Source organism: Vigna unguiculata, chromosome 9, assembly GCF_004118075.2.
Source record: "Vigna unguiculata cultivar IT97K-499-35 chromosome 9, ASM411807v1, whole genome shotgun sequence".
Lineage (NCBI taxonomy): Eukaryota > Viridiplantae > Streptophyta > Magnoliopsida > Fabales > Fabaceae > Vigna > Vigna unguiculata.
This window is the reverse complement of record NC_040287.1, coordinates 38979536-39040483: the sequence shown is the minus strand read 5'-3', so window position 1 is coordinate 39040483 and position 60948 is coordinate 38979536. Positions and strand designations below refer to the sequence as shown.

The 60948-nt window shown below is 30.5% G+C and overlaps 8 protein-coding genes across 9 annotated transcripts; 2 read left to right on the top strand and 6 right to left on the bottom strand.

The window, feature by feature from the left end:
- Positions 1-2399: 2399 nt before the first annotated feature.
- LOC114162474 (transmembrane 9 superfamily member 8) lies at positions 2400-6534 on the bottom strand. The gene is made up of 7 exons (XM_028046386.1): positions 6257-6534; positions 5121-5285; positions 4728-4837; positions 4524-4629; positions 4329-4441; positions 4086-4239; positions 2400-3773 (listed from the first exon to the last, which is right to left on the bottom strand). The coding sequence occupies exons 1-7, from the start codon at positions 6359-6361 to the stop codon at positions 2616-2618; spliced, it is 1911 nt and encodes a 636-aa protein (XP_027902187.1). The 5' UTR covers positions 6362-6534; the 3' UTR covers positions 2400-2615.
- Positions 6535-9570: 3036 nt separating this feature from the next.
- Positions 9571-13951, top strand: LOC114162155 (BTB/POZ domain-containing protein NPY1-like). Its single transcript, XM_028045947.1, has 4 exons — positions 9571-9782; positions 11309-11378; positions 11646-12815; positions 13147-13951. Exons 1-4 carry the CDS (start codon positions 9721-9723, stop codon positions 13675-13677), a joined length of 1833 nt encoding a protein of 610 aa, XP_027901748.1. The 5' UTR covers positions 9571-9720; the 3' UTR covers positions 13678-13951.
- A 471-nt stretch (positions 13952-14422) lies between these two features.
- Positions 14423-17952, top strand: LOC114162311 (phospholipase D Z-like). Its single transcript, XM_028046156.1, has 7 exons — positions 14423-14754; positions 14915-15119; positions 15304-15505; positions 15766-15959; positions 16440-16593; positions 16923-17087; positions 17300-17952. Exons 1-7 carry the CDS (start codon positions 14553-14555, stop codon positions 17756-17758), a joined length of 1581 nt encoding a protein of 526 aa, XP_027901957.1. The 5' UTR covers positions 14423-14552; the 3' UTR covers positions 17759-17952.
- Positions 17953-19919: 1967 nt separating this feature from the next.
- On the bottom strand, positions 19920-25488 carry LOC114162910 (DNA-directed RNA polymerases IV and V subunit 2-like). Its single transcript, XM_028046905.1, has 7 exons — positions 24818-25488; positions 24503-24712; positions 23377-24263; positions 22948-23248; positions 21323-22267; positions 20828-21099; positions 19920-20545 (listed from the first exon to the last, which is right to left on the bottom strand). Exons 1-7 carry the CDS (start codon positions 25304-25306, stop codon positions 20044-20046), a joined length of 3606 nt encoding a protein of 1201 aa, XP_027902706.1. The 5' UTR covers positions 25307-25488; the 3' UTR covers positions 19920-20043.
- Positions 25489-27403: 1915 nt separating this feature from the next.
- Positions 27404-29530, bottom strand: LOC114164705 (chorismate mutase 2-like). The gene is made up of 5 exons (XM_028049450.1): positions 29148-29530; positions 28984-29070; positions 28763-28906; positions 28486-28578; positions 27404-27664 (listed from the first exon to the last, which is right to left on the bottom strand). The coding sequence occupies exons 1-5, from the start codon at positions 29403-29405 to the stop codon at positions 27437-27439; spliced, it is 810 nt and encodes a 269-aa protein (XP_027905251.1). The 5' UTR covers positions 29406-29530; the 3' UTR covers positions 27404-27436.
- A 2433-nt stretch (positions 29531-31963) lies between these two features.
- On the bottom strand, positions 31964-34584 carry LOC114162261 (protein POLAR LOCALIZATION DURING ASYMMETRIC DIVISION AND REDISTRIBUTION-like). 2 transcript variants are annotated; one of them, XM_028046088.1, is made up of 3 exons: positions 34150-34584; positions 32939-33402; positions 31964-32430 (listed from the first exon to the last, which is right to left on the bottom strand). In XM_028046088.1, exons 1-3 carry the CDS (start codon positions 34472-34474, stop codon positions 32089-32091), a joined length of 1131 nt encoding a protein of 376 aa, XP_027901889.1. In that variant the 5' UTR covers positions 34475-34584; the 3' UTR covers positions 31964-32088. The 2 variants fall into 2 exon arrangements, with proteins under 2 accessions (XP_027901889.1, XP_027901890.1); XM_028046089.1 differs by having other exon boundaries at positions 32939-33399.
- A 2756-nt stretch (positions 34585-37340) lies between these two features.
- On the bottom strand, positions 37341-39101 carry LOC114163715 (probable WRKY transcription factor 40). The gene is made up of 4 exons (XM_028048009.1): positions 39090-39101; positions 38796-39002; positions 38590-38709; positions 37341-37736 (listed from the first exon to the last, which is right to left on the bottom strand). Exons 1-4 carry the CDS (start codon positions 39099-39101, stop codon positions 37341-37343), a joined length of 735 nt encoding a protein of 244 aa, XP_027903810.1.
- A 13975-nt stretch (positions 39102-53076) lies between these two features.
- On the bottom strand, positions 53077-54429 carry LOC114162480 (WRKY transcription factor 18-like). The gene is made up of 4 exons (XM_028046392.1): positions 54229-54429; positions 53790-54116; positions 53550-53666; positions 53077-53470 (listed from the first exon to the last, which is right to left on the bottom strand). The coding sequence occupies exons 1-4, from the start codon at positions 54328-54330 to the stop codon at positions 53159-53161; spliced, it is 858 nt and encodes a 285-aa protein (XP_027902193.1). The 5' UTR covers positions 54331-54429; the 3' UTR covers positions 53077-53158.
- Positions 54430-60948: the final 6519 nt, after the last annotated feature.

The window sequence follows — 60948 nt, the reverse complement described above, 5'->3', positions numbered from 1 at the left end:
CCGATATACCGTTGCAAATATTCGAAAAAGAACACAAACAAAGTCAATAATCCGTCCTTACCAATACACATAAACAGTGCCATCATCTAAAAGGAACACTGTGTTAGTGTTTAGAGATTAAGGTCGTGATATTGTTAGTTTAAATTTATCGGTTTTGTATTGTTTGTTAATTGCCGATGTTATTTTGATGGAGCAGGGGAGATGAGAACATTTGAATCATTGCAAATGTTATTTTGACTTTTCTTTTACAAATATTTTGTCGCGACATTAAGAATGAAACCAGAGGCTTCATGTAATATTTCACCACTACGTTAAAGTGATTTACATGGTATTCAGATGGGACTCACCACTATGTTTAATTGTTTAGCATTCAGAAGCTGTAAAGTTAAAAGTTATATTTTTTTTTTTTGGAAAGAAATTCGAACAGTAAAGTTATTTACTTCATAAAATTAAAATATGTCATCTTTCTCTTACTTTTTTTTTTAATATTTCTGTAAGTTTTTTTACGTTTTTCATCCTATACTTTTGTTTTAGTGAACTTATAATTCTTTTAGTATTATAGAAAGCCAAAAGATATTTCTTTGTGTCATACAAAATCAAACCAAAATATATTTCTTTACAGTAGAAAGATAATTGATAGAAATCAATAAGTAATCTATGATAAAACAAAGATCTTTATACATGAATATGGATGTCAACGGGGCGGGTAGGGTACGGGTAGTGACTCGGGTAGGGTACAGGTAGTGGCTCTCCCGTATCCTACCCACTCGTATCTATATTTGTCGGTTATCCGTTATGTGGGTATCTGTCTATTTTTTTCATACCCGCAGATATCCACGAGTACTCGCGGAAATTTATAAAATTATTTAAAAAATAAATATTTAATCATAAATATAAATAAAATAAAATAAAATACATCTGTCATAAATTTTAAATAAATTTCAAACTAACTCAAGTTCATGCAAGTCCAACTAATTATAAAAATAAATATAAGATGACATTCAACACAATGAAAATTCTTTAATTAGTGTTTTGATCAACAAGCTCACTTTCTCCAATTGATTCCTGAAAAATAATCAAATAATAAACCTCAACTGTCACGTGTCAAGTATTCTTATTTTGATTCTATCATTTGACAACAAGCATATCATAAACATCACTATCTATATATGATTTGATGTATATGCCCAATTTCAGAGAAAGAAACGAGAAAAATGTCAAGGAATATACTTGAAAGAAGACAACATATCAATATTTGAAGTTAGAAGAATGAAGACAGAAGACAAAATGTGCAGCTTATAAAATATTAGGACAAAATGTGTGTATATATATGTGTGTATATATATATATATGTATATATATATATATATACATATATATATATATATACACATATACATATATATATATATAAGTGTATTTTTATGAATTAAAGTTTAGCGGGTACGAGTATCCACGGGTACGGATACTATGATACCCGTACCCACCCCGTTAACATACGGGTATCAAAAATATCCGTACCCACGGATAGCGGGTATCCATTTTTAATATCCATTTCTTACCCATTGCGAGTTTTATCCGCGGATACCCACGGGTACAGATATTTTTGACATCCCTATACATAAATATATAATATGAACTTATTAATAAATTGTAATCTATTTGTTTTCTTAATAAAATAACAATAATATAATTTGTACTAAATAATAATAAATCATACTTAATAATAAGTGATAATAAATATAAATAAGATGATAGTAAAATATTTAGTAGTAAATAATAATACATATATACAACGATAAATAATACACATATAAATTACAAATAAATAATAAATGAATCCATCAAGGTCACCAAATATAAATCTATAACCATCAAATATTTAAAACATAATTTAAAATATAATATATTTTATTAAAAAATATATAAATAATAAAATATTATTACTAACCCATAATTCTTTTGCGTAGAAATTACCTCCAATGATATTAATAAAAATGGTCAGAGACAATTATTACTAAACCATAACTATTATTGTAACGTAACATCTAATTCACCCTATTTTGCACCTTTACATATATTAAAAAAGATAAAATAATAACATAATAAAAAAAATTTAGGATCCATTTATAATAGAATTAGGCGGAAGTGCTTAAAGCTCATAAAGCTCATTTATGACTTAATTTGGTTTTAATGAAAAAAACTTATATAATTTGTCCACTAAATCAGTATGAAGTTTTAAAATTATTTTAATACCAACAAACTTCTTCCTTAAAAATAATCATATATGTTTTAAAAGTGATATTAATATTCAAAAATAGATATAGTGGAATATTTCACTTCTATTGAGATAACTGCTGTAGTAATTTAATAACATCTGCCACACAAGACAGTCCAACTAACCTAAAACCTTCTGTATTCAAACGAGAATCCTAATTCGACAAGGGCAATTAAAATATACTGAAACAAAAAAATCACTGTCGACACAGTTCAAAATTGTATATAAAATAGGTTACATCTGAACATGCTAGTATCTGAATATCAAAATCCTTACACAAACTTTCTTCAACCTTTAAGAAGTATAGTAGATTGGTCCAAACCGCTGAATGCTATTTCTAATCAATTTTGACGGAGGAGTAGATGAGCCTAGTGAACCAAAAGCATGCATAAAATCCGATAGTACCGGTCACCACAAAAAATGCATAAGAAGCTATAAGCATGTACCCAAAGTAAAATATCGCAGATACCAACTTTGTGATTTCAAGCTTGGTGAAGAAGTAGAAAGTTGCGTAAAGAAAGAGGTAAAGTGCAGAGGAACCAGAGGTAAGATATGATCGCCACCACCACAAGTAATCCTCACTGCACAACTGGAAGTAGCAGAGCACAATGGTAATTTCAGCACAAGTCACAATGAGGATGATGAAGACCAAAAAGAGGAATCCGAAGATGTAGTAAAACTGATTCAACCAGATTGATGTGAGGATGAAGAAAAGCTCAATGAAAACAGCTCCAAACGGGAGTATTCCACCGATCAAAACTGAGAAAACTGGGTTCATGTACCAAGCCTGCTCAGGGATCTGCCTGGGGATCTTGTTCGTTTTCACAGGACTCTCAATCGCAGGCTTCTTGAATCCGACATAGCTACCCACAAAAACAAGTGGAACCGAGATCCCAAACCATAAAAAGATCAGAGCAAACATTGTACCAAATGGCACAGCTCCAGATGATTTTTGGCCCCATATGAGAGCATTTAAAACAAAGAAAATGGCAGAGACAATGGCAGGGAACATGGTTGCAGTTCTGAGGGCAACTTTTTTCCACTCCGATCCTTTGAACATTTTGTACAAACGAGTTGATGAGTAACCGGCAAATATTCCCATGAAAACCCAAAGCAAGAGCATGGCTGTCATCAGCCCACCTCGGTTTGAAGGTGAAAGGAATCCAAGGACAGCAAACATCATGGTTACCAGCATCATACCAAAAAACTGAACACCAGTTCCAACATAAACGCACAGCAAATCTGAGTTAGTGGGGGGCCTAAACACATCACCATGGACAAGCTTCCAACCAGTCTCCTCCTGCGCTTCTTCTTGGGTCTCAAGCTCGTTATATTTCGCAATGTCACGGTACAGTGTACGCAGCATTATCATTGCCACCATGCCCGAAAGGAAGAGAACAATCATTAATGAGTTAACAATTGAGAACCAGTGGATTTGATCATCATTCATTAGCAAATAGGCATCCCATCTTGATGCCCACTTCACATCACTCTCCTGTAGATGCCAGCCAAAGTTAATAGCAGGTAATAAGAAATACAGCCCACAATCACATTTCCTCATATAACAACAATGAGGGGATTTTAAAGAAGAATTCAACTAGAAGGACGAAGATTTATCACGATATGAAAAATAATAAACATGCCAATTGGTGAAAGGGGATTTTAAACTTTTCATCTTATCTCCCTAGCCACAAACCAGCATCCCCGCTCAAACCATGTGCCCTAACTTCTTGGCTCATGCTAATTACCACATTATACCATGAAGTAAACATTTAAAACTTTATCATCTCCGACTCCAATAACTCACCTGAAATTCAACATCATAGGTAAAGATAATTTCCTTGCCCTCTTCAACCTCTTGGGGAGAGTTGGAGTTGACCACTGTGCTTTTAGCATGAGGGTCACAGGTTGTTAAACGAGTTGTTTTTCCTTCCCATTTACCTTCGTATTCATGTTTAGCACTGCAGATAAACACCCAGTTAAGAAAAGTCACTGCTAAATACCACAACAGGATGAACCAATCGAAAGGAAACAGCACAAAAAGAATAACCTGAATGGCTTGACCTCAAAGCCCACAATTCTAGCAGATTCAGTTAGGACGTCTTTATGGTACTTGACAGTAAATGCCAAATGGTTGTGAATAAAATACTTCTCCTCCTTGCTCTGCACATTTAGACAAAATTAGAAAAAATGATGATTGGCATTCATAACAATTGTCAAAGTGCTATTTAAATAGTTAACATACCCCACTGTACTGCCCTTTGAGTCCAACATGGAAACCAAGCTGATAAACAGTAGAATCCTGATCATTTCGTTTCAAGGGAACAACTAGGGGAAGGTTATCAAGAATCCTGTGCATGAAAGGCAGAGCTACCATAAGAAACAAACCTATCACAATTGCAGTAGAATACTTGCTGAAAATGATAAAACAATTATTGGCATATCATACATGTTCACCCTATACTCGTCACTGATCTTCTCTTTGAACTCCTTGGCAGTTTTAGCATCAAGTTTAACATTACACACAATATTGCACATTTGTGGCTCACGCATTTTAAACTGCAAAATATCAATGGGTCAGACAATAGTTCATAACCATAACAAAATTAAGAGAACTCGTGAAAGTTTAAAAAAGAAAAAAAAACAGCTTGGAAATGAATAACCAGTTAACCACTCACATAGTCAATAAATGGTTACTCATAACAAATAACTGAACTGAACATGGTCAGAACATTCAGTATTTAATTACTTAATTGTTCCTAAATTGAAACATATCACCAAGAATTCATTTATTCTCATTGTCACAAAAATTAACTGTCAAGATTAAACTAGTAAAACTCACCGAATAAAGGGAATTTTCAATGCGGTCACCACGAAGCACTTCTCCAAGATTTTCTGTACTGTCCTGTATTTTTTCTGGGGTGCAATAAGGAAGTGAATAATATGAATATGGAAGCTGGGTCTTTGTTGACGTTAATTTATTTACTTTCACTTGCAATTGATCTCCCTGCAGCAAATAAATACGTAACAAATCATTGAAGGCCTTGAGAGGCAAATCCATAATGAATTTTAAATACTCCTCATCTTGTCCACCTTACAAGCAAGCAAGACAGAAAAATCACTACAGGCAATTCTTTAAAAGGGGGATACACGACAGCAGTCAAATAAACTTTACCATCCTAAAGTACTATTATAGTTTTGGTAACAAGATAACAAAGTGATAATAAGAAAGAACTTCAACTATGCAAAACAATCAAATGGCATATCCTTTGTAATTAAAAACACCTGAAATCCTCAAATAAAAATGGAAGGAGGGCAACACTAGAGGTAAAGGCAAGTTTCATACATTAGAATGATAGAAGGCAAAACCTAAGAGAAAATTAGTATTCTTTTACTGTAAAGTCTAACCTTTGACATCAAGTAGTATCACTGCCAAATCGGAAATATTTTTTTCAATACAAAGAGGTGAAAAGAAGCCAAAGGTAGGTACTGCAGCAATTCACATCCACAAAGAAATCCTATTCTCCAAAATCCTTTAACGTTCCACATACAATAAAACCAGCATCCATCTCTAATTAGCTCTAGAGAACTAAAACAGACATAGTAAGCTTGATGTATCAACGAAAACAATCGTTGCAATTATAACCAAACTGTAACCGATAATCCGAAGTAATAGAAATCAGACCTTTACTCTAGCAATAGTACACACACACACACACTAAAAAAAAGGTTCAAGGTTAAGAAGTGAAAGTCCTTCATCAAAGCGAACTGAAACTTCACATTCCATACTACTTACCACACACTTCCAGCTCCTTTTCCCAGTTTCAACAAAAAGAATAACAAATTCATGAAAAAAAAAACCTAATATCGATCACAATATAAATCCAATAAAACTCAGATCTCGCTTTTCGAGATTCAAACACGGATCAAAGGGCGAGAAAATAACCGATGGATGTGTTAGGGGATATCAAAGGTTACCTTCTGGAAGTCCTGTGGAGCGACTCCGGGGAGGTAGAAGCAGTGAGCGCCATGGATGAGAAGCAGAAGAACCGCAGAGAAAGCGAGAGATCTCCAAACCGCCATGGCGTTCGAGATCCAGATCTGGAATCTCTTTTTCACGCGCTTCGACTTGAAGAAGAAGCGTAGTCACGACCACCACAGAGAGAGGACTCGGGGCCAAATCTGTTTTTCTCCGGTTACAATTAGGTACAGTTACTGCATTTATTTATATATGATGTTGCTCGTTGGTGTCTCTAGTTGAATCTGACCCAACGCGTTTTGATATTTTTTCATTTTCTCTTTGGACTGGAGGGCATAATAGGAATTATGAAAGAATTAATTAACCTAACTTCTTCATTAATACGTAAGACTACAGAATCAGATCTCAGAATTTGCAAGAACATTCATCACTCCTCAAAACAATTATAAAACTTTCTCACCGTCAGTTCTCTCAGAAACTTGATTTCTTCATGATGTAACAATTTCCACTGCAATAATATTTCTAGATTAAATTTATTATTGAAATTTTTTTGAATCACTTTTCAAACTAAAAAAATCATAATTAAATCTTTTTAATTCACTCTTTATTATTTTTTAATTATTACCAATTATCGTTTTTAGCATAGTAAGTGACGTAATTAATAATTTAAAACAAAGTTGAAGCGGTGACACTTAGGTGTGTGTTGGCATGGTTTTACAGTCTGGAAACTGAAATTGCATATTTAACTTTGTCTTTTCTTTATTTTATTATCTTTTCATGAAAATTAAAAAAAAAAATGAAGAAATCAAATCAGCACAAAAAAGGACAACTTGACAACAGGAACAAAAATATAGCATGTATCCCATTGAACACTCGATTTTATCTACACAAATAAAAATATCAAAACATATAAAATATAAGAAAATATTACTTTAAGAAATTATATGGCTTCACCTTCCATGATATAGGGTGGCATGTTTATATTTATTTGCACTTACATTGATTTTATTTATATTTATTTAAATGTAAAGTGATGCTAATAACCACATAAATGTGATATATATTTCATTACTATTTTACTATAATGTTGTGAATATGTATGGTGTACGGAAGGATATCAGCCTTTTCCCTAAAAAAGGTTAGAAATCGTTGACCATTTTTTTGTTTTATTTTGTTATATTTTTTTTTAATACATGTACGTATATATACTAAAAAATATTTGGTCATAAAAATATTTTTAAGTTTTTATTTGGTTAACTAGTATTTTTATTAAATAAATTATGATAATTACTGCTTTCCTATATTAAATTATTCAAAATAAACAATTAATATATATATATATATTATTTAATAATAATATTATTATTATTTATTTATATTTTTCACATAATACAATACAAAAAATTATAATTCTATATATTAGTTTTCTTATTTTACTTTAATAAATTGAAATAAATACAAATCAATCTCATTAGGCCTCTTATAACCTTTAGATTAGTTTATCAAAGAAACTGCCATATCAATAATTCCATGTGATTAAATGAAATTAGTTTCTGAAACATATCGCTAAAACAGTATTATAATATACTTATCGTGAAGCTTTTAAAATGCTTAAGTGGCGAGGGTAGATTGTCACTATCGAAAATGAAGTTTTATGAGTAAAATTGATTTTGTGAATTTTTAAATACTATAATTTTGATTTCCTATTTTGAAAATAAGTTCGTTATATTATATATATATATATATTTTAAAAATCATAATTAAGTTTTAATCCTTAAAAAATATTATTACTTTTTAAAGGTGGATAATCTTTCTTACACTACTCTCTCTCTTCTTCCGTTTGAAAATTATAATTGATACAGTATATTAGCTTTATTTTTTAAATATAATTGCTTTACAAAATTAAAATAATATTTGTAATTTTTTTTCGCTTATACCTAATTTTATCTCATTTCATATATAGATTTCTAAGTTGAATCACTAAAAAATAGACAAAACTTTTATATGAATCAGTGGGTGTTTGAGATCCCGTTTGTAAAGTCAGAAACTCGTACCGGACTCGAACAATTCTATATTATTTTTTAATTCGAATTCACCGTACCATTTTTTATTTATTTATATAGTATTGTGAAATATTTAACCTTCAACGTTACGTTTACTTTTGTAAATATTTAACTTGCCAAATGGATAAGTCATACTTATTATCATTATTGAATATCTTTCATTAACAATTTATATATATATATATATATATATAATATTATTGTCTACGTGAATTTTGTAAAATTAAGTTATTTAAAATTTATTTTTAATATAGTATTAAAGTTATTTGAACTTCATTATAACAATTTTTTTTATCATATTTATTGTATCATCTCTCATAGAATCATCATTAATATCTACTCTAACGTATTTTAATATAAAGAAGGTATGTTAGAGATCTATTCATGTAAGTAAGTATTTTATACATTTTTAGTTTCAAATTTTAGTCATATGTTATAAATTTCTTCCTTCATGTCTATTCAATGTATAGAATGTCAAGAAACAAAGAGATAACGAATTTACATATAAGAAAAGTTAAATATCTTTTTTAAAATTTAGAATTATAAATATCAATAATTAGTTTCACACGTTATTTTTAACATAAAAATGCTCCATTAATTCTATCTTTTATTTTGTTTAATCAGAACGAAGCATGTCTCTCACTGTATTTTTTTACAACCTATACTAATAAAAGATATTTAAAATAACTTATTTTAAATTGTTGAAAAGTAGAACATAGCTTGAAAATGGTCATTATCCTAGAAACAAATCTCATTAAACATTAGGTACAACATTATACTTGGTTTGTTTTCTCAATGTTTGCAAAGTGGCATGTCTCGAGTTTTAAAGTTCAAGCTTTTCAAACTAAAAGACAAGTTTTAAGAACACATAATAATAGTTTAGATAAGGAATTAATCTTAAAGTCTTCACCTGTTACTGTTTGAAATATGATAGTTAAAAGTTATGAGATTTCATCAATCTAAAGAACTATACTGTTTTTGCTTTATTGTGAAGTGTTTGAGAAGCATGGTGGTATTTGGTTTGGTTGTTGAAACTTGCAGGTGTAAGAAAGAGCGAAGAGAATGAGGAAGAAAGAATTGTGTTATTACGTCATCAGAGAATGGAAAACAGCACGTGTGACGACACAGATAGCATCATCATCGTCCTCCAAGGTAAAAACACTAGAGGACAAGAATGGAATGTGCAGGGATAAAGTGGATAAAAAGAGTAAAGAGTAGGGACAAAAGGGTCCAACCAGACCTGAGGATGAGGCAGTGCCACCCTGTCTACCTCTTTTCTTTCTTTCTTTTTTACCTTACCTGCAATGCAAACTTGACTTCAGATTCCAACTTCATTCTGCACTGTGTTTCTCTGAATCACATTTGCTTTGGTTTTGTTTTGGGAGAGAGCAAAAAGAGAAATGAAGTTTATGAAGTTGGGTTCCAAGCCTGATGTTCTTCAAGCTGATGGAAACTCTATAAGGTCAGTGCCAGTATTCATCTTGCAGACTCACCACACCTTCTCTTTTTCCTTCTTGATTAGATCCTGCATGCATTTTGCATCCCTCTTCACCATTCAACCTCAAGAACACCTTCATTTAATTTCACCACACATGCATTTAACAGTTTAAGCTTAGTCAGCCGCTGCTGAGAAATTTGTTGACTTCAAGATTTGTCCACACACCCCATTGTCAGAAGAGTTTAATTTCTATGTTAATGCAGAGAAAATTTTCACTGTCAACCAATCTGAAATCATGGTTGATACAAATTTTTAAGGTAGTTCTTGTAAAAGTCAACAATTTATCATAAGCGATGATCTGTGATTGGATAAGAGTGCATAACATTGTGAGTGTGTAGACCTTTTTTTTCTTTCTTTTGTTAGGAATAATGTTAACATTCTAATTTTGTTTCTAGTGTGTGTTAACATTTTAATTTTGTTTTTGGTAACCAAAAAGGGTGGGAGAAAGAGATCGTGGTCCATCGTTTGAACTGTGCTGTTTTTCACGAGCTTGTGGTCCAACTATGGTAAAACTGATGTGGAGTACCCATCATCTTCAATTATGGCTGGACACAAGCCTTTTTAAGAAAACAATATTAATAAACTCAGCAATGTCTGTTTTCTTTTGCCTCGCTAGATTTTGTATGCCATGTTCCTGGGGTGGGGAACTCATTATTGTTTTGTTACCTTGTGTAAGTGCATGTGGAAAAAATTAAAAGGTAGATGAAAAAAATCCAGATGAGGTCCCAGTGGACCCTGAGAAAATTTGCTAGGGTGGGATTCATGCATAAGGACTCGTTCTCCGATAATAATAAGGTTAAAGAGTTTCACTTGTGGGTGGAATGTTTTAAAGAGGTAGCTTAACCAGGTTTGGTCCTTTTTCTGTCTGTTCTAAAGCATGCTTGACAATGAAATGTCATCTTTTATGCATGCGAGTGGTATTTGTATGCGTGCAGATAGGAGACATCTTTGGTTAATCAATATTAATTTCAAAGTTTATCCAAATACCTATTAACTGGGACTAAATTGTCTTGCATTCATTTTTCTTCCCTGCAAGTCAATGAGGGCGTGACAGACAATTGTTTTTCTTCCCAGAGATTGTTTCCAAGGAAATGGTTGCTATTTTTTCAAGAGTTTTCTTAGGAAGTTGGAAAGAAACACTATTATTTCTTCAAAATAGGCTAATCAACAAATGTAATATGTAGAAAAGGATTCTCTTTTGGCCTCGGGAGCTATTTGATTGATGCTAATACCAGAAAAATGTGTAAGCTTGGAATGAACAGCACACATTTTGATTAAAGTATTATGGCTGAAGGATCTCACTTCCTGGCATAACTTTAATCACTTTTTCCATCATAAGTCGACACAGAGGTTTCAAACATGGCATGTGGTTAACTATGTACACACCCTCTTATAAATTTTGAACACCAGCAATGTTTTGTGTCTATTTAGTTTTCCCTGCAAAAATATGCCCTTTACAAACTTACTTACCAACCTTAATTCTCATGTAGGTATGTGTCATCTGAATTGGCTTCAGATGTTACTGTTAATGTTGGTGATGTTACGTTTCACCTTCACAAGGTATGGTTTTTTGGTATTTAAAGCGCTGTATTTTATTCAATAAATCTAATGATATGATTTGTGTGACCAGAGTTACAATATAATGTATCTGGTAATAATTTGGCAATATTCATTATTCAAATGTTAGTTGCTTATACTATCAAAATGTTGTAGTGATGGGTAAAGTTTGAGTTCTAGTATGTGCATTATTTGTGGTTGTTAGGTGACACAACTAGCTTTTTGCCCTCCCTTTGTTGTTTACTAATTTTGAGCTTTTAAGAGTTGCAGTTCCCTCTACTGTCAAAAAGCAACCAACTACAAAAATTGGTATCAAAAGCTAATGAAGAGAGCTCTGATGATATTTACTTGGATGATTTTCCTGGAGGACCAAAGGCCTTTGAAATATGTGCAAAATTCTGTTATGGGATGACTGTTACTCTCAATGCTTACAATGTTGTAGCTGCTCGTTGTGCAGCTGAGTATCTTGAGATGACTGAGGATGTTGATAGAGGAAACTTGGTTTTAAAGATTGAGGTGTTTCTTAACTCAAGTATCTTCCGGTGCTGGAAGGATTCTATAATTGTTCTCCAAACTTCTAAATCTCTTCTGCCATGGTCTGAAGATCTGAAGATCATTGGGAGATGCATAGACTCCATAGCTTCTAAAACCAGTGTGGATCCGGCATACATCACTTGGTCTTACACTTACAACAGGAAATTAGCTGAACCTGATAAAATTGTTGAGGACAAGATGACATTTCTAGAGAAAATTGAGTCTGTTCCTAAGGATTGGTGGGTCGAAGACATATGTGAGCTGGACATTGATCTTTATAAACGAGTAATGGTTGCTGTGAAATCAAAGGGAAGAATGGATGGTCTTGTTATTGGAGAGGCACTAAAAACCTATGCCTTAAGATGGATTCCGGATTCTGTAGATACATTAGTTTCTGGTGCCAATGCCTCAAGGACTAAATCTGTGGTAGAAACAATTGTCTGTCTATTGCCATATGATAATGGCATTGGTTGTTCTTGTAGTTTCTTACTGAAGCTATTGAGAGTGGCCATACTAGTCTCTGCAGATGAGTCATCAACAAAAGAGTTGATGAAGAGCATCAGCCTCAAATTGCATGAAGCTTGTGTGAAAGATTTATTGATTCCAGCAAGGTCTCCCCAGACTACTACATATGATGTTAATTTGGTGCAAGGTCTTTTGAATCAATACATGGAAAAAGGAAGCTGTGACATGGAGGTTGTTGAGGAGAAACATGGAGAAGATGAATATGTTTTAGCACGAAGGTCTTTATTGAATGTTGGCAAGTTGGTGGATGGTTATCTTGGAGAAATTGCACATGATCCTAATCTTGGCCTCTCTAGTTTTGCTGATTTGTCACAATCCATACCAGGTTTCGCTAGACCAGATCATGATGGTCTATACAGAGCTATAGATATCTACTTGAAGGTAGCATTTTGTTTATCCTCCACGGTTTTGTTGGTCATTCCTGCATACTTGTTAACTTTTGATTATTACCTGTCTCATAATTAAGTGTTTAGAAACAAATATAAAACATACTCAACGAACAAATATTGCATGTACTATGTTAGAAAGTGGACTTTAAGTCTAATTCAATCCTATAACATCAGTTTGTAAGGTGAAGTTTGTACTTATTTATATGTTGTAACCTGACTTTATCTTTAGTTGATGTAAGACTTTCAACACACCCTCAACATGTTATCTGACCCAACTAATGCCATTCATTTCAGTATTAACTATGTTCTTCTTCTGTGTTCAGGAGCATCCAGAATTGACTAAAGCCGAAAGGAAGAAACTATGTGGACTGATGGAAGTCAGAAAATTGACAGCAGATGCTTCCATGCATGCTGCACAGAATGAATACCTTCCCCTTCGAGTTGTAGTCCAAGTTCTCTTCTTTGATCAGGTAAGGTCTTCTATCAGCTATCAAGCACTCGGCGACAATAGCACGTATGACCCTTCAAGCTCTCCAATGAATCGAGATGAGGGGTGTAAGAAAACGATGGAACCCCTCAATAACCAGATGAGCCATTTGAGGATCAAGGATGAAGAGTTGCATAAAAATGGGAAATTAGGTAAGAAGAATAGCAAAAACAGCAAAAGTGGCCTTCAGTTGCTGCCTTCAAGATCAAGGAGAATTTTTGACAAGTTATGGAGTGTGAGAAAAGTGCTAGGAGAGAATAGGAGCTCAGACACTTCAGGGAGTTCTAGTAGCCCAACTTCTTTAGGCCATGGTGACACCAAATCATATAGCATCTCTTTGAGACACCAGAGGCATTCCATCTCTTAGGAAGTTACTAGATTATTTGGAAAAGGTGAGGGAGATTCAAATTGCTGTCTATGTGTAAAGTGGTAGTAGGATGTTACTTTCGTATTAGCAATGCATGCACAGAATGAGGAAAAAGGTTCACTAGCATTGGATTAGAATGTAATGTAGTTTTATGTTTCATTCAAGTGTAAAAGTAAGACCTTTCATCGTACAGAATGCCACTGGGTGTATGCTCTGTTCTGTAGTCCTAATATATTGCCCTCTGCATACAACTTATTTGATTTTTCTGCAACGAGTTCATGGCTTCTTCTGCTATTTTTTTTCAAAAGCGTAAAAGAGAAACGATGGATGTGAACCAACCTGGATCAAGATCCAGGATCCTGTACTAGAATCAAACTTCATATTTTAATAGCAATCCTTTCACCTGCACAAGGGTGTCATTGTTAAGCAAACATTAAAATTATTTTGCTCGTAACTTTGAAGGTTTAAATACATGGAATTGATTTTAATATTGATACACCTTTTCTTAAAAAAAAATTATATTAATATCAACTAATAAGATGATGTCTAAGGTGTAACTTGTAAAATAATCATCATAAAATTCGATGGTTCAAATTAAAGTTTTTTATCGGTAAATGTTATTCTTTTATTTTAGATTGACTATAGTTACGGCCAAGGCCTGCATAGATCCTAAAAGTAATATACTTTTTTAATCATACGATTGTTACGAATTATTTATTGCAATAATGAGAAACCCTGAACATGCACAATACTCTCAAAAGTAATACTCCAAGAAGATCCAGCTGGTCATTGTTTCCGTTGACTGAATATTGAAGTCAACGGGAGTAGTAGCTGCATTGCACTAAGCAAATTATATTGCAACTATTGGTTATGGTATGGTATCTCAGTCACTATCGAAAACCATGAGACACACTCCCAGGATTCGTGTCCGTTGTGTCTTTGTGTGTTATATATTGATTTTGTTGAACAGTGTTTATGCATCAGCATCATCTTCTTCTCGCTGCAAAGCATGGTTAGTGCAATCCATTCCCACGAATATGCCCCACCTACCCAATGTTCCTGGCACCCTCTCTACTGGTATGAAACAGTGATAGTAATTATTATTCATATTAGTTGCAGTAGAAATATGTGTTGTCCTTAGAAATTGTTATGTAGTCGGAGATTACATTAATCTCAGATTTCAATTAACCTCCATTTGAAGGCAATTTGTGTTCTGAGACTCGTAACTGAAATGTAGGGGATGTGCTTCGGTGGCTGGCTGCAAACTCCACCACGAGGCTTCACATAATTGCTCAATACTGGCAGCTTCTACCTTCCCCCAACGATCCTCGATCTGGGGACTATGGTTACACTCAACGTCAGATGCATGAATTCGGTGCCAGTGAAGGTGTTTCTCTTTATCAAGAATTAGACGCTGCTGCTGACCGGAATGTTAGCATCAGGTGCGTTTCAATTTGGCTCACCATGCTCATGTTTAAGGGTTTCTGACTTGTGTTCAATACTGAACATCAATTAACTCCAGAAATGGGGTTTTTCAACATGGATGGATGATTTTGTTTAAAATATATAGGCAAGATGATATTAACCTTTTGTTTTATGATTCAAATGGAAACTGTATTGAGGTAGGCTACTGTCCCACTCTGGAGTATATCCAACTTTTACCTCAGAACCATCCAAACTTGCTTTCGGAAGGCCAAATGTTGAGAATGTGACATTGCTGCTGGAGGATTGGTGGGGCTCTGGCATTGTCCATGCCAAAGTTTGGATATCTGATAGTAGGGATGTGTATATTGGATCTGCAAACAATGACTGGAAATCTCTCACACAGGTAATTTAGTTTGATTGTTTACTCTTTTTAGTGTCTGTTGGCCTCCATTAATGTATGTTATGAAGCTTCAACCCTCTACTCAAAATGCATTATGTTGCTTGTTACCTTCTCCATTGATCATTAAAGTTACCTTTCTGTTAGCTGTTATCTTCTCAGTAGATATTTTTGCTAATATAACTCTTCTTTTCTTCGATGTAGACTTCTGTTATGTGTTCAATCCATGATACTTTGTCTCATTATTTGTTACTTTCTGGCTCTAGGTCAAGGAACTCGGAATTTACTTTACTAATTGTCCTGAAATAGCTAAAAAGGTTGAGGTGTACTTTGACAATTTGTGGACACTAGCATCCCTCAACTCTTCAGCTTACACGAAAACAGTGTTTGATCAAGAGTGGCAAGTTGAGAGGAAGTTTCCTTGCTGGTCACATTTCATTGATCATAAAGAGAGGTGCAAGTAAGTCTGGGTCTGATGATAAAAATAAGTTTACTTATGAGATTTGCTTCGCTATTTTGTTTTCTACTTTGATGTCATTTTCATTATTGTTTATATTTGAATATCGTTAGAAAGCTAAGGTGTATATACAACAAAATCTCCTTCCTTCACTGGAATTTCTTTGTTCCGAGAAGAAAGAGTTGTTCACGCAACTCTTGAATAAGTGTTAGAACAATGTTAACTGTGTGTTTTTATGTGAAGACAAAAGGTTGGTTAGGATTTTCACTTAGAATAAAATGTAGTCTTAAGCATGAACATGAGCATGAGAGGCAGGAGGCACAACTTGGTGAATGGTGTAGAAAACTTCGGAAAGCAAGAAGATTGAAGTAAATAAGTTTACATCCGCAAGCAACTTAGAATGGATGAGACAGTAAACTAACCATGAGGAAAGAACATCCTTTCATCTTTTAGTTCATAACAGTATCTAATTATTTTTCACAGGTCACCTCTTCCTCGATATCTGAAGACTCCTCATGTTGCAGGATATCCTATTCTGTCTGACCCTTACATGTTTGTGGTTTCATTTCAAACCCCTGGGAATAACTATTCAACAAACCTCCCCCAAGCCAGCTATCTATCCTTTGCACCCCCAGAGGTAATGTTTACTTGTACTTATTTGTTTTCCAGGAGGAACCTAGACAGAAGAAATGGGTTGTCTTAGAGTTACATGGTAGCACAAAAGTACTTTTTAAATAATTTTCTAAGTGTGCTACTACAGAAGAGATTGATCTTCTAGTCCCATTCATTGAATGAAATTTGTCAATGCATCTCATTGAAGTGGGGGTTAGTGTTTAGGGCCCTTCCATACTTGAGCTAGGAATGGCCAAATTTGTGTTTAAATCTGCAGATAATTTACCTTGCACCATCTCCAATTAGCAGAGAAATCTCTAATATTATTTTGTTTTCATTGGATCATTGCTGCAGCTATTATTTGGAAAATATCAAGCTGATGAGCAGGCATGGATTGATACAATCAAGTCTGTTGGAGATAAGCAGACAGTTAGAATCAGTACAATGGACTGGTTGGGTCAGTCACAATTTATGGACCAAACAATTTTCTGGTCATCCTTATCCTCTGCAATATCAGAGGTAAATTCAATTGTTATAGCTTCCTGTGTTTTCTCCACTCTTTTTTGCTGTTTTTGCCTGTAATAGAATGCAAAACATCAAGATTCGTGAAATTCTTACAATGTTGTTCAGTACCATTTTGAGTGACATGTGCCACAACATGACTCTATTCTCACTGATTTTCATTTCTGCAAAAAAATTCTTAAACTTTCTAACAAATTTCCTTCAAGCAGGTGGTGTTTTCGAAGAATGCAACAGTACAACTATTGGTGGCATATTGGGGACACTCCATCAGTAACACGGATGTGTACCTGAAGTCTCTCCTCTACACCAACAATCTCTGCTCTTCCTCAAAGTACAACAAATGCTTTGGGAAAGTTGAGATAAAATATTATGTGGTTCCTGGTTTCAACATGACAGGACCTGCTATTCATGGAGGAAGTAAAACAGGAAACAAATACCCTGATTTTACAAGAGTGAATCATGGAAAATATGCAGTTAGTGATGTAAGGGCACACATTGGGACTAGCAACCTTGTATGGGACTACTTCTACACAACAGCAGGTGTCAGCTTTGGGACATACAACACTGCCATCGTCTCTCAACTTAGGGAAATTTTTAATGCTGATTGGAACTCACCCTATGCTGTTCCACTAGAAGAACTGGAGAAAGGTCACAAAAGTTCAATTTAATCAGAGAGAATTTGATGATCAGTCCCAGAAAGATGAAAAGAAACTTATTTAACAAGGATGCAATGAGCATGAGATGAACACTAATGTGTTGTTGGTATTTATTTGAATGAATATTTATATTTCTCTTTTTCTTCGTTTCTTTATTGTAATAATAATAAAGTATTAGTAATAACAATAAATAATAAATTAAACAATCTCAAAAAATTCAATTTTACTCTCTCTGTTTTATTTTATTACATATTTTAAAAATTGATTTTCTTTTGTTTAACATATTTTATTACATATTTTAAAAATGAATTTGAAAGTTCTTTTCCTTTTAATAAAATGTTAATTAGAAAATACATTTCTATTTTTTTTTAATAAAATGTTAATCCTATCTTTATATTTTGTATGGATAAAAAGATAGAAGACATGGAGAATGAAAAATTAAAGAAAAAGATAGTAAAAAGTAGAGTGTTTTAAATTAAATCAAATGAATGAAAATATAAATATGCTTATTTATTTATTATTATTATTATTGTTTATTCAATATTTTAATAATATTATTATAACTATTTATTTTATTATAATAAAAAACATAATTATTGTTCAAAGAATAACACGATCGACTATTTTAAAAATATAATATATATATATATATATATATATATATATATGTATATATATATATATATATACATATATATATATATATATATAATTACGAATATTAAAATATTTAGGATAATATGTTAGCTCTTACATAAATATGGTCACGTTTGAGGAAAGTTTAACATATTTGTTCTTTATTGGTTTTTTGTGTTTTTGATATTTTTTAGTTTTAATTTTCTGTTTAACTTTTTATATATTTTTCTGCTTCTCTACCTTATGTCATTTAGAAACAAATATACACTTGAAGCTAAACACTATTTCACATAATTATTTCCTTTAGAAACATACTACTATAAATATTTTATTCTTTCATTTGACTAAACTTATCAGAATCATTTTAAGTGTATATATCCAAGTCATTTAATACACTTTGTTTAATTATTTTCTTAAACCTAACATTTATTTTTCAACATTTTCTTCACCTTTAAAGATTGATTTCCCACCTCCTATTTCCTCCCCTTCAAAACCATCATTTAGGTCCAATGTATATTTACATTTTGTTTTAGTTATACTCTTTGTTATTCTCCTATTCTTTGTAAAAGTAATTTATGGTTCATGGAAATCATCAAATTCATCATTCTCTTGTTATTTCATCTATAAAGTCTTCATCCTAAATATTTTCACAATTTCCTAATTTCTCATAATTTATGTTCTCTCCGCTCTTTGTATAGTGTTGACCAACACCTTCAACCAATACCTTTATTGTATGACGATGAAATTGGTAAACTAATATAATTTTTATCTATAAGTGTCTCATTCACAATGTCTTTATCCTTCAGTCATCATAACCTACATCTTGAAGTCTTCTTTTAATATATCAATTAACTTAAAGCATGATCACTTATCTAGGTCTAACTAGTCAATATGATTATCTCTTTACCAATATATTTCAAAACATATTCAGACCAATTTACCCACCTTAATAAAAACATTTTATTCATTGTACAAGTGTGACAAACTCTAACACTTCTAAGCCGTGATCACTTCACATAGAATAGCCAATACCCCACAAATACGTGCTCCGGAAACATAACACTTTCAAACAATAACACACTTTGTAATCACCAATGCATAGCCTAACGTCATTGTGAACCACAACACCCACTAATTAAACCCTGTCACCTCTGTGCTGGTTACTATAAAGGGGAGCGTGATACAATATTGTAGGAATTCAAAACTTATTTAAGGTTTTTGTTTTTGTACTTTAATTTATAGAGGAACACGCATCCTTTTCTATCGTTGAACTAGATCTCATATTTCAATCTTAAATTTTACTACGCATTTAATCAATAGGTTAAACTACATAGTTAAAACCATTCATCTGAGCACTATACAAGCGTATCACTTCACGTGAAATCAGAATTTAGGGTCCAAAGTTCTCTTAGTTTACGAGGAAAGACTTATAGAAGAGATGACGCATCTACGTTCGGGTTAAGCTCAGAATATCAAGCAATACTCCAAACTGATTGGTTTTCAAGAAACATGCACAAACCAAAGTGATATCTACACATACTAAAAGAAATTAAAGCTCGGATATGATGTTATCTGGCTAAAGCATTCAACAAAACATCAAGTGATATCTACACTGAACAAAGTCAAGGAAATGAACAAAAGATACATGTTAAGAGTTCCGTCTAGCAAAGTTGGGTATCAAATTTAAGATTTATGCCCATGCTAAAGAGCTCCTGGCATAACAGTTTTGCCCCGTATGGAACATGGGCAACCACAATGTCATCTGCGGATTCACAGTGGCGGCAATAAGGACCTCGTACTTTCCGGCCACCAGAGACTGGGCGCAAGATCACATTTGAAACATTTTTGCATTGGGTGCAGATGTGAATCTGAGACGAGTCACTAAGTGTAAAGAGGCGTTCATACAGGTTGGCTGAAGCACCATGAGCTATCAAGCAATCACGCTCCATTTCACCAAACTTGATACCTCCAAATCGTTTTCTGTCAGCTACAGGCTGTCGGGTCAACGGGTGAACAGGACCGGTGTTGCGGAATTTAACCTTGTCTTCAGACATATGATGCAGACGTTGGTAAAATGTTGGTCCCATAAAAATGAGTGATCGGACCATCTCACCAGTCCTTCCATTGTATACCCTCTCGTTTCCCCATCTCGAAAACCCAGCTCTGCCATATCCTCATAACATGGGTAAGGCTCAGTAAAACAATGGGAACATACCAACTTTAAGAATAAGTTTAGGTAAACTACTTCCTAATTTTAAAGCAACACTAGAGTACAGATAATAGACAATCGAATACATTATAGGTATATAAGAGAAAGTTATACAGTAGACAGGAGCAGAAGCTGAAATGCAAGTTCATTATCTAAATAATGGGTCACATAATAACACCCCACAGTATAGTCCAAACTGCATTTGAAGTAAACTAAATAGTACGATCAAACTATACCTGTGAAGCTCATCAGTAATGGCATCAACAGAAGGAGTGGAGAAAGGCGTAGCATGTCTCAGTGTACCACCACAAGCAATCCCCTTTCCTAAAGCAGCCTCTAGGAGTTGGCCAGGAGTTTGTCGTGAGGGAAAGGCATGCGGATTAATGACAATATCAGGAACAATGCCTTGTCTAGTGAAAGGAAAATTTTCCTGACACTCCAGAAATCCCAAAACACCCTTTTGTCCATGCATACTGGAGAACTTGTCACCAAGAACTGGACTTCGAACCTGCAGAATTAGTAAATAACATATTTATTCAGTGATCAAATTTAAGTTAGCTTTCAGCTGTGTTAACATAAAACATTCACGTTCAGATGATGCACAACTTAAAGTATGCCCATCTACATGTATGTACTTGACCATACAGCAAGTTATATTCATAGCAGAAATTCCAGTAGTTTCAGACGCAAGTATCTTTGATAATGTACTTTGGTGATCACCAGTTACCTACCTGTCTCAATGAAACCGCTGCAAAATTTTTCCCCTCGTCATTTGAAGACAGCAAAACCTTTTGTACATAACCCCTTTCAGTATGCTTTAACTTCACACTATTGTCTGCACCAGACTCAGCACACCGCCCAATAATAATATCACCACTTTGCAAATTTGCCCCAACATATGGAAAGCCATCATCATCAAGACTATCAACTCGACCAATTTTACTTTGAAGCTTTCCAAAATTTATAATGTCTTCAGGTTTGCGCCTCTTATCTGAAGAATCCTTATTATCAATTTCAGATTTGTAACTCCTTATGTGCTCAGACCTGAACATACCACGCTGCAATGAAGCCCGGTTCATCACCAAGGAATCCTCTTGATTGTATCCCAGATGTACATTGACAGCCACAATTGCATTCTGCCCATTATAGAATTCTGGCTTTGGATGAATTTTACTTTGACCCAGTGGAGTTGGTTTTCCCAGACAATCTGAAGTCATTGTTTGAAAAAGGGGCCTTTGGGGATAGTGTAACCGATGAGACAAAGTATCAACTCTAATATTTGGGTTTAAAGTAGAAAAGCCAATAGCCTGTGAGGAGTGCTTCTGAGATTGGTAGAGCACCCTCCTTGCGTGGTCATGATTGGCAAATGGGACAAGTGAACAACTTAAACCCAATAAGAAAGACATATCAAGTTCACAATGTGTGTACTTGACAGATCTTTTCCCCTCTTTTCCAAATAAATACTGAACGCCCCAAGCAGTACAGCAGTCTTCCTCTTCTTCAGGTCCAATTAGTTCAACAACACCTTCTTCCAGTAGAGTAAGGAAAGAATAACGTTCTGATTTAAATCTTTTAATTTTTAGTAGATTACTAACTACTAAAAGAGGACGTAGAATCCTTCCTGCATCAGAGTAAATACGCACTTCATGTTGAGATTGATCTCTCTTGATTTCCACCTGCAATGGAAAGTAGTAATAACCAGGTTCAAAAGAAATAGAATCAACAAAACTACCTGGTGCTGACTACTGCAAATACCGCTATGAAGAGAGTGAGAGAATAGATGTTTGACAAAAAAGCATGTTCCCCAATAAACTTAATGATAGGACAAGCAGACAACAGTATAATCATATGAATAAAAAGTTCATAAAGCCCGATAGAACAACAGCTAGCTATGGATGCACACAGAGAGATAGACAACTGAAAACCCAGCGGAGGAAGGTGTCTTCAAACAACACCATCATTCACTGAGAAAAGAGTGTCCAAACAGTTAAACCAATCATGTGATGCAAGTAAAGCATTTACCACATGTTACTCATTGACAATCACAGTCCTCACAATGACATAAACTAAGCTACAAAATTATTAGCCAACGTAGACATAAGTTTCCAAATGCTCAAAAAGTAACAATATCTTTTGTTGATAAATCATCTGTGTGGTGGTTGTCATGCATTAAGCTATAAAACCTGTTGCCTTTACTAGATTTGATGGTTTATAGCCGAAATTAAAAACGTATAACATCAATAGCAAAAGCCTTTCCCCACAAGTCGAGATCCATTCATTGCTCAAATTAAAAGAAAGTTCCAAAAGATATATAAAAGGTGACTAGTAGAGCATACAAAACACATTAAAAGTGAACCTGATGAGGCAGTTCATTTTTTCGTCTTTTACTTCGTAGCTCAGCCACAAACCAACTGGAATCAGGGCACACTCCAACCCAATCACCATTTAGGAAAATTTTTTCCTTGTTTCCCAGATGAGTTTCAGTATCATTGACAAGTTCTTCCATCCCACAATCCAACAATGTAGGCAGTATAGATTCAGATGCATTAGATACATCAGTGCTTACTAGTCCCGTGACAGCCATATTTTTTACTAGTCCACAATTTTCACCATCTGGGGTAGAGAGAAAACAAACCTTGCCCCAGTGAGAAGGATGCCTGCAACCGCAAACTTGTGTTATAATAAATTAAAGAAAGAAAAAAAGGAAAAGAATAAGCCATAACTTGGTGTAACAAACAGTATAAATGAAGAAAGAAAATAATAATAATAACTTGAAGTTACTTACGGATATCTAGCATCCCCAACTTTTCCCGTGTACTGAACTTGCTGCCTCGTTCTTCTTAGCTCAGCCATGGTTTGTAAGGGATTAGTGCGCCCTACAGTTGCAACCACACCAGAGATCCTTTCCATCCTCTTGTACGGATGTGACCATGCTCCTGTTGAAAATGCCCTTTGCAAACCATTTGAAATTATTGACGCATCAACATAATGCTCAATGGGGCGTACATCTCTATCTCCATAGAGATCCCTTTGCAGTGCCTTGGACATTCTCTTCCGAACATGTGCTATGTGCACTTTCAGCTCACGGTCAAGAAGCTCATTGGCCAATTCAAGCCTCTTATTACGGAAATCATCCCTGTTGTCGCATTTTCTGCGGCCGGTATAAGCCAGCAAGAGACCCTTCACCATATATGCAAGGAAGCGTGCCTTTCTCTTTAAGCCGCTGATCCCAGGAAAGAGATAAATTTCAAGGCACTCCTCAATAGACTCAGGAGGCGGAAATTGGACACTCTTTATACACTTCTCTAAATATTGAACTGCATTCCTACCCCTACCAAATGCACTGCCACATTTCTCATCAGCATCACGAACAGACGCAAAGAGAATATTCTGAATTCTAACATCATCATTGTCACAACCAATGAGATCTACAACTTCTTTATCAGATTGGACACCAAGTGCGAAAAATAGTACCCACACAGGAACCTCAACAGATAAAAAATAAACATTAAGAAACATGTCTCCATTCTCCCCTTCTTCAGTCCTAGAATTGCCTACCAGTTTAATAACCATCCTATTTCTCTTCATCTGTGACTTGTAGGCAATCATCCAACCTGGACTGTTTATAACCCAAAGCCTCTTTAAATACAGTTGCTCCTGTGCAATAAAAGTCTGCAACGATTTTTCACAGGAAACAAATTCCATATCACTAAACATACCCTAAACACTGAAGAAATGCATCGCAAACACGCAATAACGATCAAGAAGCAAATTTCCACTCACAGTCAGAAAATTTGCTAAATATGATTTTAAAAGTAGCTATTGTAAAACTCAACAGATAAAGGTCAACAAGATCAAAAAAAGAAATTAAGTTCAACCTAAAAATCCTTAAAAATTAAATACAAACCAACCTTCTCGGCACCCTTGATGAGAAAGTAACCTCCATGGTCAAACTCACAATCATCCTTTTCACCTTTCATCCAACATAAATCCGACTTGACCATGACAGGCAATTTCCCAATGATGATCTCCTTCTCGTCTTCCTTCAGAATCTCCTTATCAAGGAACTCTTCCTTCCCAGTCTTGAACTTATCACTCCGAATCTTCTTCGGAACATACACCTAAAATTCCACACAAACACACATCAGAAATTGCTCTAACAAAGGTAACAAACCTACATTGCCCACACACACATTAAAACAACACTAGCACACTATTTTCCCTACCTGAACTTTAACTGAGATTTTCATTTTCGACGCGTAGGTCATCCTCTGAAGCCGCGCGTGACGCGGAAGCATCTTTAACTCTTGGTTGTTTAACTCACCGCCCCAGCACATGGGCTTGTCGAGCTTGACCTTGCCGAACTTGACGGAGGCGTAACGGTAGTGCTCGTTATCTCCCTTTTTGGAAGGGTCGAAGCCGGGCGTTACGACCAAGTCGCCGAAGCCGTCGAAGGTTCTCTGAAGGCCGACGGTGACGTAGTGGTTGTAGGAGTTTATTTGGTGGCTGATCAGACCGTACTCCTCGAAGAACAGCATCGAGAACTTCTTGCAGTGGTACCTGAATGCGTCTTCTCCGCCGAATTCTTCGAGGATTTCGGCGTTGGTCGGGTCGAGGTCACCGAGGTCGTCGTCGCTTACGTCATCGTCGATATCCATCATCGCGGCGGTCATCCCTGCCTTGGTGCCACCCTTGCTGGAACCGACGTGACCCATTCCGATGAATGCGTTTCCTGGAACGAGAACAAAGCTAGGGTTTTTGGGTTTTGGTTTTCTACACTCTACTCTATAGTGTGAGTGGGAGTGTGAAGTCTGAACAACACGTACAATTTGCAGGAATTGAAATGAAATGCTTGGTGCGTGATGAGGAGGGGTATAAATAGAAAATCACTACCTCATTACCTCTGATCTTGTCTCAAGTGAATGAATATGTTTGTAGTGTCCTTGAAAGGGGAACGGAAAGACGCATGTGTCCTCTCGTCTCACCTTCACACATAGTAGAGACCAAAAATAAAATCAAGTAAAATATAAGATTAAAATTATTTTTTTTAATATGTTTTGATTCTTACCTTACTATAAAAATTGTTTTTTTTTTCAAATTAAATTATAAAAAATTTCATACACTAAATGTAGTCGTTAGAAAGAATGTTTTAAATTCATTCTTATAAAATACAAAAACAAATAAATAATTTATGATTTAGTTTAGAAATAAAATATACCTTTTTTATAATAATTTGAGAAAAAAATATATTAAGTCATTTTTTTAAATATGAGAACTGAAAATATATAATTATAAAAAATAATAAATTTTAAATCTAATTCAACTTTACATAATCAACTTATCATGTAAAGATTTTATCGTTTATTAATAAATGGTTTCCATTTCTTTGCAATAGACTGTTTACTCTTTTCTTTTCTGAGGTTATTCAGGGTTCACTTCTTCATAAGTCACGCCTGAATTGAAACTTTATATTTCAATACAACTTATCTCCTAGATGTAATGTTTTTCGCATATTTAGCAGATTCAAATTTCAAAATGTTTGGTGTCTTTGAAGCTTGAATCCCAGTCTTTGGCTACCTTGTTCACTTTCCAGTTTTCTCATTTTGTTAGTTTATCCCAAAAACTAAGTTTCTCATTACTACTCCTGAGTTCAGGTCACTGAGAAAAGTTGATAATTAGTTGCAGCCTGTAAAACCATATTATAACATGAATCATGGACTAATTAAGTTAGCTAATAATACTTTATTAAGAACAAATATCAGTTCATAAGAAGCAATAACGTTTGAAACATGTCATTATAAACTTTTAAAATTATAAAATATTGGAAATAATATTCTATTTAAAGTTCTAATACAGTTATATTAACCTTAATAACCTAAACACAATTATATGCTTGATTTGGGAATTTAATGAAGTTAAGTATGTTCAAATTCTTGAAAAGTATTTAAAAGAATACTTATATGCTATTTTTCATTACATTTTTAGTTATGAAGCTACTTAATGATACTCAAGTAACGATTCTTTTATGTTGGGACATGCAGATTTTGATATTCGTTTTTACCCTCTCTTATGTGACGATTTAATGTTTATATTTGAAAAACGGGAGAAAGTTCCCCTACTAGAATGTTAATGATTTACATCTAAAAAATAATAAAAATATCTGGTTACCTATCCGCCTGAAATTTTTCTGATTTGTTAAAGTACAAAACAGAGTTATAAATTACATTTAATTACAAGAGAACCACTGTATTATGTTCTTTTTTTTCTTTTCTTTTTTTACGTTTTAAAATACTGTACATATTTAAGAAATTCGATGTATAACCTAACGAGTGCAGTAAAAGTTAAAAGAGGTAAAAAATTATCATTTTTTTCTGAATAATAATAATAATAATATATTATTATTATAATTAACATTTTTCTTGGAGAAGATTATTGACATTTTTTTTAAATTAAAAAAGTATCGTTTTACTACTATTCACATTTTAAGAGACATGCCTACTCATCTTATTAGTTTTGATTTTATTTTACTTGAAAATCTTTTAAAATAAAGTTAACACCATTAAAACATTTTCGGTGGTACAACGTAGAACAAAACAGTAAAAAATAAAATAAAGCCAAATATTGTTTCTATTAAATGTGGGCACCCACCCAACAAGAGATAATCAGCAAGATTAAAATTTCCAATCCTTCTCTAAGTATATGCAAAACTTTATACAGTTATATAACATTATTTTCTGAACTAACATCCATAAAATTTGGCAATTAACAACGAAACAAGAAACTGATAAATTTAAATTAACAATAACACGACATTAATTTCGTAATTTGATTGCATTGAGATGGCTTCAATCGAGACGTCTTAGTAAGTATTCGAGTTCAACATTTTTTGTGAGTGGTATCAACCATTTCTGGTACAACAGAGAAACCACAGATGGATCAACCTTGTACGTACCTTCCTTCACATGTTCAAGACTCACTTCATGTCCAAACACCATGGCCTTCTTTTCAACCCTCTTCACCACCATCTTTTCGATGCTCTCCAATGTCAACACTTTCATCAATGCTTTCCTGTCCTGCACAACACAAACAATAGCATAGAAACGGTAACCTCAACTGATGCAAAACCTTTGTAATGACCGATAACCTGAGGTTTGATATCGTTACAAATCTGACATCGATTCAAGATAAACTAAATTTACAGCGAATACAAATATTATTTTATAAACTAATTTTGTGATATTAAGTTATGTTTAAATTTTTGTCTCTTAATTTTTAGTGAATTTTGGAATTAGTTAATTTTGAAATTTTGGACCAATTTAGCAATTTATCTTTCGAAATACGTGAATTTAGTTCTTTTAATCAAATTTTGTTAGTTTTATTTGATGTTTCGTACACATTTCAGTATTTTATTTGAGTTGTTTATATTATTCGACACATTTTTCTTTTAATGTTAAGTCAAATACTAGTATGAAACACGCTTGAAATGTCAAATAAATTTAACAAAATTTGATTAAAATGACTAAATTTACGTATTTTGAAAGATAAAAAACTAAATTGGTCAAAAGTTTCAAAATAAACTAATTTCAAAATTCACTAAAAGTTAAGGGATAAAAATATATTTAATCCTTTAAATTTCATATCTTTAAGATTGTATCAAAGTAATCCAAAATTTATTGTTGGTCGGACATGTTTACTATCATACCTCTATTAATATCTAGTTCAGTACTATAAGTGACCACAATTCTAATCTTTAAAACGAAATTAAATTAAACTTAAAATCCTCCTCTGCACTCCTTGTTGAAGATAAAGAACACTTAATACTAGCATCAATAAACTCTCCATTCATTAGCTATGGTCACTAGAATGGTTAAGAATGAAAACATTATATGTATACCTTGGCACGAATTAAAGACTCGAAGATTTGAGGAGTTTCTCTAAATTTGGCCTCAGCAACGAATCTTCCATAATGAATCCTTCTAGAGATGGCCTGCAGAAATTTTATGGAATCAAATAAATTGCGTGTGGCAAGTCACAACAATGTTGCAGTAAAGGTCTCGTTGAGCTACACAAAAACACATTCAATAAAATAAAATCTGAAACTGCTTTCACATTTTAAAATACTGTTCTGCATAACATCATCCATTAACTTAAAAAACAATAAATTATTTCACCTGCAACAACGTAAGATCGGCAGCAGCAGTTTGTGCGTAGTTTCCATCATCACCGGAAGCAACAAACATCGGAAGCAGCACATGAAAGTACAGTTTCCAAATGTCCTTGTTTATGTTAATCAAAGCACCTGCAGAATGCAAAAACTAAAAACAACAATAGATCCTTTTGCTTCCACTCATTAAGTAATAGCAAATCGTGCAGCATTTTCGAAATGAATTACCTCTGAGGAGGGGTAATATGGTGCAACCGAGGGAGGTAAATTTTCTGGGAAGAACGGAATTTCTTCAGGATTAGTGTATCTACCTGCCTGCAACATACCATGATGAAATCAGAACAAAAACAAAATGTAAACAACAATAGACGACTAAGGTGAATTAAAGGTACCTTAGATTGAATTGCTTCTGTGTTGCGAATGAAGAAGTGAAGCAGTGAACCTTGAATCTGGGAAATGGAAGTGAAAGTGTGATTATAGGTTGGGGAATTCAAGGGAAACTTTGCCCTTTCGATCAAAGCAAATATGATAGTGTCTTCTTGTCTAACCAAACACGCTCTTGCTGAATCTACTGTGTACTGTGCTTTCGCCATTTTTTGAACCTCCTTGCAACTTGCCAACACGAGAACCGACACAAGGAACCGAAGCATCGTGTTATTGGAAGAGAACACACCCCGGTTAACATGTAGAAGAACACAACGTTTGATCAGAAAAAACACCAAAGAAAACAACAATGTCTTATAGTACGTGTGAAGGGGCAGGGTCAATTCAATGGTTAAGGTTGTCCATTATTATATCTTTATTAATCTGGCACTTATAAAGGGAGAGATATTGTAGTATTAATTGTGCATTACCGTGGACCAAAAAGTCAAGACTGCTTAATACATTTATTTATTGGAGAACCATGGAGGGAAATAAATGTGGAAAATGGAAAATTAAGGTGTTTGTTTCAAAACAGAAGATAAAGATAAAGAAAGGAGAAAGAGAATGGTGCCACATTGCACGAAACCATCTTATCTTTTTTCACTCGTACATTTCTCCTTTTCAGTTTTCACGTGAATACCAAACGATTCATTAATAGCCACAGGATAATACTATATATATTGGATCTATTTTTATGGGAAATTTCAGCACAAATTCTCAATGCATGGAAATTCATTTTATTGTAATATAGAATTATATTATAAAGTTTGGTTTATGAAAATGAATGACTTAACAAAATGGGTCTGGATTTCATTCCAGATTGAGAATTAGAGCAGTGAGAAAATGTTACATTTAATCAGTTAAATGGTATCTATTTTGATTTAAATGTGTCAGTTTAATATCCATTTTTAAAAATATGTTTGAGTATGAACGGCTAAAAAGATATTTTAATTAGATCATTTTCATCAAAAAAATTAAAATTATTAACATCGTTAAAGGTATTGATATTCAAAATACACTTATTCAAAAGTTAGAACTGAAACACATTTTTAAAAATAAATACAAAACTGACACATTTAAATAAAAATGAGGACTATGTAACTAATTAAATCTTACACTTAATTCAATCCAGCACTTATTCATGAAAAGGAAAAGCAAGTATTGCATAGCTATCCTCAGAGATCCCTGAGGTAGCTTTTATTTTTATTTTTCTGTGTTCTTCCAATGTTGAAATTATTACCGATCAAGACATTTAAAAAAAAATCAAGAATATATTTTTAAACGATCTAAAAGATCATATTAAAACGACATTACAAAAGAATATATCTCTGGGCTCAGAGATATTGAAACGATCTACATTCTTCGAATCTACCTATAATAAAGGACAAAGAATGTGAATATGTTGGAATATAATATAACGTTTTTCTAATGGAAACTGCAAATTTCATAAATGCAATCAAATCAAGGTATAAATTGCACCACTTTTCTTTAAAATAATTGCTTTTCAATATTCTCTACAAATTTTAATCATTCTAACTATCAAATTAACTTTTCCAACAAATGCCCTCTGAAATCGTTCAGAAAATCATTTAATACAATATAAATATATACAATGTGTGTTGAAAAGACACATACATTGATCATAGAATTATATACGTCTCTTTTTTTTCCTTTTAAATTCATATTACTTTGATATTTGCGAGACCTATTCTTATTTTTAATTAAAAAAATTGGTAGGTTAACCCGTCTTTTGACAAGATGGATAACAAATTTTAATTCACTTTATGATGGATTAGCCAGAATAGATCAAAACGGACTAAGTTAGTCCATTTTATCATGGTGATATTTTAATCTAAATCTATATAATTGATTATTTCTTAATTTATACGTCATAACCTAAAATAGTTTTATTTTGGAAAGAAGTACCTTTATTTTCAGATTAAATATTAATGTTGTGTTTGTATTTGCAGAAATATTGTTTATGCAGATGGATTTAAGAACGAGTTGTTCATTTGTTTTTGTTGATTTACATATATTTAAAACAAAACAAAATGTTTGTTTAAAAATGAAAGTATAGGCAGTATAATAATAATAATAAATAAATAAATATATATATATATATAATATTTATAATAATAATAATATCATTAATTATACTTTATATAAATTACTTTTATAATTAAGGGCAAAATAATATTATTATTATTTTTTAAATATTATTATTAATCTATTATACTCATTATTGTACACATTCTCATTTTAAATTCATTTAAATTATATAATATTTTATTTAATTCAAACAACTTTATATTCATCTTTTTCCCGATCTTTCAAGTTTATTGTCTATTTTCAAATCCAAACACGGCAAATAACATATAAGTTTTTTCTGAAAGTAATTATTAAAAGGTTACCTGAGTTTTCTCTTTTTTTATTAGTAAAAAACTAAGCTTTTATAATTAAATGACAAATTTTACAACTGAGTTCCAACAGAATTTCTTATGGTGAACATGACGAAATCAAGTCGCGGTAGAGAAAACAAGATGGATATTTAAACCTACCAGAGATGAGACTGTCTACGAAAAAACTCGAATTCTGTTTGCATCAAACAGATGTCACTGCAGTACCTTCCAGTTCCCAAATTAAGCCTTTACATAAGAACAATAAATCACAAAAGGCTTGTTGTATCAGACGTCAATTTTAATGGAAAATAATTTTAATTGACGTCAATTTCTATTCTACTGTTAGTAATCCCCAAACCCAATTAAAATAATCCTCAAAACCATTATTAACTCTAGAGGGCTAACCCAAAATTTTGAAGAAAAAAGAGACGTATATACATATAACAGTGGGTCGTTAAATTGTGCTGCTCAAAATATTATGGTTGCTTAATTGACTTCACACTGATAAAAACTATCCTACAAATTTACTCAACTTTACAGCAATCTCAGGATCAAGTGGAAAAGTAAACCGAGAAGTTTCTGGAACATGTTGTGAGACAAGTCGTGCAGTGTCTTTCCACCAAGTAGCCTCTATCTCTTTTTTGATCAGCTTTTCTGTGGTGCATTCTAACGCAGATTCCAGCTCTGTTATCCGTTCTTCCAGTCTTGCTTCAAGTAGTTCATGCAACCTTCTCTCCAGTTCAATTGGAGAAACTCCAAATGATACATCATAATCTGCTCCTATAGGTTCCATTATTATTTCACCAAAACTTGAACTATGGCTGCTTTTTGAACTACAGTCCTTAACAGTAACCTGCAAATTCCTGTTTTCAGCCATTCTGGAATATAATATAACCAATAACTTAACACAAAGTAACACAAGTATTTACAACCTACAGAAAAGGGACAAGCACACGAAAAAAAAAATGCAGCTATAGCACATAGCTTCAAAACTAGTATAAATTTCATTTGTTTCTTCTACCGAGAGTAGCCTCCTTATCTAGAAACGGTATTTGGCAGTAGAAGGGCTTTTCATAGAAGCTTCATCTTGTTGTTGCCATTAATTAAGGAGATTATTCTCAAACTGATATTTGAAAGGTTCATGTATCTAACAGGTTGTACTAACCATGTAATAGTTTCCTCCTGACAATGTGTTGGTTGACACATACCTCAAAGAAACAGTAAAAGAAATGAGTTGACTGGGATTTAACTGGAGGAAATTTATTCTCTTCTCGATTAATTATACATAAATGAAACAAAGTTATTCAATGCCAGTATCAGGAAAAGGTAATTAGGAGGAAGCAAACTATGAAACAATCTACCTTGACTCCCTCGTGTTTTGCATCTTCGAATTCAGCTTCTCCATCCAAATACAGTTGCAACCTCTGTAACTCAATCTCGAATTCTGCCTGGAGATCATTTATTTCTTCTGCACATTCACCTTGTTCACTTATGTTACATTCTAAAAAATGATTGGGAACCATATTTCGTTTTGACTCTGGTTGAACATACTGTGTTTGTGAATGAATAGAAATCTGACTATCAGAACTGGAAACTTCTTGAATATCAGTTATGGAAAAAGCAAGAGCGTCATTTTGTTTCAATGGCTTAAGAAGCACATCTTTACTCTGTAGTTCTCCTTTCATATTTTGAAGGAGCACCTCCATTTCTTTCCGCAACTCAACCATCTTACCCAGCTCATTTTTACTTGCTGCGAGGAGATACAGCAAGCCACAACCAACTCCTATCTTAAAAGATGTATCACTCTCATGTAACTGTCCTGCTGCTGAACATAAACAACGTCGAATAGTTAACAACAATGTCCGGACAAAGACAAAAAGAAAACTGCAGAACTGTGAAGAGAATGAAAGGAACAAAGGCAATAAATAGGTAAAAGTGTAAAACTAATTTGCCTTTTTCATCTCTAACAGAAAAAAAAATGTTCATATATCTATAGAATTGATATTTAAAAAAAAACAAAAAGTTAGTACAGAATTTCAGGGGTAAAAGGAAAATCCTAAACCCTAAACGCTATGGAAAGACACGTACAAAGCTAGTAATTGCCGAACCTGGAATTATATTATATACAATTATACAAAGTGATGTATGCATATAACATTATTTGGAAGAAAACAGATTTCAAACTTCAAATGAGCATAAACAATGGTTTTCACGCAGAATCTCGATACAATAGTGAAAACCATTATGTTTATGGATTGCTACGTGACTTGTTACAATGCAATGCAATTTCAAGCAAACAGAATTCAACCTTGCAGAGTAACGAATCATGTAGCAATTCATAAACATACAATCTACATTATTAACCAATTTTCATAATTAAAACCAAATTCAGAAAACATGGTCAACAGTAATACAACTAACTGAGGACTAATTAGGAAATAAAACCTAACGGTAAAACCACAAGCGAAGCATCAGCAAAGGAATTAAGCACACACACACAGTAACAGTTACGTATCTTTTGAAGCCAATACTATGAAATTAACAATAAATTGCAAATAACCAGGGTTCTCACTACAATCATCGCTTCCTTTGAGGTCATTCGTCGCCGACGGCGGCGCGTCCAAATCACCGGTCCCGTTCTGCCGGTGTTGCTGAAGTCTGACTCCCTTGCCCAGCCTCAGCGGCGCCAGCAACGACTCAACGAGCCTGCGAGGCGAAAAGCACTTCTTCGACGGCGTTTCTCGGAAGGCGTCCATGCAATCGACGCCGTCGTGATCTTGGTCGGCAAGAAGAATATCAGCGATGCGTAACCGACGGTGGAGAGAGTGTGAGTGAGCGACGGGACACAAATTAAGATTTGGGGATTTCAAGAAGAGGTGTTTCTGTTTCGTTGACATTAAATTGGTTGATGATAACCAACGATTCAACTTCAAAGTTCAATCCAGAGACCTTCTATTTTGGATTTTGGAGGGAAACTTAGGTTTTCTTCATTATACTTCTTCTCTATCCCCACCCTTCATTATATTTATCTGTTAATTATTCACACCTTTTTACTATTTACTCTAAACATTAAGATTATACTGTAATAAAAATAATATTAAAAATGATTTTTTATTGTTAAATTTTAAAATTTTTTTATATGTCATCTTTTAAGTGATATTTTATTTTTTATTTTTTTAATTTTTAATATTTTAAAATTATGATTTAAAAGATGACATCTTATGTTATTAAAAAAAGTTGTCAAAATTTAATAATTAAAATATCATTATTCATGTAATATATTTCTATTTTATTATATTGCATTAAATTTTTTTAACGTATGAATTATTATTTTAGTACATACTTTACCCACCACCCAACACAAGGTGGTTCCTAATACGCTGTTTATTTTGGCTGTATATAAACGGTAATGGACATTGGTTTAGGTATTATTAATAAAAGAGGTTTTGTTAGAAATTAAGAAAAAGGAAAATGAAGTATTGGTGGTTGTGGTTAGCTAGCAATATAAATATCAATAAATAAATGAAAGGGTCAGTGACCATTTCTTGTGAAAAATACTTTTGTATGAATTATTCCATTTCCATTTGCGTTAGTTGATGAAAATACAATATTTTTTTTATATATAATAGTATTATCATAAACGTCCTTATATTACATGTTTCATGGGTCCCCTTAGACGTTGCAAACGTCCAACGTAACATCACATAATTGTATAAAATAAATAAGCGTCTGAAAAAGAAATTTGAATAAAAAAATATGTCAAACCAATAATTACGAAACACTTTGCTTGATTCGTGGTGTTATCAGTGTTCTTAGCTGTTGGCATATAGTTGTTTTTTTTAGAAAAAAAGAAAACGTTACATTACATGAACACACGATTTTGGACATTGCTTTTACCATTCTTTGACTAGAGTTAAATTTCATCAAAATAATTTACATGATAAAAGATATTTTATAACATTATATGATTTTTTTTAGTCAGTGGGAAAGGAGCGGAAATATCAAGAGGGTTAGAATCAAACGAACATTACTAATTGGATATCACGAAGCAAAATAAGTTGTAATAATCTGTACATTTGTTTGATTTTTCATAATGTATTTAAAAATTAAAAAGTATCGGTAATTATCTTTTTTGTAGAAAATAATGATGCAATATTTAATTGAACTATTCTCTTAAAACTGATATTCTAATGTTAATTTTGTAAGTGTTAATTACTATTTTAAATATTTTGATTGATATTTCTATTTTTAAAGTTAAAATAACTTTAGTCAGTAATAAGATTTGAACAAATACTAAAATTAGTTAGCTATCTAAACATAACAGTATTAAAAATCAGACATAGTTATATTTATAAATCTTATAAAATGTTAAGATCTTTTAATAGAAATAGGACATAAAATTTATGACTTAAGCATGGTTTGTTGAGAATCCAAATATAAGTAGATAGTTTTAGGAGTAAAGATAAAAAAGTTAAAAAAAATTTAAAATTGAAAATGATATTAAATTTATTATATAGACGACTTTTACTCTCGTGTGATAAATTCAGTAATAAAAAAATTCCAACATGTTATTACGAATTTGAATTATACTTTTATTTTATTTATGATAAGAAAAAAAAAAGGGAACACTCTGTCTACATTATAAGTATTTTTACTTTAGTTTTAAATTTAAAGAAACAGAATTATTCTTAAAATTTATAATTTACTATCCACTTAATTTCCTTGAATATCAACTTTAACAGGACCTTTTTTCTTTTCTTTTCTTTTTTTACTTTTTGTAACTTTAGAAATTAAAACTACTACTCGATTTCCGAATTCTCTCATAAAATGTTAAAAGATACAATCTTATTTAATTCCTAAAGGTATTAATCTCAGATAGAGGAGTTCTAGGTGTAGTTTTAATATATTTATGATATTTAAAAGGTACAACCAATCAAAATTCTAGAGACAATAAAATAATAATTCATTTTAATTTAAAAAAAATCATGATTTCCTAATTTTATTCAGACAATACCAATTACAAATTAATATTTCCGTGACTCTGTTTTTTAATCAAGTAGCCCCAAACATAAGAGATGAAAACCCCATCATTAAAAATCTCGTGACTTTCATTTATTGTTCTCATCAAACATAATATAGTGCCACATATTCTACCCACCATGGCAATAAATGTAACACTTTCTTGTAAAGTTCAAACAAACCTAAAAGTTAATTAATATGAAAAACAAAGTATACAAATCAGTTCATTAAAAGCCAGATTTGCATAGAAATTCCTAACTTATTTTTGGAATTTAAATTCTATCTTTAGGTTGAACTTTTAAAATATATTAATAATAATATGTTGTTGGAAATAGTCAAAGTGTGAGTGAAAGACTTACATTGAATAGAATAAATAAAATTAAACACTATATAATAATAAAGATTTATAATATCATTGTTTAAGATTTTAAGATAAAAGTGGTGTGAAATATCTTATATGTGTAAGACTAATGTCATAATCTTTTCAAATCCTTTCATATGAAACATAATCCAATAATAATATAAGAGTCAATGACTCAGAATTCGAATGGACCAACACATATGAAAAAATAACTAATCATATGTTAAAATAATTTTTAATATATTTAAAATATGAAAAACAAAATAAAAAACTAAATAGAAAATCGAAATTCACACTTCTTTTCGTGTGCGTGGAGTAGTAAGGAAGATAGAAATTATTGGTTTTTCCTTCAAGAACATATACATAGATATGTTGAGGTGAATTTACTTAAAGAAATGTGGTTGAGGAAGACCCAAACTGAGGTTAAGACCCACTTGCTTATTCTGAGTATTGATGGAGAGAATAACGGCTTCAGCAAAAGATGCGATAAAGTTAGGATCTTTTAGCAGAGAAGTAACACATTCCTGAACTTTAATGTGAGTGCCACCGTCCTTATGCTGTTTATCGTCATCACAAAGTGTTACACGATTCCATAGACAAAGGTCGATGTTGATGTTGTTCGACATGTTTGTCATAGGTAAATCGTTATTCATTATTGTCGAGACTTCGGGTGTAGACGATGATGATGGCTTCAATAAATCACGAGAAGCAAAACCGTGGTTATGCTTTCCTTCGTAAGTTGCGACTATGATAGACTTATCCTGTATGCTTATTTGCACCTATCAAATATCATTGCACAAAGGTTATAGTTATTAGATCACTGTTTTGACTTTTTAAATAACAAATATCAACAACCATCATGCAATAGCAAAATTATAATTTGATTGGGTACAAAATTCTAAGAAAGTAATTTATTTTTCTAAAAATTGAAATGCTTTATAATTGAATATTTTTTTAAAACAAATTAAAATTCTAGCTAATATTTTAGAACAAATATTAAATTACTTAAAATTATATAATTTCATATTTCACCATAAGATTTTTTTTTTTCAAATTTGTGGAATGTTTTCTTATTAACTCGATTTTGATTCGGACGTCTTGAACTTAACTAAATTTTAGAATTATTACTTTTCGGTTGATATTAATTATGACCTTCTCAACCAATATTAAAAAGGTACTCCCTAGTGAATGTAAATTGGATTTTTTTTTTTATTGACACTTGCCATGATTGTTTTTTAATATATACATTATTTTTTTTTTCTATCATCAATACAAATGATACAATTTTATCAATAAGATTTTTTTTCTTATGTTAATTGGAAAATAGTTTAGCAAACATCAACTAAATTTTTTGTAACAATTTCAATTGAATTTTTTTTCAGCCAATATCAATCAAAAAAATAAATAAAAATAAACTCAAACCAACATAACAAAAATAACCTTGTAAATATAAACAGTTGAAGTTGACATCAACTAATGTTAATAGAAAAAAGGGTTTGTAGAAAATAATTAATATTAACACTTTTGACTAATCAATAATTATTATATATTTAATTGTAATTAACGTATGTTATTCAAAGAAAATAAAAATTTAATAAATTTAACTTCTCTATCTAAACAAAGTGCACATACCTTTTTCTTAACGGGGCATGTAGGAGCCAACGCGCACTTGTAATAAGCTCTGGGTGAAGGATTGTCTTTAGTAGTTTTCTTCTGCCCATACTTCTTCCACCGGTAACCATCTTTTACCATCTATATCCCAAACCAGTTCAAATTTTTATAAATGCATCAACTTCATTATATATTTGAGCATTAACACAAGTAGTTAATGTGCATACCACACTATTGTCATTGGGGTGGGTTTTAACAAAGATTCGCGATGGCTTTTGTGCTGTGGAAAAACTTTGGCGACAACCTTGTGCATTGTTGATCTCTTGAACATGAAGTTGAAGCTTCTGCCATTTTCTGCTCATAGTTTCCAGCATCATTCGTAGAGTACGATTCTGCTCTTTCATATGTCGCACCTTTGCTTCAAGCATTTCAACCTAAACCAATTAAGATTGTTTAGAATCAAAACATTGAAAATACAAAAACATGAGTCAGCAAAGGAGGAACCAAGCTGGTTTAGCTACCTTTTCATCCATTATGGAAAATGTGAAGTGGAACAAGAAGAAGAAACCAGATTCAATTATAAGCAGGTATGTTCAAAGGTGTGGAAGAACTTCAACTCATTGATGTATATATATATATATATATATGATGTGGATGCTTCAGTTTTTGGGATGGTACTATTATCCTCGTATGTTTCTCCTTGAGTTGGATCTAAATTCCTTGTGTTCACAAGTAGGTCGACAAAATAGGGTTACTGTGAACAATGATGTCTGATTCTGAAACGTATTTCAACATGCATGTGTCAAACACATGACGTAGGTTCACACTTTTCCTCTTCCGGTAATGCACATAACAATTTTTTTTTCCTTAAAACATCCATTTTGTAAACATAGATTAGGTTTAAACCTGCTTTTCTCATATGATGCTTTCTTAATAAAGTTCATTGAATCTTATTGTTCATCCACCGTATTGTTAGAAATTCAAGTGTGAGTCTAAGTCCCACATTGACCAGAAATGAGAAAGTAGAGCACTATATAAGAATAAAGACTCATAAACATATTGCCTTAAGGTTTTGGATTGGTTTTGGGTTGAGAGTGGTGTCAGTGTCTTATACGGTTAGACTCAGATCTCATTGGTGTTGTTCTCCCCATTGAAACCGGCTCAGACGAGTGCAATATGGTCCTAGTATGGGTTAGAAATTATAAAAATAAAATAAATCAAATATTCAAAATAAAAGAAAAAATAAAATAAAAAAGATAAATCAATTGAATATAATTGAATATATATAACTAAAACTAAATTAAGAAATGAAAATGAAGAATTGACAAATTCTTTAAGAATTCTAGATTCATTCTCCAAGAAAAAAGATAGAATAAAATAGAAGCGGGTAGCGGGAATCGAACCCACATCGTTAGCTTGACATATTCAACCTATGAATAGGTTTCAAATATCTTGCTTTTTAGATGATCCCTCTAGAAGAGCAATATTCTAACAATCTATGTTTTTTTTCTAGTTACTTCGTTCTCTATTTCTATTTCAGAACATCTTTAGGAAAAGAAGAAAATTTCCGTCGAGCTAAAAAAATGTCGATGTCTCTAGTAAACTAAAAGAATCGTTTAATAGCTATTTTGTTTCAATTTCTACTATGCAAAAAAATGGAAGATTTAGTTACGATTAGACAGAAACTTTGTATATTTCTCTCCATAGATCCTTTAGTAATACTCAAAAAATTCGGATTATAGATCCAATTCCAAAAACTGATGTTTCATAATTTTAAAACTCAATTTGTCAAATTCGATTTGATTCTTCTTGTATACAAATTACAATAATATATATTATACTGCAAATAATTCATCGAGGGGTATAAAGGAGTCCCTTTAAGTAAAAAATAAAGTTTTTGATCGGCATATGAATCAAATGGAGGATCCCTTAACTTTTGTGTTATATCTCCCGTATCAGATTTATATGTCGTAAAACAAAAAATATATATTAAACATCTAACATAGTTACAAATAAAATCAGTTATAAGTCGAGACAATCTTCATCTTACAAATATTATATAGATATATCATAATTATTTTTATAAATTGATTAAAACTATCATTTTATTTTATGTTTATATTTAAGGTTAAATATATTTTTAGTATATGAACTTTAATGTGAAATTAACATTCGTCTTTGTCGATAAATTTGATATCATTTATTTTCTAAAATCTTAAAACAATTAGAAATTAATAAATATAATCATTTTAATCTATTTACATTAAATTTTATACGTATAAAATGCATTTTTAACTTATACTCAACACACACAAAAATTATATATATATATATATATATATATATATATATATATATGTAATTTAAAGTTTGAAGACGGAATATATTTATATTAGATAAATTGTGACAAGTTTAAAAACTAAAAATATATTTAATGATTATTTTTATGTTTTTGTTAGTATAAATATTTAGTTGATTGCAATACATTATTTGAAGTTAGAATTATGGGCACAGCCACATTCCATTCAAACTTCTTTTTTTGGAATCATTAATAATTGACATTACTCATTCTTGAAATCATGATAACTAAAGTTCAAAATTCATCTGGTGGGGTGACATAGGTCAGGCACATTCCTAATAATAATAATGATAGTTTTACTTTTCTTAACATTCTAATATTCCTCCTTATTTATTTCATTCACCACTAAATATAACCTAATGCTTGCATAAAAAACGTGATTAATCTAAACAACTGTAGGTTTAGATGAAAGCAAAATACCATTTGTTGAAACAATTGGCTATGAAAGTAGAAAACAGAGAGAAATGAAGTCCATCAATGCGACCAAATGAAACCTATTTTCCAGACTAGGAGATAAATTTGACTAACTTATATCTGCACCTGCAATGATTTCACACGTTTGTTTCTCAAATTCACATATTTAATTTAAGGTTAAATATGGTTTTAGTTTATGAATTTGTATGTAACATTAAAATTCGTTCATCTCTTACATTTTTTAATATATTTTGGTCTAATTTAATAACTAATAACACTTTTCATAAATAAAATGATGGACAAGTAGAAATTTTTTCTTACAAAATAAAAGTTTAAAAAAGTGATTATCAACATTAAATCTAACTTATCAAAAGATGACGCAGAGGAAAATGTAGGTGAGATTGGGTCCACTATCTACATTCTGAGGTTACTGTACGTAGTAATTGAAGATTCTACTTAGAATTTTTGTCGTTCATTTTGCAGGTGTTCGTGTTTAACGAACAATGTTTCGTCTTCTTGTTCTACGTGCTGGTCGACATAAAAAACTGTTCCTCATCCACATTAAACACAATACATTTCAGCTATCACCAGGTTGGGTGAATCGGATTTCGGCTTAATTTGACCAATTCATTTTATTGGAATTTAACATTTATAAAAAAAAAATCTGATGTTAGTAATTATTTTTCATAACGGATTGTGATTTTATGCTATTTATTACTAAATTTTAACAAAAAACATTTATGCCAAACAAAGAATTCAAATTTTAAACACATTTTTTTAATTAAATTTAGAATAAACTTTTAAGACATTTTTCTCGGGTTGTGTATTGATGAATTTTAAGAATTGAATCTAAATCTGATCATTATTTTTTTTTTTTCTAAATGCAAGTATGCTAACCCAAAATTCAATTAACCTTGTTTTCCTCTTTAACACTTGCGAATTAATGTGGAGGAATACAATAAACAATGACACTGATCGTGATTCGTAGAAGTGTCCTTTGGCATGCGAAATTCACATTGTCACATGTAATTAATACTATGGACCTGATACATTGACGATATAAAATGTTGAAAAAGTTAAAAAAATACAAAATAAAGAAACTATCAACTAACATGTGAGAGGTTTTTAATGTTGTCTGTGTAAACTAACGAAAATAACTTAATTGAGTTACGATTTCAAAATTCAAAATTTAATTGAAACAAAAACAAAATGGAACATACTTACAACCTTTTAACCAAAATTATGACGGAATAAATAATCAGGCCTAAAGAAAATTTGATAAATTTAAAAAAAAAAATCAATTACTAACACTTTTTTTATGTATTTTATTATGACATTGTCAAAGCTTAATACCGAAACTTAATTATTATTTTATCGACATAATTTATCGATATAAATATTTGTTTGTAATAAATATTATAAATTATCAATAGATTATAGATGAATGTTATTGAAAAAAAAATCCATTAAAAGATCTATTAACAACAGATAAATTTCAATTTCTAGACGAATATTGTTGATGATTTTTACTAACAAATCAATTATTAATGAATATTTTCATCAATAATTAAAATTTTAAAATTTGCTGATAAATTATGTTTTATTGAAGATTTTTTTATCAATAATTTAGCATTTTCTTACCGTAATGGGAGAATATATAACAATAAAAATATTAATTAAATGTATAATTTAATCATTATAAATATTATGAAACTTTTATTTCGTTTCTAACGAGTACAATTTTGTCAAATTCTCATTTGAACAATGGGCAATTTAGACTCTATTGTTTCTACAGTTATAATATTGATTTGTTAGAGTCAAGAATGGAAGAGTAATTATTTAGTAAATTTATTTCTTACCTAAAGTGTTCAGATTGTTAGAATATAAATGTTACTCTAAATTTCATAGTAAAAATAAAAGAGTTAAACAAATAACATATAAAAGTAAAAGAATTTATATATATATATATATTGAAAATATTTAATATAATTAAAATATTATTCTATTATTACAATTTTATAAGTAAATATTATTTATAATTAACCGTCATGATTTTATTTAATCATATTTATTACAATTGTATTTAAGTCTCTCTTTATTATTTATAAATATATCATTTATTTTTACGATGATGGAAACAAACATTAAAATTCATATACAAGTTTTTTGTCATTTTCTCAATATTATCTTTACTATATTCTGAAGCAGTGGTATTCATGATGTCTAAAACTTTTCACTGCACTCGGTTGATATGATGGTTTGTCATATCTTGGGAGAAAGACGCAAATAATTTTGTTTTGTTCTATGCAGTTTTCTCTTTAAGTACAACGCTCTCTTTACTTAAATTTAGGATATTTCTACTTATTTACTTGTTTACTTTTTTATCTCTTATTGTTTGTTGGATTTGATTAATATTATTTGATTCATATATATGTATAAATATTATTATTACTCTAATAAATATTATTATTATATTATTCATATTTTTATTATTAGTAATATTATCTGATTATTCATTTTTAACCGTATATTGTTTTAAGATTTTGAATTGAAAATAATAATTATATAAATTGAGTTTATGCAGTTGCATATCTCGTTTGAATTTTTCTTAGAAGGTTTGTTCACAAAATTGTAAGGTAAACTTATTTTAACATAATTATAATTTAGTATTCGGAATGCAGTATAACCTTAGTTTTGTTAAGAGTGTGATAAGGTGATTTAGTGATTAAATAAAAGGAAAGAAATGAAATATTATAGATTCGATCCTCTTATAAACAATTTGACAAATTTTTAAAAATAAAATTGGTTTTGTAAGTTTAAAAAGAAGGGTGAGAGAACGTAACTTCAACTCATCTTTATCTTTGTGTAACTCTTGTGAAAAAAACCCCAATTAGTGAAAATCCAAGACACAAACTTGAATAACTGTTTTCAAGAGAGAATTTAATGGGAGGAGGGTGTGATCGAACAAAATGAGAAAGGGAAGTGTATGAGCATAAAGGGAGTGTAAGTAGCAAAGCCCATGGTTTGACCCAACAAATACTGCAACCTAGGGTTAATACCAAATTTGCCTTTGACACATTTGTACTCGAAAGTGTATGACTGATAAATTCTTCAGAAAAATTTTTAGGGAACGACTTTTAACCATGGCAGCTTTTGAATCGTGACTTTATATAGATATAATAGAAAAAACTTAGTAGTAACTGATGTTACGAGTAACAAAAAATAAAAGTCATATTTATAGAAAATATATTAAAACGTACTTTATTAGTGATAATTAAAAAAATTACATATTTTTTGTCTCCAAACTAAAAAAGTATTCATAGAAACTAAAAGCAAAAATAACATCATAAAAACTAAAAAAGCAACATATTTACCACAGAGTAAAACAAAAGTTAGTATATTTATAAGTGTACTAAAATGAATTTATATGACTTAGACATTTTAAATATGTTTGTAACAACTCTAATAATTCATTCGAAAATTATTAAACAATGCATTTTCATCATTGACATAATTTACTAGTTTTTTTATCTCATTCAAACTATGGAAACTTAACTGAATATAACTTTTCTTTTATTTAAATAATTATTTGCAATTATCTCTCTTTATTTGTTTAATGTCTATTTTTAGTTGTATGTCCACAATTAAATTGATGAATTTACTCTTAAAACTGATAAAACATGTTAAATTAAATACAAAACTTTCCTACCTAAATTTAAGTGTTCAGTTTTACCTAGTCATGGACATCCTTATAATATAACTCATCAAGAAATCACAAATATTCCTTTTAAAATAACACAATTAACATTTTTCATCTTAATCTTCTTTTAAGATGTTATCATTACTAATTTGACATTTTTACTATAATATCACATGATACATTCTCTCTCACACTCCACACTTATATTTCATATAATAAGTTTTTTTTTTTATCACAAGTAATAATGACAAAGTTTAACACACAATTTTAATGTCAATGAAAGAGAAATAGCGGATTTTCATTACCAACAAACAAGAAATACAACTAAAATTATATATATATATATATATATATATGACAAACTTTAAATTTAAGAAACAATGTAGTGTGCAATGGGCAATATATTTTTCTTCTTTTTCTGTCTATTTTTTATTTTGTTTTATTTTAATTATTTTTCTTGGAGTTAATGTAATTACAAAAGGACAAAAAGTATTAAAAAAAAACGAAAAATTAAAATAGCTACTATAACTAAAATATACCACGTATTATGGAAATTAAAACCTTAATCAAGTCTCAAGAAAAGGCTAAACAAACACATTAGTTTCATCTTTTTTTCAATTATCTATTCACTTCCTTCAGTAAATCAAACTTAAAATTATCCCATGTAACGATTCAAATTACAGTCTATTTAGTTTAAATTAAGTAAAAAAAAACTGTCTGCCAAAATGCTTTTATCATAATTGTTGTAATAAAAAAATGTAAATTCTTACTATTCTTTTTACATATTTGAGTTTTGTACGTACACTTGAGAAACTTTGTTTCAAGTCAGTATATATTTAGTAATAATTAACACTCGTAAAGACATACTTCATTTTTTTGTTTTAAAATAAAAATTCAGATCAATATTTCAAAAGCAACTAAGAAATAACTTGTACGTTTCTTTCACACGTTTGACATAAAAATGGTACACACACGTTAAAGACTTGCAACCAGAGGAACACAAGTGGTAAAAAAATTTGACTCGAATTCCATGCCTTTTTTATTAGTAATAACAAATTTAATTAATAAAGACAACTGAATTACTTTAAGCTATTTAAAAAAACAACACCATTTTTATAATTTATAGTTTTTTATTATCTATATATTTTTAATATCTTTTTTATTATCTATAGTTTATATGAAATTTGCAATGATTTTTCGTCGTCAAAAAAGTGAAGATGCGGTCCAATAAATGGTGAATGTTACTTGGAAGTAGCTTAGGGCCAACACGCACTATGTAACTATAAATAGGTAGGAAATGGAGCTATCCCTTCCTAGAATTAAACAAATTCAGAGGAAAAATTTTATTACCTGCCAATTTATGCATGTGTCTAATTTGAACCTTCGTATGTGTAATGGTCCCAGGATGTCACTTGCAACTGTTCCATTTCATCGATATTGCATTTCACACGCTTTTTACTTGGTCTCATACCACTCCTTTAGTACAAATAGTGCATGACCAAAAAACATGCAAAAGAAACTTTGTGTTGTCTTATTTGCTAGTTTATATACTTGGTGCTTTGTTCTGAAGTACCTAAAAGTTTTAAGACCTACGTTCTTTATAGAAAAAAACAAAAAAATAATCCAAAAGCATAAAAATTACTCATTTTTTTCTCGTGGTAGGAGTGATAATTCAGGCCAGGCCAACCCGCTTGGCTCACAAAAAAAAAAAATTGCAATAGACTAAGATGTTGAACTCATTGATCCAAACAAGTATGTCCCGCATAGGTTCGTAGCCCACACGGGCTAAAGGTAGGACGGGACAGGTTGACCTGTTGGTTCGTTTACAAAATTAAATATTTTTCCTTCTCAATTTTTACATAATTCATCACGTTGTTTCTGTAAGTTCCTTTTATTATTATTATTATTATTATTATTATTATTATTATTATTGTTATTATGTATAATCATTGCATATAAGATAATGATTTTAGTTCTTGAATATAAAATATCTTTTTATGTATTTTTAGTTTAACAAAATTGTACCTCTCTCTTAAGGTGATATGTTGTTGTTGTACTTTAATTATAAATTACGTTGTTATATTTTTTAATTAATTAGACTATAATTGAAATTATTTTGATAGAAAATGAATATAAATTATTATGAAATACTAAAAATGTTTTTTTTTTCACATTACAAATACGGACCCAACGGGCCAATCAAAGGCACGGGACGAACCAAAAAAGTAGGGGGCTTCTCCCTGCATCTCCAATAATTCTTCTGTACCCCCAAAAATGACTGTTATACCCTTATTTACTACGGGTGAGAGAGTGGGTGAAAGTGGGTGGGACGCAGTATTTCATTTACTGCGTCGCCAACGTCCTGCACCCCCAAAACCTTATTTCTTTTACTCCCGTTTCCTTGGTTCTCCATCCCAGTACAGGTTTTCATTTAAAATTTTGCTCTCATTCTATGTGGTTCGTGGCCCCTGAGTTTTAATTTTTCACGAAACGGATTACAGAATCCGTTTCACAGTGTTATGAAACGGATTCTGTAATCCGTTTCGTAAAAAAAATTGCAAACTTTTTTACGAAACGGATTACAGAATCCGTTTCATAACACTGTGAAACGGATTCTGTAATCCGTTTCGTAAAAAAATTTGCAATTTTTTTTGAAACGAAATACAGATTCCGTTTCATAACACTCTGAAACGGATTCTGTAATCCGTTTTAGAAAAAAAAATGCAATTTTTTTTCTGAAACGGATTACAGAATCCGTTTCACAGTGTTATGAAACGGAATCTGTATTCCGTTTCCCATACATTTTGCTTTTCTCATTCATTACAAAATTACACCTCACCCCATTACTTTTAAACCTTACTTTTGTGTCCTAACCATATCTATAATAAAATAAAATAAAAATTAATAAATAAAAAAGAATCGCCCAAAACGGATTTCACATTCGCTGAAAAACCAAACAACACATCCCAAAACGGATTCCACAATCCGTTTCACCTAAAATAAAATAAAAAAAATGTTTTTTTATTATCCGTTTCCTTTAAAAAGAAAAAATTTCTAGGAAACGGATTACTCCAATAGTTGCTTCTCTTTTTTCTTCCCTTTTATTCACATTTCAGTCCTCAATCTTTATCACTTAAATCTAGATTATAAAAAGGAGAACAAAAACTACGCTTAACGTAAGAGTGAAAAGATCATATGATTTTGTCAAGTTATGCTATTCTCTAACATTTTTTATTTAACGTGAAATGCCATGTCAAATTATGTCAAAAGACAAAATAAAGTTGGTTTGAGATCCTGAAACAGTGAAGCCAAGAGAGTGTGGTAAAAAAAATTATTTGGACAATCCGTTTCCTTAAAAAAAAAAAAAATTTGAGAAACGGATTCCACAATCCGTTTCTTTAAAAAAAATAAATATGGGAAACGGATTACACAATTCGTTTTCTTAAAAAAAAAATTGGGAAACGGATTCCACAATCCGTTTCCTTAAAAAAAAATTGTGGGAAACGGATTCCACATTCCGTTTCCTGAAAAAAAGTTAAACCTTCCAATCTTCTAATCTACTGCTAAAAATAATTGTGAATTATGTATCTTCTAATCTACTGCTAAAAATAATTGTGAATTATGTATCTTCTAATCTACTGCTAAAAATAATTAAATCAATTAAAATATAAATACACATGCACAGTATTATTGGGGTTGGGGATGCGTTTTGGGGTGTGTTTTAGGGGTGTATGGTTTTGGGGGTACAAAGCGGTGAAAGATGGAGTAACTGTTTTTTTTACCATGGACAAACATGGAAAAAAATTAAGTTTTGAAGGTACAGGAGAGATTATTGAAGGTGGAGGGAGAAGCTCCCAAAAAATAAACTCGTTTTCAAATTGTGGGACGGATCAACTCAATTTATATTCTATGAACCAAAATGCAAAACGTAGAAAGGATTGATCTTCGATCCTTCAATCTCATCTCAAACTGCTGAATAAACTCATAAAGTAGCTTCCAGTGCTATATTCTTTTAAATGAGTTATTCTTAACATTGGTGACTAAATCAACTTGCGATTGTTAAATTCTTATACGGTGATTGCCAAATTCAAACAATTTAGAATTTTACAATGTGAGTAGGAGAATTGTCCAACATGATTAAAACGATAAATTGTGTTTGGAGTTTTTGTGTGCATTGGTGGAATATATTGTGGGGTTTGAGTGAGATTTTCAATTAGAAAAACAACGCGCTTATGTAGTTTCTCAATAATTTAATTGAAAGTATTGGTCATCGTGATTGTATAGTTAGTTAAGGCCAAAATTGAATTATAAGGGAAAAATTCATTAAATATATAAGTAATGATTACTGATTGAACATTTCTATTATATATATGTATGATTTTCTAGAACTTTCTTTTCATATCAGACAATTATTTATTATTCTCACCTTTTTTTTCTTTCTCTTACATGCCTAATATTTTTGCAAAAGGTATACTTTTGCTTTGAGCACTAATGTGTTGACCGACCAAGACCTGCTTTGGTTGTGATTGCCTTTGATAATTAATTAATATTTTGTTTGGATGAATATACAGATAAGGAATGAGAACTGAAATAGAAAATATACACGTTAACAAAAATATTTTTTCGAAGAAATTTAAAGATAAGAAATCGATTTGAGAAAAATAAATCACGTGATGAAAAAAAAGGAGAATATCAATCATCAAATAATTTAAATATTAAATAATTATTAATAATTTAAAAATAATATTTTTTTTTGGTTAAATCTAGTTGATATTGTTTTTTTTATCAAAGTTCACCACATTTCTTTTGACATGCAGTGGTAAAGAATTGAAAACAAAATATTGATTGATGTGATTGAAATTGTTTTTAATTGATTTCCACAGCAATTATCAACATTAACAACGTTGCTTTTTTCCATATTATGTTGGGTTATTTTTCCTTTATAGTTCTTAATTAATGTATATTGCATTTCTCCCACGTAACATTGATAAAAAAAATCCTAGCTTGTCCAAAAGCTTTCCCAATCAATATTAAAAGAAAATCCTAATAAACTACTTATAAAAAATAAATTAATGTAATTGATAAAAAAAATCTGCATAAACTTAAAAACAAAATTAACCACAATAGATTAAGATCATAACACTCAAACTTCGACGAAATCAATAATGTCCAGATTTAATCAAACTTCTTAATTAATATCTCAACCAAAATAGAACAAAAGAGTCATTGAAAAAGAAGAAAGAAATTTAAAAATATAAAAGATTTAAATTCCTACTTGTTTTACATGAAATTTAAAACTATTTAATTTTTACTAATCTAATTATTTTAATAAAACTCTAAAATTTTAATTTCTTTTAAAATTTCTCATATAAAAAGCATAATAAACATTTTTCAATTCTATGTATAAATGAATCTTTATCTTAAAATTCTCAATGCATGGGATAAAAGTATAGGTGAAGCAATTTTATCATATTAGATACGTTTAAAATAATTTAGCAAAGCTTGATCTTATAATTTTTGTGAAAGTAATTTTGACTCGTCATCGACTCTTAACTGTGTTTTAAATTTGTGTAGTTTGGATGGAATATATGTGAAGGTGAGTGGGAATGTAACTCGTGGAGAAAATGTCAGATTTATTGTATAGGTTGAAAATTCTTGAACGACTTGGAAATTGAGAATAATAGCATTTCATCATGTTCTTTCCCTTTTAAATACGAAACACATTTTAAAGATAAAACTACAATGCAAGATGAAGAGAAAAACAAAGCTCATACTGTGATTATCAGTATTTGGTTTAAGAAAGAAGACCTATACGTACCTTCCTGCAACGAAGAAAATCTGCATAAGAATGCAGAAGCTTCCTATGATATGAAAGAATCTGGGTATGAGTAAACTTCCTATATATATATATATATATATATATATATATATATATATATATATATATATATAACAATAATATAATTTAATTATGAACATTTATAAATTGAATTTTAATTAGTGATTTGTTGAGGGTATCCAAACTGAGAGATTGAAAGAGAGTGAAAAGATTAATAATACATCAAAGGACAAAGATATTAAGGAGAAAAACAGAATAAGGATTGAAAATTCAAGTAGGGCACAAAGAAAGACGTTCGTTCGGATATTTATAATCTATAACTATATATAAAGAGATTTCATCTTTTGTGTCCACATTTCATAATTTCAACTTTACCCTTTACAATTTAATTATTTATTAAATTTTTAAAAATTAATGGTCACTTTTACAAGTTTTTATAAAACTATTTACTTATCTCCTTCTTCTTTTTTTCTCCTACTATTCATCAACAGTTATTTTTCTCATAATTTCTCCATATATTTCACTTTATTTTTTATAAATATACTTTTATTTTGTTGATTAACTTATTCAAAAAATACGTACACACAGACGCGATGTGTACGCTAGTAATATATAAAGACGATTCTCTCTTTTGTGTTCATATATCAAAATATCAATTTTATCCTTTAAAATATAATTATTTATTAAATTTTTGAAAATTGACGGTTACTTTTACAGGATTTTTTAAAAATCGTCTATCTTTGTTTCTTCTCTTTTTCTCTATTTATCAATCGTTATTCTCTCATCTTTTATTTTATATATTAACTTAAAAACATTACATTATCATCACTTGTTAATATAATATCACGTATATTTAAAAAATGTATATACATATGCGCGACAACGCTCGTGTGTACTCTAATACAGAATAAAAAAGATGAACAATACCAAATTGATAGGAAAGTTAACATACAATAATTACTGCAAAACATGAGCTTAGAGTATAAGGGACCCAACCTGGAAGGTTTTGAAGCAGTTATCATAATTTATGTAATATTCCTTTGTTTTATTTTGTCTAACTATCACAAGAAAGGGAAGAATAAAAATATGTTATTAATGTAAAAAAGAAAAAGGGAGACAAATTGTTGTTGCAATTCAAACATCTTGAGAATGTCACGAACAAAAACACCAAAAATTCAATTATGATAGTTGCAATTTGGGTTATCGTGCTTTTGTAGATTTTCTTTTCTAATTTGTGTTTCATTTTTGATAATTTAGTATTTTACCATTTACATTATTGTACTTTACATTTCGAGTTTGTCTAACAATTTCACTTGAATTCATCTTCATCTTTTTTATTCTTATTCACTGTATTTAATCCCTATACACCATCCATCTTTATAATAAAAAAAAATATTATTGGAAAAAAATGTATGAACTCATAATTGAAATTCATATTAAAAGAGAATTAAGTGAATTGAATATATTTATGAAGTTGATCCACAATATAAAAAGTTTACGTATCAATTTTATTTTAATTGTGGAATCTTAAATCAACGTACTCAAATTTAGATGGAAAAACAGTTATTTGTTAGTCTAGTTGATCAAAAATCAACATCAAATTGATTTGTTCACAAAAAATATATTGAACAAGTATCAAACCAAACTCCTGGAGAAACATGATTTTAGTTGAGTAATTTTAAATATACTTACAAAATTTATTTAATTAGATATATTAATTAATTAATTTTATGATAACTTGCTTTAAGAAAGATAAACCTGAATAAACCGAATTTACCTATGATCCTTAGTATGCATCAAGCGGAACAAAGCAATATAAATCGGTGCTTTTTAACCAAGAGTTAAAAATAAATATATTTGTTTAAATATTTGAGCGACGATCATTAAAGACATCGCAACGTCTATGTATTATAACAATTTTATCAATCATGACACTACACTGTTCAACATATTTTCTATATATCTTACTTTTTTTAAAGAATTATGTCAAATAAAAAATCTACATAAATTAATATATTGTGATGTTCGTATCTTGTTAATTATAATTTTACACAAGAAAAATATATCTTGAAAATAAAAATTGGTGGGCAATATAGTTTATATATATATATATATATATATATATATATATATGTATGTATATATATATATATATATATAGAGAGAGAGAGAGAGAGAGAGAGAGATCGCGTAGAATAGATAAATAAGAAAAATAAAAAATTAAAAGCAATATGTTTAGTTGAAATACAGGAATATATATATTTATACGTGAATTAATTCAACGTTTTGGCGTAGAAGTGTGATCTAGAATTCTTCCAGAGATGGCAGAAGCAAGTGCTGCAGTGAAATTAGGATCTCTGGTCAAAGAAGTAGCCATTTGTTGAACTAAAAACTGCTGCATCAATGACTTTTGCGCATTCATGTCAACAACTTTTGACTGGACCAATTCTAGCGCTTCAATTCGACCACCACTCCCACTTTCACTTTTCCCTGAATTCGCCGTTATCTCCGTTTGATGTTCTTCCCCATGGTTGTGTTCTCCCTCGTACGTTGTTACCAACACTCTTCGATCCTCCACGCTTCTCTGCACCTAATTTAACAAACATCTTTGTCGTGTTACTTACACAAAACAAATCAACATTTTCATGCCTAAATCTTCAGTTCATTACCTTCTTCTTCACTGGGCACCCTGGAGCATAGGAACACTTGAAGTAAGCCCTAGGAGAAGGGTTATCTCTCGTCACTTTTTGACCATATTTTCTCCACTGATATCCGTCCCTCACATACTTCAACATATCAAGGATCTTTAATTAGTTAGTTCTTAGAACCTCATCAAAATCTGTAACACTTAGTAACAGTAGCAGATGAATCTGAAAACATCGTATTTGTTTGTTGAAGATGGAACTTACCAAGCTGGTATCAGATGCATCGGTCCGTACAAAAACTTTTTGAACCTTTGGGGTGGTGCTACTTTGCTTAGGCTTTTTGAATGTCTCTTCCTCACTGCTGCACTCTGTATGCGCGTTCACGCAAAACAGATTCGAGCAATTCTCACTCTCCACCTTTCTTTTCAGCGATGCTGTTTCTTCTCTCTCAAAATTTGCGTTCTTCAGTCTGTTGAACTCACTCAAATGTTTCTGCAAAGCAACATAGCTCTCGCATACGTGCTTCAGCGTCTCGGTTAGCATCTTGTTCTCACTGTTCAGACGCTGCAACTCTTCAACCAAAACTTCTCCCTGCTCACACAATTTCCAACGCAAAAAAGATTCATTAATTTTATACGATGGTTGCTGTTACAGTGTGTTACAGTGTGCATGTTTACGTGTATATATATATAGATATACTAACCGCGAGGTGTATGTGTGAAGAGGGAATAACGTTAAGGTTGAGGGAAGTGTCGACAGAAGTTGGTTCCATGGAAGAAAGATTTGGTTCTGAATCAAGAGACATAGGGAATTAGAGAAGCTAATAAAATGGTTGGTTGATGCAAAACGAGTGATGAGATAGATTAGTTTAATTGGATATAAGAGAATGAGACACGGAACTATTTATATACAGAGATAGCGAGTTGAAGACTTTTATTATTATTTGTTGCGAGGAAAGTGGCACGAAAATGAGCACGATTTAACAGTCTCCTACACTTTCTTCATTCCCATGTTGTCTTTAGTTTAGCACGGACGCGCATTCCGCAGATAAAAAGAAGCTTCTCCTAAATAATAATATAATAATAACAAAAATATATTACGACTCTTATGTTGATGGAGTGGTGAATCTGAGAGTTTTGCATTTAGATGTTGTGAGATTGACCGTAAAATGATCACGTTGACCAGAATATATGGTTACATATTATCGATGAGATTGCGTGTGAGGATTCAGTATTGGAGCAGAATTTGAATGCAAAAGGAAACAAAAATATGCATATAGATTGGAGTAGGTTCTTCTTAGTTTTCTTGGGTGTTGACCGTCCTTTAGACACTTTCTTGGTTATTACATGTGAACCGGAGCACCAAGTCTATGGCTTCTCTTTCACTTTTTCTGATTCCTTTTCTTGTTTCACTCTACTACGTCTTAATCATCTTTCCCACTACTCTTTCTATTTCTCCATTTCTCGTATTTCAATTCAACATCACATAGTTAATATCTATTTCAAAAGTAAACATTAGATGCATTTCTTTCCAAACTATATACTTCATGCATTTAATGAGATAACAAATTCAACACCAAAAAATATCCAAATATATGTATATAAAAGAAAGTCATATAAGAAAAACATATAAACAAATGTCTACTACAAGTCATTACATCAAAACAATATTGTTTTCAAATTTGAAGAGTGAAAAGGAAACACAAAACAAAAACAATAACGTGAAACTTATATCTTAAATTATGTATTTGGAAAAATATTTCAGCGTGATTCAATGGTGAACAAAATACAAGTCATAAGTTTGATGAATGTGTCAATTAAATTTTGTTTTTTTTTTAAATGGAAAATTTTGCTTATTTTTTTTATTTAAATATTTCTTTTCATTTGATGTTAAGTAAGACAAAAATAAATTTGACTGGTTTAGATTAAATTTGTTCATTTTTACAACAATTCACTTAGTCTTAGTGCATAAATGACTTGTAATGAATTGATAGCGTAAGAACTTCTATGTTGACAAAATAGGTGGATCATTTGAAAAAAAAAGTACTCTTAATTACTCGAGAAAACTCTTTCTTTTTTTTTCATGAAAAAAAAGGGACCACTGCAAAAGTTGAAATTATTAAAAGGAGAAAATTTAGGATGTGTTTTTATGTGAATGATATTTGAGAGGAAGATGATTGATTTGGGTTGATTAGACGGTGATGTTTATGTTATTTTTTTTTATAGATTTAGGGGTGATTGCGAAGTGGATTTGAAAATAATTTTTGTAAAAGTTTGGAAAGGATCTAACTGATGTTATTAAAAAAAATTTAAATTTAATAGATAAAAATGTAACATGACCTAATTATCTTTGATGTTAAAAGAGTATAATAAAATTATATTTGAATAAGTTGTAATTAGTTTTTCATTTATTATTATCATAAATAAAAATATTAAAAATGGAATGGAATAGGAATTCCCGACACACAAACACCGTAAATGGAATGGAATAGGTTAAAAAAAAAGAAAAAGGAACCGATTAAAATGGAAACATGACAAAGTTGGAAACGGATTCGACAAAAAGAGAATAGGTTCCATTCCAGCTATGCAAAAACAGGTATGGTTATACCCACAAAAACAGATCTGGTTCCAAAGAAGAGATGTGCGGATCCACTCGTCAAGACTCTACTGTGCTCCAGTCATGACTCTCTTCATTTCAATTCCATACCTTGAAAGCATTGCTGGTTCATTTTTTTTTTTTTCATTCAACCAAACTAATAATATTTGTTCGAGCAAAATATACTTTCATTATTCGAATCATTTTTATATTTTTATCTACACTATTCCTCATTAAGAAAAACACAAACTTAATAAAAAAATTAATCAAAATTATCATATTGTCAATTTTTTAATTAGGAATACAAGAATATTCTGTATTCTCGTATAAATGGGATGTTCTATCTAGTTTTATTATTTGGCTCACTAACTAGACGTTACACTAAAAATTTACATTTCAAATTTACTAGCATGTGAAAACTGAATAATTTATTCACAAGTTACTGATGACATTAATTAATTAGGTAATATTTATCATACAATTTGGAAATGGTAAACTGAACTTCTCCCTATTTTTTAAATTTTTTTTTAGAGAACTATATTTACTTCATGGATGTATAGTATTGGATAATTGTCACATTTAACTTTACTTATGAATAAACAAGTAAACTTTATTTATGGTTCCTCTAACCAATTACATACTGAACCTCCATCTAATAAGAAAATTTTGATGAGTTAATTAAATTTATATGTAAATTGTTTGTTTTAAGAATACTGCCACATAAGGAGAAGTTTTAAACCAATTTGGATTCCTTATTAAATTTTGTTGTGTTATTTTTTTACTACAATTCTATAATACATTGATTATCACTAATTTTAATATTTTAAAATATATTAAAAAATATTTAAAATACCAACATAATATATATATATATATATATATAAACTAATAAAAAATCTGTACTCATTCTAAACATACTTAATTTGGAATTAAAGCAGTTATCATTATTTTTTTTATTAAAAAAATGTGGAACTTATTTTATAACAAAAAATTTTGCTACTCCCAAACGTGTCGTACGAAGTTCAAAGAACTTCCTACACGGAATCGGAAAGTCCACTAAGTTTCATGCGTAATTACGTTGCATGATATCATCTTTCAAGTAATATGTACCCTCTTCTAGAAGGTTCTGCCTCCATAAAATAATGAGCATTTTCAAAACGTAAAATAGTAATTATTAAGTTAACAATTATCCATATAAATTATTTCTGCACATGTTTTTTTTATTATAATTAATTTATAATAAAAGCGTTTTTGATCTAGATAACAAGTTTATAAATAAAGTACGAAATTATAGCTGTTGGATAATCGATAATTTAAGACTTAAGATTTTAGTAGAGTCACACTATTTAGTTTTTTTTTTTTTTTCTTACATAAATCTACGAATGTGTTTTATTACAATTTAAACTGTTGATTAAGTAAATGATTATTTCTTAGTTTATTTTCTAAAGTACATCTCATATTTTAAAAAAACAAAATATCAAAACCTCAAAAGATAATTATGAATAATTCAATACGTCAACCTCGGTATTACACCAACACTAGATGAGTAAATTCACAGTTAGATCATTCAGGGTTGAAAATACATTTTAATTTTATGTTTTCAAATAATTTAGATGGTTATAATTTTAATCTTTTGATGTAAGTTTTTATTCACACAAATTTAAAACAATCTTCAGTTCTCATAATTTGAAAAAAAAAATTGTAAATCTAATTCCTCCGTTAAAACCTCATTTAAGATTTTGTTTATATAATAATACATTTTAATTTTTCATTTATGTTATGATATACAATAAATACGTGTACCTAATATAACGGGTATCTAATACACTGATATATTTATTTTAAAAATAATAAAATATAATACATGATGTATATGCATATTGAAAAATATATAATAATTTTTATAAAAATATAATAAATATATAATTATAATTGTATGAATTCAAATTAAAATAATATATACTAAAATTGTTAACATTAAAAATTAGAAATTATAGTCATCACAAAATTATTACGACTTTATAAATTATATATTTTAATGATAAATATCGATAACATATCCTAAAACACCATACATAAATATATGTCAAATATTAATATATAATCTAAATTAAAGTATGAGTGTATCGTAACTCATATCATCAAATATTCGTTTTATTTTTTATGTTTCATACACGGTTGTTCATGTTTTTCAAATATAAATGGTTAAAAATAATTAAAAAGTTAGCATCTATACAAAATTAGGGTTTTGTAGTGTGATAGCAATAAGTGGCAGAGATTACACGATCATAAATCTACGTCGGCAAGGACAATGTAAGATTTTCAAAAGTGTGCATTTGTCAGAAGAAAAAGAAAACAAAAAAGAAAAAAACATAGACGCAAATTCAAGGAAAGAAAGGCTCTTCTAAAATTGAGGTTTGAAGATAAAATTGACCTAGACCTTGACTTGAATGAAATATATTAATGGTAATCTTTTTGGAACTTTCCTTAGCAATAAATTATCCTATTGGATGCACAAAAACTCAAACTTTGCGTCTCACCAATTAATGAACACATGTGCCTCAAATTCTCCAACTTTAAGATTGTCACAGACACTACACGCTCTAGTTTAGGTTTTCGTCTCTATCATCTCGTCTTTTCTATTTAATTATATCTTCTCTTATCTAATTTACCAACACCTTATACAAGTGTTAAGTTTTTCGTCTGTTATAAAATTAATTTACATTTAGATATAAACAGGAGAATTTTTATCTTTTAAATTTAAATTTATTTTTTAATATTTTATTTTTCTTGAGTCTAACGGATAATGTTGTTAGATTTTCTCATCATATTTGAGATATTGTCTATTTTAAAATTTTATATTTTGTCAGTTTTATTTTTAGAACGCGCTTCAAATGATTGAAGGAACAATATGTATTTAAACTGTCATTTGTCCTGACTTTTAAGCGATGTGAAATTATTAAATGTATCAAACAAATCGAACAAACCTTCAGTTAATAGTTACGATAGTTTCCATTATAACAAACAAGGTTAATGTTCCAATCTGAAATAATATCATTAGCGTCAATATCATATCTAACACGTTGTCTACTCTAAAATCTGAAACTTCATTACGATTTCTAATATAAAAATTATAGTTTTCTTCATTTTAAAGGGGAATTTAGTCTACCCACAAACTTGGTCATGATATGAGATGGATTTGTTGAAAAAAATGTAGAAAATGTAAAATGTGAACTGTAAATTAGTACAGATTATTGAGGAATTTCATTAGAGACATGTTCAAAGCTGAAACTGCCCAACTTGTTTGGTTGAGTACTAAAGAATTCACCATTTCCATTTTTTAGTACTTCATCACTCACGTTCAGAGACATTGACTTGATATCTCGTGAGACAAGATAATTGATATTAAATTCCAAACATTATTGTCATTATATATGTATATTAAAATTCACATGACTTTAACTTAATAGTTGGTATATTATCCACTAGTGGTATGCAGTTGTTCATTACATATTCGTCAAAATAACACAATAGTCTATAATTCTATATATATAAAAAAAGCTTTTAATTGAATTATAGTATTAATTAGATTTATATTATCCAACAACTTGTTAAAATTGTATGGGCTTCAAAGTTTAACATATTTTATTTCAGTTGACCTTCTATATATAACATTAACATTTTGTAGGAAGAGGGGCTTGTAGTTATAACTAGCTTTGCTTCCACATTATTAACATTGAAGAATAAAAAAACATTTACATGTTTAAGATTCATGTCATGTTTAAATTCTATGTGCATTCATTTCAAATGCACAATACATGTATTGTCTTTCTTCAAACTGTTACTTAACATATCGTTATTAAATAAAATGACAATTAAGAGTTATTTTAAATTATAATATTATTTGTAAGTGTTATTCTTTTGTACTTTTATTTTGAAAAATGGTCTTTTGGAATTTGCTTATAAATAACAACACTAGAACTACTGGAATCAACTGTAACAAAATTTAAATTATTTTTATTCAATTTATATCATTTTAAAAGTAATTTTAATTAATTGAGATTTTCTTTTTATCAATGGCTTGTAGAAGTTTCAATAAACGACACTTTATTGAAAAAAAATTGAATGAGCACTTTTGATAATGTTTCTAACCATAAGGCTCGAATTTGATTAAGCTTTTGTTTAACGGTACTGAGACCACTATAACCAACACATTTTGGTAATGTAAATATCTTTTTTTTTTTTTTTTCTGATTTCAGTGTTGAATTATTTTAAAACTTAAGTATAAGTATTTGTCTTTTTATGGATTTTGTTGTATTGTCTTATTTTAAACATTAAAAATACATCAATATTTTCATATTAAAAAATAATATATTTTAGAATATTAAAATTAATATCTATTAGTGTATTTTGAATGCACAGATAAATAACATATAAAAATTCAATAAAATTTTCAAATTCTCATATGCATAACTAAGTACATAAATTAGGATAATATTAGCTTGCTAAGTCAACTTTGCCAACTATAAAAATAAAATCACTAAAGATCGTTCATGTCCATATATGTTAAGATAGAAAAAGAACCTTTATTTCTTAGGTTAAGTTCACACTATGGACATTAGATCACTTTAACATTCGTGGAGAATTATAGAAAAATAATTATTTTTATATATAATTCAAAATATTTCATAATAAAATATATTATTTAGATAATAACATTTTTGAAAAACTGAATGTTTTAATTTTTGTAAAATAATTTAATTACTTAAAATAAAAAGAAGAAGTAAATATATTCAATTATTAACAGCAGAGCTGCTTTTTTTATTAA

What these genes read in the sequence shown, in the direction of transcription:
- LOC114162474 (XM_028046386.1), bottom strand. Translation starts at nt 6,361, where the DNA reads ATGGCGGTTTGGAGATCTCTCGCTTTCTCTGCGGTTCTTCTGCTTCTC. An exon ending in CTCCACAGGACTTCCAGAAG is followed by an intron (nt 5,286 to 6,256) that starts GTAACCTTTGAT and finishes TATTTGCTGCAG; the next exon opens with GGAGATCAATTGCAAGTGAA. An exon ending in TTTGAGGTCAAGCCATTCAG is followed by an intron (nt 4,240 to 4,328) that starts GTTATTCTTTTT and finishes GTTTATCTGCAG; the next exon opens with TGCTAAACATGAATACGAAG.
- LOC114162155 (XM_028045947.1), top strand. Translation starts at nt 9,721, where the DNA reads ATGAAGTTTATGAAGTTGGGTTCCAAGCCTGATGTTCTTCAAGCTGAT. An exon ending in GCTGATGGAAACTCTATAAG is followed by an intron (nt 9,783 to 11,308) that starts GTCAGTGCCAGT and finishes ATTCTCATGTAG; the next exon opens with GTATGTGTCATCTGAATTGG. An exon ending in CTATAGATATCTACTTGAAG is followed by an intron (nt 12,816 to 13,146) that starts GTAGCATTTTGT and finishes TTCTGTGTTCAG; the next exon opens with GAGCATCCAGAATTGACTAA.
- LOC114162311 (XM_028046156.1), top strand. Translation starts at nt 14,553, where the DNA reads ATGGTATCTCAGTCACTATCGAAAACCATGAGACACACTCCCAGGATT. An exon ending in GATCATAAAGAGAGGTGCAA is followed by an intron (nt 15,960 to 16,439) that starts GTAAGTCTGGGT and finishes TATTTTTCACAG; the next exon opens with GTCACCTCTTCCTCGATATC. An exon ending in TATCCTTTGCACCCCCAGAG is followed by an intron (nt 16,594 to 16,922) that starts GTAATGTTTACT and finishes TCATTGCTGCAG; the next exon opens with CTATTATTTGGAAAATATCA.
- LOC114162910 (XM_028046905.1), bottom strand. Translation starts at nt 25,306, where the DNA reads ATGGGTCACGTCGGTTCCAGCAAGGGTGGCACCAAGGCAGGGATGACC. An exon ending in AAATCTCAGTTAAAGTTCAG is followed by an intron (nt 24,713 to 24,817) that starts GTAGGGAAAATA and finishes GTGGAATTTTAG; the next exon opens with GTGTATGTTCCGAAGAAGAT. An exon ending in TCATCAAGGGTGCCGAGAAG is followed by an intron (nt 24,264 to 24,502) that starts GTTGGTTTGTAT and finishes AAATCGTTGCAG; the next exon opens with ACTTTTATTGCACAGGAGCA.
- LOC114164705 (XM_028049450.1), bottom strand. Translation starts at nt 29,405, where the DNA reads ATGCTTCGGTTCCTTGTGTCGGTTCTCGTGTTGGCAAGTTGCAAGGAG. An exon ending in CATATTACCCCTCCTCAGAG is followed by an intron (nt 28,907 to 28,983) that starts GTAATTCATTTC and finishes TGTTGTTTTTAG; the next exon opens with TTTTTGCATTCTGCAGGTGC. An exon ending in CCGATCTTACGTTGTTGCAG is followed by an intron (nt 28,579 to 28,762) that starts GTGAAATAATTT and finishes AAATTTCTGCAG; the next exon opens with GCCATCTCTAGAAGGATTCA.
- LOC114162261 (XM_028046088.1), bottom strand. Translation starts at nt 34,474, where the DNA reads ATGTCAACGAAACAGAAACACCTCTTCTTGAAATCCCCAAATCTTAAT. An exon ending in CAAAGGAAGCGATGATTGTA is followed by an intron (nt 33,403 to 34,149) that starts GTGAGAACCCTG and finishes GTTTATGTTCAG; the next exon opens with CAGCAGGACAGTTACATGAG. An exon ending in CAAAACACGAGGGAGTCAAG is followed by an intron (nt 32,431 to 32,938) that starts GTAGATTGTTTC and finishes AGGAATTTGCAG; the next exon opens with GTTACTGTTAAGGACTGTAG.
- LOC114163715 (XM_028048009.1), bottom strand. An exon ending in ACCCCAATGACAATAGTGTG is followed by an intron (nt 38,710 to 38,795) that starts GTATGCACATTA and finishes TTTGGGATATAG; the next exon opens with ATGGTAAAAGATGGTTACCG. An exon ending in CATGCCCCGTTAAGAAAAAG is followed by an intron (nt 37,737 to 38,589) that starts GTATGTGCACTT and finishes GATATTTGATAG; the next exon opens with GTGCAAATAAGCATACAGGA.
- LOC114162480 (XM_028046392.1), bottom strand. Translation starts at nt 54,330, where the DNA reads ATGTCTCTTGATTCAGAACCAAATCTTTCTTCCATGGAACCAACTTCT. An exon ending in CTTCACACATACACCTCGCG is followed by an intron (nt 54,117 to 54,228) that starts GTTAGTATATCT and finishes TTGTGTGAGCAG; the next exon opens with GGAGAAGTTTTGGTTGAAGA. An exon ending in ATGCATCTGATACCAGCTTG is followed by an intron (nt 53,667 to 53,789) that starts GTAAGTTCCATC and finishes GATATGTTGAAG; the next exon opens with TATGTGAGGGACGGATATCA.